General features: G+C 38.0%; 1 protein-coding gene across 2 annotated transcripts; it reads left to right on the top strand.

The window, feature by feature from the left end:
• The first annotated feature begins 33,026 nt into the window (after positions 1-33,026).
• Positions 33,027-43,726, top strand: LOC149174151 (large ribosomal subunit protein P1y-like). 2 transcript variants are annotated; one of them, XM_089419193.1, is made up of 5 exons: positions 33,027-33,214; positions 39,894-40,003; positions 42,826-42,949; positions 43,078-43,169; positions 43,326-43,726. In XM_089419193.1, the coding sequence occupies exons 2-5, from the start codon at positions 39,935-39,937 to the stop codon at positions 43,377-43,379; spliced, it is 339 nt and encodes a 112-aa protein (XP_089275319.1). In that variant the 5' UTR covers positions 33,027-33,214; positions 39,894-39,934; the 3' UTR covers positions 43,380-43,726. The 2 variants fall into 2 exon arrangements, with proteins under 2 accessions (XP_089275319.1, XP_089275318.1); XM_089419192.1 differs by having other exon boundaries at positions 33,031-33,214; positions 43,075-43,169.
• Positions 43,727-72,089: the final 28,363 nt, after the last annotated feature.

Raw genomic sequence — 72,089 nt, 5'->3', positions numbered from 1 at the left:
GACACCATAAGAGATATATGACATAGAGACAACAGATCTAGACCAAGACTTATGAAAGTCACCAGTAAACATCTTTTAGATCAGCAACCAAGATTTCTTTCTAAGCTCCTTCTCCTGAAACCAACAACAGACAAACATCAAAATGCCAACAATGTTTTATGAAACTTTAAGCTGCTCCCCCTGAACCTGTGCCTGCTGCACCCCTTGAAACTGTGTCTGAAGAATTCTGGCATACCCATCTCAGACCTTCTCCAACCAGAGACTGCCTTTGCTGTTCAGAACTCCATATACGCGAGTTCGACTGCATAAACATGCGTATGTACGCGGATATACTTTCTGCAACACGCGTACACCATACACGCGACTTTCCCACCATAAATCGGCGTATATACGCGGATATCCCTTACGTAACTGGCGTATACCAACTTTTCTGTAGAACAGACAAGCTTCAACAGCAGGATGAAGCATCAACTACTCCCAGCTTTTGTCTGAGATATTCAAAAGTTTCCCTGGGCAGTGGTTTTGTGAGAATATCAGCAACTTGTTCCTTAGAAGGAACATACTCCAACTTGACCTTCTGCTCAAGCACTTGTTCCCGAAGAAAATGGTACTTGATTGGTATGTGCTTGGTCTTTGAGTGCATGACTGGATTCTTTGAAATGCTGATTGCACTTGTATTATCACATAAGATAGAGACTGGTGGAGTGCAAGTGATTTGAAAGTCCTGCAAGGTCTGCATCATCCAAAGAAGTTGTGTGCAACAAGATGCCGCAGCCACATACTCTGCTTCAGCTGTAGATAAGGCAATCGAACTTTGTTTCTTGCTGAACCAAGATACTAATCTGGAGCCCATAAAGAATGCACCACCACTTGTGCTCTTCCTGTCATCCACGCTTCCGGCCCAATCTGCATCTGTATAAGCATGAAGTGTGAGATCTGTATCTCTAGTATACCATAAGCCATAATTTTGTGTCCCTTGAAGATATTTGAAAATTCTCTTCACTGCCTGAAGATGAGTCTCCTTTGGATTTGCCTGAAATCTTCCAACTATTCCGACTGCATGCATGATGTCTGGTCGGGTACCTGTCAAATAAAGCAAACTCCCAATCATGGATCTATAAGTTGGTTGATGAACTGCTGCTGATTCATCATTTGCACTGAGGCTGCATCCTGTAACCATGGGTGTACATACTGGCTTTGAATCTTCCATGCCATACTTCTTCAAGATCTGCTTGAGGTACTTGGTTTGAGACAAGAAGATACCTCCTTCATTTTGTTGGATTTGCAACCCAAGAAAGTATGTCAATTCTCCAAGTAGTGACATTTCGAATTCTTTCTGCATAACCAAGGCAAAGTTTTGACTCATAGTCTCTTCATTGCTGCCAAAGATAATATCATCTACATAAACAACAAGTATTAGCAATTTGTTATTTTCAACTTTTATATAGAGATTGCTATCTGCTGATCCTTTTGAAAAGCCTTGTTGGTGAAGATACTTGTCCAACCGATAGTACCAAGCCCTTGGAGCTTGTTTGAGACCATAGAGAGCCTTTTTCAATCTGCATACAAGGTTTGGATCATTCCCAAGAATGAAACCATCTGGCTGCTCAATATATACTTCTTCTTCTAAGTCTCCATTCAGAAAGGCTGATTTCACGTCCATTTGAAATACCTTGAAGTTTTGAAAGCTTGAGAGAGCAAGGAACATTCGGATGGCCTCAAGTCTTGCCACAGGAGCAAAGGTCTCTTCAAAATCTATTCCTTCTTGCTGCGCATACCCTTTACAAACAAGTCTGGCCTTGTTTCTAATTACTTCTCCATTTTCATTCAATTTATTCTTGAAGACCCATTTTGTTCCTATGACATTCTTATCTTTTGGTCTAGGAACTAATTCCCAAGTGTTGTTCTTTTCGATCTGCTCAAGTTCTTCATCCATAGCTTTGACCCAACATTCATCTTTGCATGCCTCTTTCACATTTTGTGGTTCAGTAGAGGAGAGTAATGCCAAATAGCTTGAAGCTTCTGCAATTGTTCTTCTTGTTTGTACTCCTGCTTCTTTCTGCCCCACGATCTGAGATTCTGGATGATTCTTTTGAACATATCTGGATGGAGTCTTCTCTTCTATTCTTGTCTGCTCCTCTGGTTCTTCTTGAGGTTCTTCTTCTTCTTGAGGTTCTTCATCATTCTGCCTTTGAGAGTAGCCTTCATCTTCTTCATGATGAACTTGCCTAGGAATATATCCTTTCTCATCAACCACTACATCAATGCTGTCAACAATTCTGCCAAGTCTTTTATTGTAGCACTTGTATGCTTTGCTATGTGGAGAATAACCAAGAAGAATGCCTTCATCTGCTCTTGGTTCAAGTTTGCCAAGTTGCTCATCAGTATTCTTAATATAACATTTGCTCCCAAAGATTTTGAAGTGCTTCACTGAAGGAGTCTCACCACTCCAGAGCTCATGAGGTGTTTGAGTGCTATTTACTCGGACATTTGTTTTGTTAAGAATAATAACCGCAGCATGTGCAGCTTCACCCCAGAAGGTTGCGGGAGTACCTGATTCATCAAGCATAGCACGGGCCATTTGTTGGATTGTTCTGTTCATTCTTTCCACAACCCCATTTTGCTGAGGAGTTCTAGCTGTAGAGAATTCTCTTCTTATCCCATGTTCTTCACAGAAATCGAAAAATTCGTTTGAGGTAAACTCCCCACCTCTGTCAGATCTGAGGCACTTAATTTTGTGTCCTGATTCATTTTCAACCAAGGCTTTGAAGGATTTGAATTTTTCGAATGCTTCATCTTTGTGCTTCATGAGCCCTAACCAAACAAATCTGGAGAAATCATCAATGAATAATATCAGATATTCTTCTCCTCGAGGTGTCCTCTTCCTAAATGGACCACATACATCTGTATGGACTAGCTCAAGAGGCATGCTAGCTGATCCTTCCTTCTCTGGAAAGTTAGTTCTGGTTTGCTTTCCAAACTGACAAGATTTGCATATGGTATTGTCTGGAATTTTGATGTCTGGAAGACCACGAACTGCCTGATATTTGCATGCTTTCCTTATTTGTGAAAAGCTTAGATGCCCCAACCTCCGATGCCATAGCCAATGTTCATCATCCTTGCTTAAGTAGCATTGTTGTCTTTCCTCAAAGGTATATAGATTATTTGGAGTCCTTCTTCCTTTGATCACTGTTTTACCTGTATCAAGATCGCGAACACAACATCCATCTGATCTAAATATTACCTCTGTTCCTTGATCGCACATCTGACTGACACTCAGAAGATTATGCTTCAATCCATCAACATATAAGACATTTCCTGCTTTGACCTTCTCTTTCAACGGAGCAACACCTTTTCCTTTTATGGCTGCAGAGATATCGTTCCCAAAAGAAACTTTCTTCCCCTTTTCTAATGCGGTATATGACTCAAGCTTTTCTTTGTCCCCTGTCATATGCTTCGAACATCCGCTGTCAATGTACCATAGACTTTCTTGACCTTCTGCATAAAAGGCTATCCCACATCTTTCTGGTTGTGATTCTTTTATTCTCCATGTTCTAGCATTTGAGGTTTGTTCCTTCTGAGTTGTCTTCCGGAACCTGCTCCTGCATTCAGAGTCTTCATGACCAAAGTTATTACAAATAGAGCATTCAACTTCATTTTCAAGAACCGAAAAATTGTTATAAGTCCTTTTCATGGTTCCAGTCATTCTCCCTTGCTTTTGAGCTTCTCTAGTCATGATTGTTTTGTAGGCAACACATTGAGCTGCTTTGTGACCGAAGTTATGGCAAGAAAAGCATTGGCCATTAAAGAAACTTCTGCGATAATCAGATCTATCATCCAACCGATTGTAGCTTCTATTCATTCTTGGAGCAAATTGGGAAGATTTTACCTGTGGCTGATTGTAGCTTCTGTTTGTCCTTAAGGCAGTTTGTCCCCGAATTTCTTGATGGTCTTTATTTGTTCTTGAGGTAGATTGTCCCTGATTCACCTGATGACTTTTATTTGGCCTTTGCTCGCTTCTCCTTGCTGCATCAAGATAACTTTTAGAGGTAGAGGCTTGAGATGTTTCTCCATTATATCCCAGACCTGTCTTGATCAGAGGAGATCGCTGCACATTGATAATCTCATCCAAGGTTTCAGATCCTTTAACAAATTTGAGATTAATTGCTTTAGTTTTCTCAATCTCCTTTCTAAGACAAACAATCTCACATTCCAATTTTTCAAGATGTTTTTCCTTTTCAGTCAGTTGAAATTGTAGAGAATCAATAATAGCACTTTTCTCTTCTAAGGAAACTTTGAGATTATTCATTTCTTCATAAAATCCATCTGCATCTATAGCATCCATGTAGTCATCATCTTCAAAAGCCATTAAAAGTTTATATCTATTACCTTGTTCATCTTCATCACTATTTGAAAGACCATCACTATCCTCATGAGTGTAATAGCTTTTCTTCTTTTCATTCTGTTTCTTGTTCCATCTAACAGGTTCCTTTCCCTTGTCATTCTTATCTTTGTGAGGACATTTGGCAGCATAATGACCTACTCTTCCACAAGCAAAACATTTAAAAGGTAACTTACCTCTGAACCTTCCAGAACCCCTTTGAAGATTTCTGACAAAATTTGATTCTTCTTCTTCATCTTCTGGCACATGATTCGCTTCATAATAATCTTCTTTGCCTGAAGCTTTGAAGGCAGCTTCTCTTCTGTCTGATGGACCTCCCTTTCTCATTTCATAAGCGGTTAGAATTCCATGAAGCTGAGACATAGTAAGAATTCGTAGATTTTCCTTTTCTTCTATTGCAGACACTTTAGATTCAAATTTGGGGGACAAAGATCTTAGAACCTTTTCAACCACAATAGCCTCTTTTATTTCTTCACCCAAGTTCTTCATGCAATTAACAATCTCATCAACTCTAAGGAAATAGTTAGCCACACTTTCATCATTATACATTCTGAGAGTCTCATACTTAATCCTGAGAGTTTGAAGTTTAGCCCGCTTTACCTGTTCGTCTCCTTCATAGCTCGTGACGATCTTGTCCCATATTTCTTTTGCAGATTTATAGTGCATTACTTTCATGAATTCCGATTAGGATATACATCCTAATAGAGTACTGACTGCTTTCGCATTTGTTTCATATTTCTTTTTCTCGGCTGCATCTGTAGGAGTAGCTGAAGGAAAAGTGTAGCCTGTCTCTACGATGTCCCAAACTTCTGTACCAAGAGATTGAAGATAGGCAGTAACTCTTACCTTCCAATAATTGAAGTTTGTTCCATCAAAAACCGGTGGCCTGATTGATGCTTCTCTCTCGTAGTTGCTCATGATGAATGATCTACCTTCAAGCGATCAAGCTTCTCTGAAGGACCTGCTCTGATACCAATTGTTGGAAATAATACTGAGAGGGGGGGTGAATCAGTATTATCAGAAAAACCTTTTCATTTTGTGCTCAGAAACATATACGCTACTTCAGTTAAGAAAAACAGCGTGTACACGCTACTGTGTCTAAAGAAACCAGCGTATAACAAGAAAACTTATGATTCAGCAGTTTATCTTCAGTAAATGCATCAGGACATTATTAACCATGACAGTAAAACAGATGCAGTATAACAGAACAGATCATCACACAAAAACCACACACATGAACACCAAGATATAAGGTGGAAACCCAATGTGGGTGAAAACCACCTGCTGCAAGTTGTCTCTATCTTTCTTTAATATGAAACTTCAGTTTACAATCTTTTGTACTGGTGCAGTCTTATACCAGTACGCAGGCTACAACCTGCAGAAGGCTACAACCTTCTCTCGTTCTCCAAACTTCCTTGGAAGGGAGCTCCAACCCCCTTTGCTCTTGTACTAGCTAAGATACTAGTACGTAGGTGCTGACCTACAATCTTCTTTCTTTCAGGTACCACCTTTCATACATTTTCAGACTGGATATTCCTGAAGCACAACATTACAATCTGAAGACCACAATTCATTCAACTTTCATAACAGAAGCACAAAACAACCAATACTAGCATCATCAATCTTTGAATCATTGAACCACTGAAACCCTGTCAACACCAGTCACAAGAACACAGAGTAGACTACAGAACTCTGCAATAGCAGTCAGACCCAACTGCAACCCAAAAATCAAGCTTCAAAAGATATACACTACTTCAATGAGAGCAACCCGCGTATACACGCGCTTTTACACGCGAAGACAACCCGCGTACAGATCTAAAAATAAATTCTCTCAACTTGCAGTTGTACCAGACATCAGTTAGACCCAGAACATAACATTGCGTCAGTATGCAGATATAGAAATACGCATAATCAACCATATCATAATAGTGCATTTCAAACCATTAGATCCCGATCTATCCTTAGATCTAGTCTTCCATCAACCGATGTGATCTCTCCTTAGCTTAGATCAAGCAACCCAGAACCTGCATACCAGATCTCTTTCTTTTTCAGATATTCAAGCCTTTTCAAAAGATGTTCATGCCTAAAGATCTTCTTCTCCTTATATAGCCTTAGGCCTTTCTCAATACCAAGAGCCAAAACCATAGAAATCCAATACCATCAACTTAAAAAACTAGGGATCAACACGTCTGTCGAGATACTTTGGTCCAAAGACATAGGCTCAAGTACCGAGGACTAACTACCACGGACCAAAGAGAAGCTTCCCAACATATACGCCCTTTTCTGTTCATGCATCTGCGTGTATACGCGCCTTCGTATATAGCTCACCTGCGTATATGCGACTTAGTATGCAGATCACCAGCGTGTATACGCAACTTCGACTTAATTAACCTGCGTATATGAGATTTCTCTTCATTCTGTAGTCTGAACGGCGATCTGTCATCAAAGAGAGTTGCCATCAAGGACAACACCTGTATCATAGCGCCACACCTGAGCCAAAATGCCAACAAAGTGTAGTAAGCAAGGTGTGTCTAACGAAGTGAGAAGATCTGGTATTGTTGGTTATCTGTTCGGGACGCTTGGCAAGGGTCGGATCTGACAGCGAAGGTATAAGTAATTATTTCTAGATCTGCACGCAGGTTGCCTTTGGAGAAAGCGCGTATACACGCGGTTTTGGTATAGCGAAGTAGCGTATGCATAATAAGATTTGATATTTCAGGTTGCTGTTGATTCTGGTGGTTGTTGCAGAGTTCTGGGCTCTGGTTTGTGTTCTGTGTTCTTGATGACAGGGTTTCAGTGATTCAGTATTGGGTGATTTAGAGAATTATGATGCAAGTATAAGTTGATGATTGTATTGCAGCAGTGTTTGTTTTGTACTCATGGATCCAGTCTGAAAATTGATGAAACGTGGTCCCTGTAGGAAAGAAGGTTGTAGCCTTCTGTAGGGTCAGCACCTACGTACTAGTAAATGGATCGGCTAGTACAAGAGCTGAGGGGGTTGTAGCTCCCTTCCAGAAGTAGTTGGAAAACGAGAGAGGGTTGTAGCCCTCTACAGGTTGTAGCCTGCGTACTGGTAAAGGACTGCACCAGTACATTGTAAAAGAAGTTTCTTATTAAAGAAGAAAGAGACGAATTGCAGCAGGTGGTTTTCACCCACATTGGGTTTCCACCTTATATCATGGTGTTCATGTGTGTGGCTTTTATGTGATGATCTGTTCTGTTATACTGCACCTGTTTACTGTCAATGTGGTTAATAATGTTCTGATGCATTTACTGAAGATAAGCTAACTGAATCATAAGATTTCTGGATATACGCTAGTTGCTGTAGACACAGTAGCGTGTACACGCGGGTTCACTTAACTGAAGTAGCGTATATGTTTCTGAGCATGAAATTTGAAAAGTTTTATTGATTTGATAATACTGATTCACCCCCCCTCTCAGTATTATTTCCAACAATCGGTATCGGAGCAGGTCCTTCGGAGGAAGCTTGATCGCTTGAAGGAAAAGATCCATCAGAATGGCTAATCCAGAAAGAGAGGCACACATCAGGCCACCAGTCTTTGACGGGAACAATTTTACCCACTGGAAGATAAGAACCACTGCATATCTACAATCACTTGGAGCAGAAGTTTGGGGAATCGTAGAAGGAGGATACAAATTCCCATCAGCAACTCCTACAGATCCAGCAGAGAAAAAGCAATATGAGCTCAATGCCAAAGCTGTTACTGTCTTATTGAGTAGTTTGACACAATCAGAATTTATGAAGGTCATGCATTTCAAATCAGCTAAGGAAATATGGGACAAAATCGTTACAAGCTACGAAGGAGATGATCAGGTAAAAAGAGCAAAGCTTCAAACTCTCAGAATCCGGTATGAAAATCTTAAGATGCATAGTAATGAAAGCATAGCTAATTATTTCCTGCATATGGATGAGATTGTAAATTGTATGAGGGATCTGGGTGAAGAATTTAAGGAAGTTGTCTTAGTTAAAAAGGTTTTGAGATCTCTGTCTTCTAAATTTGATTCCAAAGTGTCTGCCATAGAAGAAAAAGAGAACGTGCAGAAAATCACCATGTCACAGCTTCACGGGATCTTAACTGCTTTTGAAATGCGAATAGAGGTACCATCGGAAGCCGCATTCGAAGCATCAGAGGAAGAAGATGAGGTAAATTTTGTCAAGAATCTTGAACGGGGAACTGGACGGTTCAAAGGTAAGCTACCTTTCAAATGCTTTCTATGTGGTAGAGTTGGTCACTATGCTGCTAGATGCCCTCATAACAAAGGAAAGATATCTGAAGAAGATGGTAGAAGCTATTATACCCATATTAAAATTTCATTCAATGATAGTGAAGATATTAAAAGTCTCATGGCACATGAAAAGAAGAATGCAGAAACTGAAGAAGTTACCAAATTAAATGAACAATTGGAGACAGAAACCAGGGTAAGGGAGCAATTGCAGGATATAGTAAAGGATCAGAGCATAACTATTCAGAGACTTGAATCAAAGATCCTCTCTCTAAAAGAAGATCTTAAAAAATCAAGAGAACAGAACAGAGAAGCTCTTGAAGATCAAGAACATGAAGTGATCAAACTAAAGCGACAAGTGGAAGAAGGAAGAAAAGCTGAAGAAGACCTAAGGAATCAGTATCTGGAAAAGGAAGAACAACATCAAGTTGAGGTAAATATCTTGAAAGGTAAATTAGAAGAAAAGGATAAGCTTTTACGATTTCAAGATAGTACTAAAGTCTTGGACGATATTCTTAATAGTCAAAGGTCTCCTGCTATCAAAACTGGTCTTGGTTTTCATGAATATGTTGAAGGTGAATCTAGTTCACAAGGTGAGGCAAGAAACTCTAATGAGAAATCTGAAATGCTGAACAAGGAACAACCAAGGAAAGAAATTCCTCAAGGAAGATCCTTTACTCCTAACTATGGAAGTGATAGATGATTATTTCCTCCTCTGAATAATGTTGAATGTTATGTATGTCATAATCTTGGACATGTTGCAGCCAGATGTAGAAGTAGAATGGTTCAAGGCCATTACAAAAGATCATCGCATCCCAGGTATTTCAGAGGATATTGCTTTGCCTGCAATGAATATGGACACAAAGCAATTGATTGCAATAGAAGGAACGTGAAATATGTAAGATGTTATACATGCAACAAATATGGGCATAAAGCAAGGGAATGCAGGAGCAGATTTCAAAATTCAAAACAAGAGGACCATACATCATCACAGTTCCAGGAATTGATAAGACAGAATTAGAGACAGAAAGGTGTGGCATAACTCAGTCAGCTGACACAATAGACACAGGGGAATCTGAAAGTGATGAATTTCAGTATTCCATTTTGCATACGCTGATATAATGAAGACAAGTCACGTATATACGCGAGTTACAGGCTGCAAAGTCGTGTATATGTAGAAAGGGCAGTAGAACAGACCCAGGAAATGTTTCAGTCATGGTTGGCTCAGGCTCAGGGGGAGCATAAAGGGCAGCAGAACAGACTCAGGAAATGGTCATGTTTGGCTCACGCTCAGGGGGAGCATATACTTCAAATAATTCATTGTTGGCATTATGGTTAGAAGTTGCTGATGAAACTAAATGATACATCTTGTTGTTTGATCAAAGGAATGGTATTGCAGGCTTATGCGTATGGTACAGATCGTATATGATAAATGATAGTTATTGCTGGTCTTAGAACCTGCATCTGCTCAGGGGGAGCATGGATGGATTGATACAACTTGGCATATACAAAGGGGAGCCAAATCAAAAACTTCAGCATGTACTCAGGGGGAGTATGGACAGCAGAAGGTATACCAAAGAAGAGAATATCTTGGTCCGCCCTTTGCCCTTGATGTCAAAGGGGGAGAGTGACTTGGTGTGGTGGTTGCCATCAAGTCCAAAGGGGGAGATTGTTGGCATTATGATACAAGTGTTGTCCTTGATGGCAACTCACTCAGAAGCAGGTACAAGTGATGGCAACTTAATCAGAGGACAGATCTTAGTACAGCATGACAAGAAAGAGATATACGTAGGTTCATTAAGGAAAATCAGCGTATACACGCAGGTTGGTTTCAGTAAAAGCGCGTACATGTGAAAACGTACCTTTGGTCCGTGGCGGTTAGTCCTTGGAAGTTGTGCCTATGGTTTTGGACCATGGTGTCTCGACAGACGTGTCGATCCCTAGTTTTGAAGTTGATGGTATTGTGTTACTATGGTTTTGGACCGTGGTATTGTGAAGGGCCTAAGGCTATATAAGGAGAAGATCATTAGGCAAAGTGTAGTAAGCAAGGTGTGTCTGACGAAGTGAGAAGATCTGGTATTGCTGGTTATCTGTTCGGGACGCTTGGCAAGGGTCGGATCTGACAGCAAAGGTATAAGTAATTATTTCTAGATCTGCACGCGGGTTGCCTTTGGAGAAAGCGCGTATACACGCGGTTTTGGTATAGCGAAGTAGCGTATGCATAATAAGATTTGATATTTCAGGTTGCTGTTGATTCTGGTGGTTGTTGCAGAGTTCTGGGCTCTGGTTTGTGTTCTGTGTTCTTGATGACAGGGTTTCAGTGATTCAGTATTGGGTGATTTAGAGAATTATGATGCAAGTATAAGTTGATGATTGTATTGCAGCAGTGTTTGTTTTGTACTCATGGATCCAGTCTGAAAATTGATGAAACGTGGTCCCTGTAGGAAAGAAGGTTGTAGCCTTCTGTAGGGTCAGCACCTACGTACTAGTAAATGGATCGGCTAGTACAAGAGCTGAGGGGGTTGTAGCTCCCTTCCAGAAGTAGTTGGAAAACGAGAGAGGGTTGTAGCCCTCTGCAGGTTGTAGCCTGCGTACTGGTAAAGGACTGCACCAGTACATTGTAAAAGAAGTTTCTTATTAAAGAAGAAAGAGACGAATTGCAGCAGGTGGTTTTCACCCACATTGGGTTTCCACCTTATATCATGGTGTTCATGTGTGTGTCTTTTATGTGATGATCTGTTCTGTTATACTGCACCTGTTTACTGTCAATGTGGTTAATAATGTTCTGATGCATTTACTGAAGATAAGCTAACTGAATCATAAGATTTCTGGATATATGCTAGTTGCTGTAGACACAGTAGCGTGTACACGCGGGTTCACTTAACTAAAGTAGCGTATATGTTTCTAAGCATGAAATTTGAAAAGTTTTATTGATCTGATAATACTGATTCACCCCCCCTCTCAGTATTATTTCCAACAACATGCCTAGACACAAAAGACATAAACATTAAATTCTTCAATTAGGGGGGATTTCCTCAAGCTCAGTTGGGTTATCCCACCTCCACCTTCCTATGCATTAATGAAACTTTCCCACTAAGCCATAGTAAGGAAGAGGGTTTCTTTGAGATTATTGACTCCCTTGATGACATAATTTAGTTTATTTCCTACCCTTTGGTTGTACCCCCTTAGTTTTTTTTAGTGTAGACCTCCACCTTCCACACCAATGGCAATGCCCTCTTTATTATACCAAAACAATTATAACAAACATTAGACTTATCTCCCTACCTCGAGTTTGTCGAAGGTCCTTCATAAAAGCACCAACAAACACAAAAAGAACTTCATCCATCATATACTCATTCTCTGCATTCACAATCTTCTCAATGTACTCCACTCAAAGTAGCCTTAGAGTGGATGTCTCTATGTGGAGAAATGAAACCAAGTATCTCCTTTACAAAATTTTACATGAGAGGAGCTATTAAACCCTAGATTCTTACCTTTATCCCTTGTAGTTAGGTCATGAGCCTTCTCATCTTTAAAACAAAATTCATTTTGTTTGTTGAGAATGCTCATAGGGTCTTGTTAATATTTTACCTTCTTCCTAGACTAGCTTATCCTTAGTTCCATGTTCTTCCTCCTCCTTACCCTTGTCTCTTTGTTGCTCCTTATTCATCTTTGTCTATCTTGCTCTAGCAAGCTCTTCACAAGTGCACACTCAAGCTTGAAACGTAGAAGCTTCTCTAAATGCATAAGGATAGCCCCAATAAGTTCAATATACTCACAATGGCAATGGTTACCCCTTGGATTGCTAGAATGAAAATAAAATGCTACCTTGATTGCCATAAAATACCCTATGGATCAACCTTTATTCCATCATTCTACATCTACAATCATGATAATGAAGAGTAGCATGTATCTTCCAACCTTTTACATTTTGTAATGTTCCCAATTTTTGTGCATGCAAAAATCACTTAAGAGTTTTTCTAAATTTTGGGATAAGATTAAAAAAGGGAAAATACTATTTTGTGAGAAAGGGGAGAAATTATTATTTTAATAGAGAATGCCGACAAATAATATTTTATTGGTGGATGGAGAAAAACTATTATTTTATTGTAGATTGGCGACAAAATAATATTTTATTGATAAAGGAGGCAAATTATTATTTATTTCAAAATGGTGGCAAAAGTCTCCTAGTGCAAATTGGGCCCCACCAATAAAATATAGGGAAAAAGGAGAATCTAGAAGCTAGAAGGAGGCTCAAGGGAGAATTATAAATGGAAGATGGACTCAATTACAAATCATTCTATTCATATCTATCTTATTGACAATTGAAAGAGACTCAAGCGAGTTTCAAGAGTTTTAAGTGAAACTCAAAGGCTAATTTCGGTGGACTTCTAGTGCCACCCTAGTTAGCTCTTGGGGAAGATCATTTATTATCTTCTATTGTGCCTAATTGTAGAGAACCTCCAAATTTTTGATTTAGTTGATTTCAAGGTTTAATAAATCTTCAAGAGGATCAGGTTACCTTTCAAGTCCGAAGCAAAGTAAAAAGGGACAAATTTCATATTTATTTAGCAGGTGTGGGAGATCAATTTATATTGTGCTTCGAGAAGGCTGAATTTGTCTCTTGTTGAAAGGGTTGAGTTGGCCTTTCAGTAGGATCGATTTTGAATACCAATCCAATCCCTATTAATTTATCATTCATAGATTAAATTGTACCAAGGGATTCGACTAATTTCCTTAAGACCGATGTGGGCATATTTTACTATTCACTCAACTGGAGAGTGGGTTATCAAGAGGAGTTTCCAGGTTGTAAAAGGGTTGTTTCTCTCTTTCAAAAAATAAATACATTCCATCAAGAACAAGCCCTTCATTACCTTTTTTAAAGAGGGACAAATTGCATCCTAACAGTGGTAAATTTCTGCAATATTGGTTGGATGTTTTCTTCATTTCCTAAGCTTATCAGTCACAAAATCCCAGTGGTATCAAAGGGAACAAATTTATATCAATCACATATAGTTGGTTGGAGATTTCCATTGACTCCTTGGCATACGAGTGTTGTATCATCAAATGTTAAATGAATTATCAAGGAGGTTGAATATGTGTTGTCCCAAGGCATTATTTCTTCATTGATAGTTGAAGCAACCCCCAAATGTTTATCCATTGTCTACACTTGAATCCTTGAGGTTCCAGGTTCAACAAAGTTCAGAATATTGGGTGTTTTTCCACTGTGTATCAACCTACATCAAGTAGGTATTTATGTGTAGTGTTGATATTTAAAATTTTATGGTTTATATACTATTGTAGCAAATATATACAAGTGATATGTATTCTCATATTTCTACTAAAATCCATCTCTTATGCTAATTACTTTGGACCAACACTATATATTTATTTATGAGTTGTCATTACACATCTATGGTTAGTGGAAAACATTTTCATGGCATGTGATGACCACAGTGTATACTCATTGAGATTAAATAAGTCTACCTACAACACCATAAACATAAATTATTTGTAGAAATTCCATAGTGAACCAAAGTGAAAAATTCATAAATTTGTGGGCTTTTCATGACATTTCAAAAGTGGAACATTACAGTGGTATCAGAGTCTGATCTTGGCGGGAAGTGGGCTTTAAGCCAAGTGATGGCAAGAAGAAAATTTCTTGGACCAGAATAAAAAGCTAAGAAATCATGGGATCCAGAGAAAGGTTAAAATCAAACAACATGGCAGTAACCTTGAATGAGGTCATCAAGATGCAATAAATGATGATTGATGTGGGGGAGAAATTGATTTCATACTACAATTGGGGATCAAAACCATTCTTATAGAGTTCAGGCTTCTGTGATCCATATCAAGTTTGTGAGATATTTTTCGGCGTAAATCACATGGAAAACCATTTGTCGACGCGTTTCGAACCAACTAGTGTGGTTCATCGTCAGGACAAGTTGGTTCGAAACGCGTCCTGACGATGAACCACACTAGTTGGTTCGAAACGCGTCGACAAATGGTTTTCCATGTGATTTACGCCGAAAAATCTCTCACAAAACCATTCTTAGTTATACAACAAATCCATTGTGGCCAAAATTATGGATGATGCATCAATATGGCAAGACATGATTACAACTGATGTGGAGTTATTCGCATCAATTGGAAGGCATACCAATCATTGGGACATGACATTCATGCGTCCCTCTCCTTTTGGGAGTTTTTTCAACTAAGAAACATGCACCAATCAATGTGAATTCACTGGAATTATGCAGGGATGATGAGGTGGATCAAGGCAAAAGATGAAACAAACCCTAAGACAACCCTTGAAACATCATTAGAACCATTACATGAGGCTGCAAAAATTGAAGAAGAGAAAGGAACAATGAGGGACTCTAGCCAGCAGAGTGGGAAGGAGATAAAAGGGGCCATGGTTGGCAAGGTGACATATGGGGTGCTCATTAACTCACATGATCATGGGGAGTATTATAGCTTAGATATACACCATGAGGATTATAATCTTCCACCTTTGGAGAGCCCTCCAATGGCTCAAGAGATAGAGGTAGTTGAGTCGAGTGAGCATTCATCTTTAGGACTGACCATCGATGAGGTACAAGTGGGTAACGAAACATCTATTGTGGATCTAAGGTTACCAGATGACAGGTACTAAAGGATATTTGAGTACATAGATGTAACAACCCTGGGATATATTTCCACGTAAAAAGGCAAAAATAAGACCAAGGTCATGGGACAAATATTCCAAGCTAAATGGGGGGAAAAACATCACATCAGGAATTACTTGTGGTTAATTATTAGCTATGGAAATGGGCATTGGAAAAATGCAAAGGGCAATAAATGGCAATTAATTCAATAAATAAAGGAAAACAGGAGAAAAGGAGGACGAAGAGACGAGAATATGCATGCAAAGGAAAATGAAGGAAATTGAAGGAAAATAAAAGGAGAGAGGGAACATTCTATGACTCTCTTAGTTACTCTTGGATTCACTTGGACATTGAGGCATTCTCACTTAAACAAGGAGAGGAAAAGAGGAGAGACCACTTGTACACAAGGAAGACACCAACAAGCAAGCAAGGAAAAGCAAGGGAGTGCAAGAGGCATTGGACAACAGTAAGCAAGGGCAGAAATCAAGCAAAGAGAGAGAAACCAACATAATATTTTGCAGGTAACAAGTTGCATGTGTGATTTCCTTGTTGGGATTCGAATGCATGGTGCATGTATTTTGTTTACATAATTATTTTGTTGTCATTGGCATGGGATTGCCTGGTTTGATAGCGTGTTCAGATTTTCCTTGTCATTTCCTGGATAACCATGGTGTGTTGGGATTCATTTCTGGTTGAGCTTTGGATTGCCAGTGGATTCAAATCTGGTTGAGGTGGTCTCAATAAAATCCCAAGGGTTGGGGATGGAGATGGTTTTCTCCAGGAAGCCCTTGATAGGTGGGTGGAGATAAGAAAATTCCTCTAGGTATGGTGAAGAAATCCTAAGGCATCCAAGCTTGTGTTAGTTTTGGTGATATTTGGACGGTTTAGGTGAGATCACTATGGGAGGTGGTTTAACCTCTAGAGTCCCTGTTTGGTTATGTTTTGGTTTATCCCATGAGAACCCACATTCATGCTTGGAATATGGCACGTGGGTGATTGGGCTGAAAGAAAGATTTGGTTCAAGCCCAATCTATGGTTAAGTGGTACATGGAAGTCCCTTCCTTGGTTAGCTTTTGCATATATTATTATGTGTTGATTCTTATTGAGGTTAATGAGCACAAGTATTGGTTTAATATATGATTTTATGATTGGTTTGTCATGGTTCCATTATGGTTAAATGTTGGTTACATGCATGGTATATTTCTCATTATATGATGTGCTCTTGTACTAGATCCATTCCATGGTTTGATGAGCTCTTGATTACTTTATATGAATGCATGTAATGCATGATTTTATGATTGGTTTGTCATGGTTCCATTATGGTTAAATGTTGGTCACATGCATGGTATATTCTCATTACATGATGTGCTCTTGTATTGGATCAATTCCATGGTTTGATGAGCTCTTGATTACTTTATATGAATGCATGAGCTAATGTATGTTGTTGCAACTAGTAAGAGAGGGAGGTAAGTCTTCTTAACAGACATCTAATGAAACTAATGAAAATAGTGAACAGACTATGCATCCATAACTTACAGGTACCATAGTCACAAAGCGTTTGTAGAAATGAATAACATGTGTGGGGCAAGTTAGACCTCATTTCTGTAACTGCATCTTGGAAGATGGATGATGCATAATAACTATTGGCTCATGTTTACCCTGGTAAGTATATTTAGGTGGGTAAATGTGGGGTGGGTTGTTAGAATAGAGGAGCATGAGCTAGATGAGGATGAGCTATCTATGGAGGGATAGTTGGAAGCTCATGTTGAGCCCATTATGGAGGAGGATGACCAACCATGTATTTGGGCCAATCATTGATGAGGAACAATGAAGAGAGCATATGTTGGGGACTTCAACACCGTTCACTTCAAAGGCACATTGACAGGGCTTACAACATTATTAGCCCACCTCTATGCATTGGACAGAGAGAGTTGGAGTTACCTAGATGGATCATATGGGATGATCATGCTAGCATGATAAAGCGATGTGAGATTAGTAGGGCACAACAACACCATGGAGGGATTGTTCTGTACACATGAGATTGTGCATTCGACCCCTCCCTTGAGATTGGATGACGAGAGGTACTTAGCTGGTACTCGATGGAGCACGCTAGGAGGTTGGGTACATCATGACCACAGTTCAACAGAGGTCGTGGATTACCAAAGGTGATAGAGGGCTAGAATATTGTTGGGATCTAGGTGGGATTCCTTATCACATCATGGACTTTGGTTAGTGATGGTGTTAGAGGGGTGGTGGATCCAGAGAGTGATAATACCCATGCTTTTTGATCATCATCAGATGCCTGGGAAGCACTAGTGACATGATGGATTGACAGGACAATGGGCAGACACTGTGAGTTGTCTTGGCATGTTGATCAGGCATGGGGTTGTAGGATGACCAACATACTTTGGCAGGGGTTGATCGGAAGAGGTGGCATTAGCAGGCGACCAAACAAAGAGTTGTATGGAGATGAAGATTTTTCTTAGATAATTGGGGTGTAGAGGTCACCTAGCTGCAACACCTTAGTGACACTACCACTAGCGCTAAGGGAGGTGTGTTTGTTAGATCTCTCTGGGAAGATTAGGAGGAGAGGTACTCATCTGAGGTTATGGATGTGAGTTAGTGGAGACGATGATGGAGACAGGAAGCAGATTGATGCATACTGACCCAACATTTGACTATGGCATCCAGGGGAGTATAGGGGTATGCAACGATGTGCAATGGAATGTAGAGGAGCACGAAGGTGCACGGTGGTGTGTAGTGATGTGCAAGGTTGCACCGTGGTGTAAGAGGGACAATTCACATCATTGTGCATTTACTCATAGAGTGAAAAACACATCGATACCAGAGGGATTCCAATTGATACGGATGATGTGACCACATGTAGCAAGATCCTGTTGAAAATGCAACAAGATGATGGAGCTTAGTGAAAAGAAGTCTCCTTCACTAAGTGGGCCCGCAGGCTATTTTTGGCGCAAAGTCTATTTTTAGACTATGTCTATTTTTAGACATATGGATCATGGTCTATGAGTTGCAGGATGCTATTTATGGATGATTGGTCATGTTGGTAAAAATATATGGACTTCTATTTTTAGACATATGGGCGGAGTCTATTTTTAGACTGCCAGTCTAAAAATAGAATAGTCGAATATTATTAGCTCTTAATAATATTTGGACTATAAACATTATCTTATCCTCTTGCAACACTTCAGTTCGAGCTACGGATGTGGCACATGCAACTACCAGAAGGAAATACACTTTTCCTATGGGTTAGTTGAGCTATTGCATGATGGACTTCAGTTAGAACTCAAGTGATTGAGTTTGGTGGAGTTGATTGAGGAGTTGATGGAGTTGTGTTCAGTTTGACTTAGTTGAACTAGTTGTATTTAGTCTAACTGCCAAATACACTAGTGATGAGTGATGTGAATTAATTATTAATTAATTCACTAATTATTAACTCATAAATCAACTAAAGAATGCATCAGTTAACTCAGTGCATGGATAGTTCAGTGGAGACAAGTGTTAGAGGTGGGAGAAAGGGTGAGACTACTATCAGTTGTGACTATAGTTGTGCATGAGATTTGCACAATCATTGATTGAGATTGCCAATGAGGATTGTGCAGTACAAGCCAAGGAAATTCGAACTTGGATCAGATCTATTCTCAACTTGGATTGCGCAGTAGAGGCAGGCAAACAGTGGAGGAGATTTGAACCCGTGACTTGTTCAGATCTGAGCTAGTTTTGTGTGTAGCATGTGGAGATAGTACTGAGTACTTGTGAGGAGTATTGTACTATGTATTGTTACATGTTCTCTATCATTATAATATATAGATAGTTGGGGGTTTTCAGCTGTATGCTTTCCCCATTACATACTGTGTTGATATGTGTGATTGATGTTTCAATGTGCGCATGCGATTGTTTTTTAATTTCGCAAATTGATGATCAATGGTAGAGGAGGTTATGTATTCTGCATGCATTTCGCAAATAGTGTATAATCAAGATAATCTCTGTGAATAAGTGTTATATTATTCAAATTTCTACATGGTATCAGAGCGAAGTTGATCATCAGATCTATTATTCAGAAAGTGATTACATTTTATTTCTTCAGGCAGAGTCTGTAATCGGGCCAGGTAGCCTCTGGATTCATCCTTCTTTTGGAAGGTGAGATATCTGGTAAATGCCCATACAGTCAATCTCTGTACGAGAAATACTTTGTTCTCACGAATTTTAGATCAAAAGCAGTTGAGTTTTGAGTTGGTGGAATTCAAATTTGCAGTAGTGTTTTCTTGGTGTCGAAGTTGAAATGTCTTTCAACGGATTGCGATTGGAGTATGCCCTTGAAGGCAGCTCGAATTATATTGCATGGAAAGACAGGATGGAGGTGGTGTTAGATGACAATGGGTTGAAGGAGTTCATAGAAGCTGAGGTCCCAAAGCCTATTGATGTTGCTCACGTTGAGGCTTGGCAAAAGAAGACAACAAAGTGTCAAAGGATTATGTTGGAGGGCGTGAAAGATCACATTGTATCCATCCTGCATGGAAAGGCTTCTCCATAATTGATGTGGAAAGCATTGACATATTTATTCCAAAGCAAGAGCGACCAAAGGAAGTTGGCACTCAAGGATAAACTCAGAAACATTAAGTGTGAGAAAGGAGACAGTATGCCCAAGTATCTCATGAAGTTCACCCAATGCCGGGATGAGCTGGGAAGTGTGGGGGTGACTGTCGATGATGAGGACTTGGTGAGCTTGGCTCTCCTTGGTCTTCCAAAGAGTTGGCATTCCTATCAGGACTCTGTCAATGGTCGGGAGAAATTGCCAGGATGGGAGAGACTTTGGTCTAATCTTGTGCAAGAGGAGATTAGGCGGAATACTAGGGATGGATCTTCATCAAAGGCATCTGATGAAGAAAATTGCGCTTTGGCTGCTAAAGCAAAGAAGGGGAAGAACAAGAAAGCTTCTCATTCTGGTGCGAAAGGCAAGAAGCAGGACATGTCCAAGGTGGAGTGCTTTCACTGTCATCAGCACGGACATTAAGCCACAAATTCTCCACAGAAGAAGAAAAATAAGCAAGCTGCTGGATCTGCAGTGGGAGAGGCCTTAGCCTCATAGTCTGAGCTGGATTTTTCGTTGATCGCATGCTTGGTATCAAGTGTGATGGGATCGGTATGGTTCTTGGACAGTGGTGCGTCTTTTCACATGACAGGAGATCGAGATTTGTTTTCTGATCTGGATGAGAAAGATCTTGGAGTGCACATCGAGATGGGCGATGATGGTAGATACAGTGCGACCGGTATCGATACCATTTCCTTTGAGAGGGAGTCTGGTAAACCCTTCGTATTGAAGGAAGTGATGCATGTTCCAGGATTGAAGAAGAATCTTATCTCTGTGGTGATGTTAGAAGACAAGCGATATGATGTTGTTTTCAGCGAGGGAAAGGCTTTCCTGCGCAGTAAGACAACTGGAGAAACCCGGAAGATAGGGGTTCGAGTCAAGAACATTTATCAATTGCATGTATATGGTTGCACAGCAATGGCATGAAAGGTAGAAGGATTGGTGAGTCGGGATGATGGCGAGTTGTGGCACCGGAGATTGGGCCACCTTCACCATGGAGCCTTGAAGATACTGCAACAGATTTCTACTGGGCTTCCTAAAGGCACTCTTGCGCAGTCAGATCAGTGCAAGGGGTGTACTTTGGGAAAATTTGTGAAAGCCACCTTTCACGAGAAGGATAGTCGTGCCACGAAGATCCTTGAGAGAATTCACATAGACGTGTGTGGACCTTTCTCAGTAGCTTCGACAGCAAAGCACAAGTACTATGTGATCCTTATTGATGATTTCTCTCGAAAGTGCTGGATCTTCTTCATGAAGAGGAAAAGCGAGACATACTCAAAGTTCTGTGAGTTCAAAGCACTGGTCGAGAAGGAATCGGGGAAGAAGGTGAAGGCTCTTAGGAGCGACAATGGTGGTGAATTCATCTCTTGTGAGTTCAAGGACTTCTGCAACGCAAAAGGGATTCGAAGAGAGCTCATAGCTCCCCATAACCCACAGCAGAACAGGGTTGCTGAGCGGAAGAACAAAACGATTGTGGTTGTTACACGGGCGATGTTGCATGATCAAGGCCTACCCCTTCACTTGTAGGCGGAGGCATGCAATACTGCATTATATGTGCAGAACCGTTGTCCTCACAAGATACTTGGCATGAGTACACCCGAGGAGGCTTATTCTGGTAAGAGGCCTGATATTTCCCATTTGAGGATTTTTGGTTCTTCTGTTTACATGCATGTGACGAAGGATGCCAGGAAGAAGCTGGAGCTGACCGTAGAGGTTGGGATATTTGTGGGGTACATTGATACGCCCCACAACTATCGTGTGTATTTGCCAGACAGTCGCAAGACTATTGTGCGACGGGATATCAAATTTTAGGAGGAGAAAGCCATGAAGTGTTTGCTTGAGAGGGAGCCACACTTGCATGCAGATGAGGAGCTATTAGTTCCTAAGGATGAGCTTCAAGATGTGGATCAGCCACAAGAGGAAGTTCATGGAGTGGAAGAGACCACTCATGCAGTTCCAACCATCAGAGGGTGAAAGCGCACTACAGAAGCTGAGCGACTGGCTCAAGATGCAGAGAAGGTTGTAGGACCACCTATAGCACAATGCAGACAGAGACAGTCACCTGATCGGTACACTGGATACATGGCTCTTGTGAGCAAATTTGTCGTGACTGAGCCATCCTCTTTCTAGGAAACTGTGGAGGATCCCGCATGGGTAGATGCCATGGTGGAAGAGTATGATTCGATTGTCAGAAACAGTGCATGGGAGATTGTCCGAAGACCGGAGGGGAAATTAGTGGTGGGTTTGAGATGGATCTACAAAGTGAAGCAGGCAGCTGACGAGAGTGTGGAGAAGTACAAGGCAAGATTTGTTGCTCGAGGCTTCTCACAGATAGAGGGGATCGATTATGAGGAGACCTTTGCAACTGTCGCAAGGTATTCTTCCATACGGACGATTCTTGCTCTCTCAGCGCAGATGGGGTGGCACATCCATCAGATGGATGTGAAGACTGCGTTCCTCAACAGAGTCATTGAGGAGGAGGTGTACATAGAGCAGCCCGAAGGTTTCGAGATCTTCAGTAGCGAGTCGCATGTGTGCAGGCTCAAGAGAGCGTTGTATGGGTTGAAACAAGCACCTCGTGCTTGGTACACACTGATAGACAGTTATTTCACCGGACTTGGATTCTCCAAGAGTGAGGCGGATCCTAACCTATAACAGATTATGGTGGAGGGTAAGTTGCTGATCATTGTACTTTATGTAGATGATTTCATTTTGACGGGAGATGAGCTGTTGATACTTTCATGCAAGGAGGATCTTGCTAGAGAGTTTGAGATGAAGGACTTGGGCCTCCTTCATTATTTCCTGGGATTGGAAATTTGGCAGCGCAGTGATGGACTATTTGTTTCTCAGGGTAAGTATGCCCGGGAGATACTGGAGAAGTTCAACATGCATGGTGCAAGCCTGTTGATACTCCTCTTCCTCGAGATTGGAGGAAGGAGGATGCTACTTCAGTGGAGGTAGTGGATGCCACTATTTATCGATAGTTGGTGGGGTCACTTATGTATCTATCAATACATGACCCGATATATGTTATGCTGTTAACCAGCTTTCACAAGCTATGGTTAAGCCAACCAAGCTCTTCTGGAAGGCATGCAAGCATATATTGCGTTATCTCCGAGGCACATCGGGATATGGATTGTGGTACTGATAGGAGGATGAGGTGAAGCTATGTGGCTTCACGGATGCAGATTGGGCAGGAAGTCCAACGGACAGAAAGAGCACATCTGGAGGGATCTTCAGTATCGGGTCGACAGCAGTTTCTTGGTACAACAGGAAGCAGAGATCCGTGGCACTCAGTTCAACAGAGGCCGAGTATATGGCAGCAAGTTTGGCTGCATGCGAGGCTATATGGATGAGGAAGATCCTGGTCGGGTTGTTCGGGTCACACTTGGAGCCTACTGTGATTTATTGTGATAACCAGAGTTGCATTAAACTCTCAGCTAATCCAGTATTTCATGATAGATCCAAGCACATCGACATCAGGTACCATCATATCAGAGATTGTGTGCAGCGGAGAATCATGTTACTTTCATATATTCCCACGGAGGATCAGGATGTTGATATCTTGACGAAGGCGCTCACCAGGAGCAAATTCGAATACCACAGAGGCAGGATAGGGGTTGCAGATAATCCATATCTTGTTGAGAGGGAGTGTTGAAAATGCAACAAGATGATGGAGCTTAGTGAAAAGAAGTCGCCTTCACTAAGTGGGCCCGCAGGCTATTTTTGGCGCAAAGTCTATTTTTAGACATATGGATCATGGTATATGAGTTGCAGGATGCTATTTATGGATGATTGGTCATGTTGGTAAAAATATATGGACTTCTATTTTTAGACATATGGGCAGAGTCTATTTTTAGACTGCCAGTCTAAAAATAGAACAGTCAGATATTATTAGCTCTTAATAATATTTGGACTATAAACATTATCTTATCCTCTTGCAACACTTTAGTTCGAGCTACGGATGTGGCACATGCAACTGCCAGAAGGAAATACGTTGTTCCTATGGGTTAGTTGAGCTATTGCATGATGAACTTCAGTTAGAACTCAAGTGATTGAGTTTGGTGGAGTTGACTGAGGAGTTGATGGAGTTGTGTTCAGTTTGACTTAGTTGAACTAGTTGTATTTAGTCTAACTGCCAAATACACTAGTGATGAGTGATGTGAATTAATTATAAAATAATTCACTAATTATTAACTCATAAATCAACTAAAGAATACATCAGTTAACTCAGTGCATGGACAGTTCAGTGGAGACAAGTGTTAGAGGTGGGAGAAAGGGTGAGACTACTATCATTTGTGACTATAGTTGTGCATGAGATTTGCACAATCATTGATTGATGTTTCCAATGAGGATTGCGCAGTACAAGCCAATGGAATTCGAACTTGGATCAGATCTATTCTCAACTTGGATTGCGCAGTAGAGGCAAGCAAACAGTGGAGGAGATTTGAACCCGTGACTTGTTTAGATCTGAGCTAGTTTTGTGTGTAGCATGTGGAGATAGTACTGTGTACTTGTGAGGAGTATTGTACTATGTATTGTTACATGTTCTCTATCATTATATTATACAGATAGTTGGGGGTTTTCCGCTGTATGCTTTCCCCATTACATACTGTGTTGATATGTGTGATTGATGTTTCAATGTGCGCATGCGATTGTTTTTTAATTCCACAAATTGATGATCAATGGTAGAGGAGGTTATGTATTATGCATGCATTCCAAAAATAGTGTATAATCAGGATAATCTTTGTGAATAAGTGTTATATTATTCAAATTTCTACAGATCCAACGGTGCACAGAGATGCAACTAGGTGCAGTTGTAAGCTAGGGTGAACAAGGGTACATGGTTATTTGTTATAGTGTGCGGGTCTGCACTACAAACTAGGGGAGTGTTACTAGCAGGGAGATTCCTTGACGAGGATGTCAAGCATGACATTGAAGTGGCCATACCTAGGTTTGGAGAGTGGGTTGGACACAGGGTTGGCTGTGAGCATCCGTAAGAGTTCTTGGACATACCCATCAGAGCCCACACATCTATTACTCTCTAACACCACGCACAATCACAAAGGAGTTGGATCTTATCTCTTGATGCTCACCTCATGAGCAATAGGGCACGAGAGGTTCATTTGAGACAGTTAGATGGATCATAGGGCATTTAGAGGCAAACTCCCAGTCTGAGGCATGTGGTTAGGTTAATAGATGACTGCAGGAGACAGGATAGTCAATGTCACTGTGTGGTTTGGAAAGCACCGAGAAGTTTAGCATGCATTAGATCTATTCATGATATATGGATGGAATGTAGGGACTAGAGACAAGGCACATATGGATTCTAGTAGCAGTTAGAACTCAACCACAACAGATCTAGCTATGGGATCCAGGGATTCAGTTGGATGATAGGACACTCCATTATGTGATGAGCAAGATCATGGCAGAAGGTGATTTAGTTCACCTTGGGTTTGACACATGGGGGATCGTTGAGTCCTCCATTGTATGGCGAGGAAAATTTATTCTGTTGTTGCTTAGGACTAATGTTGACAATGGATGGGTAAACATTAACTCATGGAGATGCCTAGGGAAGATGAGCTTGGCCTTCACAATTTTTTTGCCATCAGGTTCCAAGAGAGGAGGGTACATTATGTGCATGATGGGTAGTCGGTCATAGTCAAAATGGTGCAACGTCAATGTGGTGGCACCCTTTTGAGACTTGCATGGGATCTGAGCATCATAGGATTTGGTGATTCAACTACCCTTAGGGGTGAGCTGGTTTCTATAGGGGGAGATCATTTAGATCTTCTATTGGGCTTTGGTGATTCACTGATGACATGGGGAACTTCACCAGTGTAGCCAAATATTTTGTGGGGGAAGACCAAGTTGGTTTGGAACCCTAGTGACATAGGATTTGTTCATATGATGGTGGTGCGACGATGATGAGTGGTTTAGTGGCACATTTGGGACCCTCGCATTAGCTCGGGCAACTTATGGATCAACAACATAGGGAGATATTGCTTAAGGACAAGCAATTTTTAGCGAGGAGGATAATGTGCCCAATTTGTACATGCAAAAATCACTCAAGAGTTTTGCTAAATTTTGGGATAAAATTAAAAAGGGAAAAATACTATTTTGTGAGAAAGGGGAGAAATTATTATTTTAATAGAGAATGGTGGCAAATAATATTTTATTGGAGGATGGAGGAAAACTATTATTTTACTAGAGATTGGCATCAAAATAATATTTTACTGATAAAAGAGGCAAAGTATTATTTATTTTAAAATGGTGGCAAAAGTATCCTAGTGGAATTGGGCCCCACCAATAAAATAATAAGGGAAAAGGAGAGTCTAGAAGCTAGAAGGAGGCTCAAGCGAGAATTATAAATGGAATATGGACTCAATTGTAAATCATTCTATTCATATCTATCTTATTGACAACTGAAAGAGACTTAAGCGAGTTTCAAGCGAAACTCAAACGTTGATTTTGTTGGGCTTCGAGTGCCACCCTAGTTAGCTCTTGGGGAAGGTCATTTTAGATCTTCCATTGTGCCTAATTGCAAAGAACCTCCAACATTTGTGATTAAGTTGGTTGCAGGGTCTAAAAAATCTAAAAAGAGGGTCGGGTTATCTTTCAAGTCTGAAGCAAAGTAAAAAGGGACAAGTTTCAAACTGATTTAGCAAGTGTGGGAGATCGATTTATATTGTACTTCAAGAGGGCTAAATTTGTCTCTTGTTGAAGGGGTTGAGTTAGCCTTTTAAGAGGACCAAGTTTGAAGACCAATCCAATACCTATTCATTTATCATTCAAAGATTAAATTGTGCCAAGGGATTGGGCTAATTTCCTTAAGACCGAGTTGGGCATCTTTTACTATTTTCTTAGTTTGAGAGTGGGTTATCAAGAGGAGTTTCCAGGTTGTAAAAGGGTTGTTTCTCTCTTTCAGAAAACAAATACATTCCAACAATAATGAGCCCTTCATTACCTTTTTTGAAGAGGGACGAATTGCATCCTAACAATGGTAAATTTTTGTAATATTGGTTGGACATTTTCTTCTTTCCCTGATCTTATCAGTCACAAACTCCTAGTCGTATCAGAGGGACCATATTTATATCAATCACATATAGTTGGCTAGAGATTTCCATTGAATCCTTGGCATATGAGTGTTGTAGCATTAGATGTTAAATTAATTATTAAGGAGGTTGAATAAGTGTTGTTCCAAGGCATTATTTCTTCATTGATAGTTGAAGTAGCCCCCAAGTGTTTATCCATGGTCTACACTTGAATCCTTGAGGTTCTAGGTTCAATAAAATTCATAATTTTTGGTGTTTTTCCACTGTGTATCGACCAACAACAAGATGGTATTTCTGTGTACTGCTGATATTTAAAATTTTATGATTTATATATTGCTGTAGCAAATATATGCAAGTGATACATCTTCTCTTATTTCTACTAATACCCATCTCTTATGCTAATTACTTTGGACCAACACTATATATTTATTTCTAAGTTGTCATTACACATTTATGGTTAGGGGAAAACATTTTCATGACATGTGATGACCATTGTGTACACTCACTGAGATTGACTAAGTCTACTTACAACACCATGAACACAAACTATTTGTAGAAATTCCATAGTGAACCAGAGTGAAAAATTCATAAATTTGTGGGTTTTTCATGACATTTCAAAAGAGAAACATTACACATTTGAATGACTACACGAAGGCGTGTAGCTTGCCAATTTAGGTGTTCATTTGTATAGTTTCTACAATGATGGTTTGTATTATATGCTAGGCACATCCTTCCTTACCCTCAAACCATTCACACATTAAATTGTTTATATTTTTTTTGAAGAAATATCTTTGTATCTCATGTGAGGAATATACATGCTTTGATTCTTGAGGGATTGTTAGACAACAAGGCTCGAAGCCATTACAAAGATATACTCATTATGAACTCAAACATGTCACATGAAGGGATTGAATTGAGTTGTGGAGGATAACAACATTTCTCTCAAACTACTTGAGCTACATTTAATTGATATTAAATTATCTATATTATTGCAATGGGAGGCGCTCTCTAGCCCAATATGGTAGAGATGTTATAATGTCCTGTAAACATTTTGACTAGATCAAAATAAAATAAAATAAAATAAAATAACATAAAATAATTAATAATTAATAATTATAGGTATCAATAAAACATTTTGAACGGGTCAAATTACATAAAAATAAAATAAAATAAAATAAATGAATAATTATAATTAATCTTAATTAATAATTAAACTAACCTAGATCCATCTTAACTCCGGATCTAACAAGCATCGAGAGGGATTACTTGAGATACAAACTTCTTTTAAAGTGAAAAGAGATTTGATCCCTCTCGGTGCTTGGTAGATCCAGAGTTGAGATGAATCTAGGTTGGTTTATGCTAATGCTTCATTTAGAAGTGATATTAAAAAGGTTTAGGATAATTATGATTTCATTTCAACTCATCCTATCCATAGTAACATAAGATATAACTTTATCTATATAAACTATTCTTCAAAATTGTGTGAGAATTTTTTTTCAAATGAATGCTTATGTTTTTTCTATTAAAAAGAGAGATTGGTTTTCGGGCCAGAACCCTTACATATTTCGTCCAACTCCTTAATGTTTCTACTTTCAGATGTCCAAAACATAAGGAGCCTATTCTTTTGGCAAATTTTGCCTACAATTCTAAAGAGGTGCCTATTATACTCTCTGTAAAACACTTTAGAAACAAACAAAACTTACATAGCATCAATCAAACTAAAACAAAAGAGGTTCAACAAACAAGTGACTACTTTGCCACTCCAGGTTCTTTTTCAGGCATGGATTCATTAAACAAATGTGTCGCTCTAGATCTTGGACTTGCTTCCCTTTTTTCCGCATTGAGTTTTCGTTAGCTTTGATCTCTGTGTTGGCATCATGGATAATGTGTTGTCCTTGATGGAAACCTACTTGATAAAGATGTCAACATGAAGGTTATGCACATGCTACAAATGGTATGGATAGGGAAGTGATAGTCTAGAGACATATGAATGTTAAAGGTGAAGTTTGAGAAAGTATACGTGGATCCTATGAAGAAGAGTTATGTACATACACAAGTCCTATAAGGGAAAGTCATGTACAAAATATGCACCATGGTAATCTATATACCAAGGGTCTTTACCAAGGTATTGGGCCATAGTAATCAAAGCGACAATGGTTATTTGATCGTCAAAGAATACTAATGACATTAACAAGGGATTTGCCTAAGGTATTGGTTAAGGCAACGACTATATAAAGAGGTGGAGATCAAGGTGTCAAGGGTACAGGATATGAGTTATTAATGTGTAATCTGATTTGAAACAGGGATGCACGAGAGAGTATGGAGATGGCTCAGATATGATAGATCTGAAATGATTACATATTGCTTGATCTATTTATGTTTGTAGCTAACAATGATAAATCTATGATGATGATATGAATCTACATATAATCACGTGTGACTGTAATAGTATGTATGCCGAGATTTGAGTTCGATAGATGTTGTGTTATGCAACAAAATTATAATTCAGTGATTTCAGATCTATATGTTGGCTTGCCTCTGAATGGTCGCGTATATATGTGGATTTGTCTTAAACGGTCGTGTATAAATTTTGCAAATTCATATTGTATGTTGAGATTTGTACACGAGTGTTGTGTATGGTAAGTGCGTACATATGATGATATGTCTTATGGAACTCGCCTATGTGTGCTAAGGTTTGCAGTACTGGTAAATGATGACATTTGGCCAATTCTGTTTTGATTGCTGTTGTCGATCGATGATGTCTCTATTATGATGATTCATGTCTGACAATGTGAATTGAGATGACTTGGTTGTATTGATCAATTTTAATGGTACAAAAGTATGACTGGGTATGATTCAATGATCTATTTGTGATTGCTTCAGTGGTGATTGGTTCATGTATGGTTCAATGGTTACTTCAATGTTGCAGTGATGCATGATGATTCAAGATATGTTTGCAGGTCTTATATAGTGGAAGCACGTATATACGTGGGTATGCTTCAAAACAATAACGTATACACTTTAATGTATGTCTAATTAGGGTTGCAGGAACAACACTATGTTTTTGTGATGGTGAACAATGTATACTGATGAATGGTTGGTATGATCTGATAGCTTATATCTGTTATGGATTTATTTTGGTTGTAATAGTTGGATGAGATTCAATGATTGGTTTGCTAATGTTATTGGATGATTTGATTAAGTTTTTGGTTTCAGAGTTGTTACTTGGTTTGGGCTTAATGTTGGAAGTGGGTCAAGTATGAAAATATGATGAAAAGTGGCCTACATGTTTTGATGTTTTGATTTAGGTGGATCCAATATGAAATATTATGAAATGTGGTCCACAAGAGGTTTTGAGGGTTGGAGCCTTCAATAAGGGAGTCAGAGCTTCCTTCCAATGGTAGTTGATAAATTTGTGTAGGGGGTAGGTGCTCCCTTATGGTTGGAGCTCCTTTCCAGTGGGTGCTGGAGAACAAGTGGAGGTTGTAGCCTCCTGTAGGCGGGTGCCTATGTGCTGGTAAGAGTCTGCGCCAATACAAGATGTAATGAAGTTTTATTAATAATAAAATAAGAAGATAGAGAGGACGACAATAATGGTTTTCTCCCCATTAGGTTTTCCACCTAAAAATCTTGGCGTTCTCATGTGTTGTTGTGTTACTTATGTGTGAAGGTTTATTCCGCTCTTACTGCTCATGGTTTAAAAATTAGTTATCTGGATATACATGATTTGCATTTACCACAATCACATATATATTCACCTCCCCCCCCTCTCAGTATTTTTCCCAACACTCTGTTGTCACCATGTGCCCTCTAGTAGCATACTTCTCTTCCATCTCGGCCAGTTTGTAGTTCATGATTGCCAATTCAGTCCTAACTTCACTTTGAAACCTCTTAATCTGCTTTGCATCAAATCCAATTTAGTAATTATAAGTAATTGAATTTTTGTGTGCCATCTCCTTTGCCTCGTTCCATTGATTGAACGCACAAAAAAAAACATGTTATAAATTAATTAACGGAGCAATGAAATACACAAAATATTATAGAAACACATAAAACAAGAGAGACACAAATATACATGGTTCACCTAATTTGAGCTACGTCCACAGAGAAACAACCAATCCTTCCTTTTATATTATCCAACAAAATGAAGAAATACAACATACATCAGATCTGCTGTAATTTCCTCTTCGCTCCTACACAACCTCCTTCTCCATCTCTCTAGCTCAGAATAATAATACACAACCACAATACAATTCACTCATATAAACCAAGGGTTGCCTTCTATGGTAAAAAAACACTAAATTAACATAACTTTTGCCATTAGATCATCCACCTAATGAACAACTCAGATTGACTATGAAATTACTATATTTTATAAGGAAAATTTTCATCTATTTTTAGCTTTAGTGGCCCTGTCCCCAAACCCATGCTAGGGAGAGGGGGGCTCATAAAAGTTGCTGTCACCCCCCTCGGACCCCCCTAATGGTGATTAAACGGGCGACGTTGCCACCTAATTAGGAACAGGGATCCAACACGACTAAAATAAAACACCTCTGAATAATCAGGAAGATAATCAAGCTCCACACCCAATAAGACCTTCCATGGCTTCCAGAATCCTATTCAAAAGGAGATTCACATAAATATGCTCATTATCATGGGATGAAGAGCCGATATTTGCCTTGAGGACACTGCACAATGATAGAACTTGGCTCCCAAATGGGGGCATTCTTATTAGCGCATGAATGAAGGCTCTTAACACTAGGATTGTGTTGGCGTGACACCCTCCCTTGCTCATTGTCCTCCGTAGGGAAGAATATTGGTTGCTTACCATTACATAAACCTTAAAGAGCCTGGAGCCAAACCTATCATATCCTCCTCGACCATTGGACATCATCCTCGAATCATTTAATTGTAGGACCAGATCATCCATTCCAGAATTTCTTCAATTTGCTTGCTGAGAGTGCTAGTTGATATGGAGAGGGGAGGGATTAATGCCAACCTGAGGCGAATTGAATGAGGTCTTAGAGTTACTGATCTCGGGCCTTTAAAATTCCATTTACCAAAATTGATCGAGAGGGTCTCAGGACACATGTGCGCATGCTAAGATGGGATCATATGCCAACTGTGGAAGCGATTTGGATAGGAGTACTTAAGAGGTGACATTCGAAACTAAGGAGTAAATGCATGCCACCGATCCATGAAGGCCTTCCTCAAAAGACAGGCTGAGATCTTCACCATCCTTAAATTCACCCGCACTTTTATTTCCACATATTCCTATACACTTGAAAGACTTTTAAAGCCATTAATTATTACTTCTTTGCCATATGAGGGGGCCATGGCAATGGGAAATTTGTTAAAATTCTATTATTCAATTCTAAGGACCCTTGGTCTAATCTTGTCCCTTTGTTGGCCAATGCATTTGTTGTAGGATTCAAGTGCCTTAATACATGGAAGAATTCGATTTGTTTGAATTGCTAAAGCTGAATAATAATCCTTTGCAATATAGGGGAGATACTGCTATTATGTGATCCTCTTGCTTGCCATACTCGCCGAATTTCAATTAATGAATCTCCAAAAACCATGATTTTCAAATTTTTATTTTAAATCACTAGTTCTAAGCCTTTCTAGAGAACTAAAAATCCAACTTGGTTATTGGTAGAAATGCCTAGACCCCAAGCATATTGGATCTCAATATTTTCGTCGAGACAAAGGATCACACATCTCCCGCTCTTACCACCCCTAAAATCGCATTAAAAAATCTTAATAACCTACATATTTAAAATAAACTTAAGATGAAATATTAATAACCTAGATATTTAAAATAACATTATGAGATATATAGAATAATTCATAATTATAAAACTAAAAATCATTTGAAATAAATTATAAAACTCAAGCTTATGCACAAAGATAAAGCATGTTGTATAGGGTTATTTGTTGTTTTCCATTGTTTTCTAGTAATTAGTTTACAAAGGTACAAGATATTCAAGTTGTAACAACCTTTTTTTTTTTTCAAGTCTCTTGAACATTGTAATAAAGGGTATAAAGGGTCAGTCATTTTATCTCCTTAAAGTAGGGGGATAGGGTTTGGAATAATAGGGCTAGGGTTTCGGATGAGTGAAGGCTGATTCTAGACAAATACGGTTAGAGCCACGATACCTTGTTTTTCTGCGAGACGGGGCGCAGGCAGAGCGACGCGGCGAGCGCTTCTAGGCATCAGCAGGAGGTGAAAAACAGGAAAAAATACCAGCAGGTATGGATCAGCTGTAATCGTCAATGTTCTTTGCCTTCGGCTTTTCGGGGCCTGCTCACGATGATCTCTTGTATTTTATTTTTTCATTCCTTTTCCTTCTCCTTTTATTTTGCAATAGATAATTCTTGGGCACCTTCTCATGTGCTTATATCTTAAATATAGATTTCCCAATAGAATGGTTGGATCGAATCCAAAAATGACTTCCTTGGTTGTGTAACCTCAATTCATGTAAGTTGGGATTGCGTCGCCCATCCGAGTATATAGTCCAAGGTTGTTTGGTGGGTATCCCCGTGTATGTTAACATTAGAACAGGTTTTTGAATGTACGAAATCATACACACTCTGGTAAATGGATTGTTAAGGAATTTTGTCGATGAGGGGCTTTCTGCAATGTCAGGGTTCTTTCCTTTTAATTTTATTTTGTTCTCCGTTAGAAGTGTTTTCTCCCTTGTATATTAGGGATTCTGGGGTCTTCTGGTGCATTGCAGAGCTTTGTCAGAGCGGGAGTCTAGTTTTGTCTCTCTTACATTGTACACTCATTTATTGATTTTATTCACAATGCTACTTATAAGCAGTAGCGCACAGCAGTATGTACGGACTTGAAGGCAATCCATGTACTGTGTACTATCGAAGTAACTGCCAATTGGAGTGGGTTGTATACAAAACGGAGCAACTTGTCTTAATTAATTCTCCACCGCTGCAAAACAGGATCATCAAAGAATTTACACAAGTTCTTGTGTGAGCTGTTGTAAACTAATTTGCTTTGTGATTAGGCACAACCGAGTTTCACTGTCTGGTTCAGGAGATCGTGATATCGCTAGGTACTTGGAAACATTCTTGCAAAAGAGATATTCGGAATATCGGGGGGAAGAAACATATCCGAAATGTCATTGAGAGAAACATCTCCGGAAATTAAGAGAAATCAGAAACACATGATTTCAAATCATAACAAAAGTCTTCCTTTTACATCATGAATTGTTTTTAATGCGTACAATTGTTCACAAAGGATGTGTGACCCTAGTTCGAGAATTTTGGAGCATCCCTAATCTGAGGTCTATGTACATTGTATATGTCTCCTTCAGGAAGATTGAGCAAAAAGCATGGCTAAATGTCTTAGAATATCAGTTCAAGAATTTGGGAGTATCCCTAACATGAGGTCTACTTGTTTATCTCTTACAGAAAGAGCCATTTAAAGACTTTACAGGCGACTACGTCATTTTGGACCTATTTGATACAGTCAAAGTCCTCGTGTTATTTCAGAGAAAGTTACAAAGTATGCCCCATTTAAAGATTTTCTTGGGCCATTAAAGATCCCATAGTACATAACTACTCCATAGTAATCCATAAAGGCAGGTCTCCCCACTATCTGTGTTTATCCTTACCTGAGAAACCTATACAACTAAGAACCTCCTATACAACTAAGAACCTCGGCTCCCTCCACAACCTCCCATGGCTATAGCTATAGCAGGAAGAACATACATTAGCCATACTAGTAGCCGAGAACAATTCCTGAGCTGCTATTCCAGCAGGAGGGAACCTCTCTGCTCCCCATCTCTATCCCTCCCCTCCTCCTTCTCCCCTTTTTCTCATAATTGTATTCTATGTCACAAGGTTTGTTGAACTTTAACCTTGAGGTTCGAATTTTGGTGAACCTTAAAAAAATTCTAAGGTGCGGCGAACCTCATCGAACCTCATAGCCATTGACCAAGTCCATAGATCAAAACTCATAACTTCATGTCACAACTCAAGCTTGTAATTTATCCTTGCAGTTTCTATGTTCGTGATAGCATTTTTGATGTTTATTGATGTTAATTTCTTACTATTTTATCCTATAATTCATTTTAAATTTATATATAAAATAAACGAACCTAACGGTGAACCTCATAAAAAAATTTGAACTCAAACTGAATCTAATCGTTGCCGAACCCAAACTCAAACCCGAACCATGTGATATTGGTTGTATTACTACCTGAACCATGTGACATTGGTTGTATTACTAGCCTTGCTATCTCTCTCAGGTGTAGTGTTACTGATACCTGTTTCAGGGATATCATTTCTCTTCCTGTTTTCCTCCTCTCACTTCCCTTTACCTACTTGTATGCGTGGATGCTACAATGCAATATAAACATCGCTCTTAGGTGTAGTATTACTGATACTTGCGTCAGGATATCGTCTCTCACAGGTGTAGTATTACTGATATGTTGCATCAGGATATCCTCAATTCCTAGTTTAGGGTGGCTTCTTCATCCACATTGGATTCTTCTGCTGATTCTGATCCTCATCCATCGTTCATATGTCACAATGGTTTGAGTCTGGCAACTTTGATTTGAATTATAATTTTCTGATAAGGTTTGGAGGAGGTTACTAAACATGTAATTACGGTAAATATGCTTTCTATCACAAGGCACACAAAGATATGTAAATGTGGGTGTTGAACAATAAAATAAAGGTTAAAGATGGCTGCAGGAGAGTATGAGAGGGACAATGAAATCACTAGAGGGAAGAAGAAAAGGTGCCCAAGGGAAAGTAATTCTCTATTGTAGAGTGTCATCCCAAGATCTCCAACCATTTCATCACGTGCATTAAATAAAGCTCATCCACCACCTTCAACTAGGAAGCCAATCATTGAATGCATGGGAAGAAGGACATGGTTGTGGAGGCATGGGGTTGGGGACAATCGCGATGGGAAAATGTATTGGCCATCCTCCCATGTGGGAATTCGTTCCCTGTCCTCCATTCTCATGAGAGTCATTGCCATTCCTCCCATTCGGCACTCTCACCATTCTCATGTACAAAGCACTGTTCAAATTTTGCATTCTTCTTTTCTGGGAACTGCTATACAAAATTTGAAGATGACCATATCAGATATTGAAGAGTAATTCATGGATCAAAGATGGATGGCTTTAGACGAACATAGAAGCTGAGCTCTTTAGAAGCCTTCCCCCATCATCTCTTTACTATTCTCATCTGTAAGCACTGCCCAAATTCTGCGTGCTGCATTCCTCCTGTTTGGGAACCAAAATTTGAAAATGCTCAACTACCACTAGGGGAAGAGCAATTCGTGGATCTGGGATCAAAGATGGCTGTAGAGGAGCATAGCATCAGGCCTCTTTAGGAACGTCCCCATTCCTTGTTAATTGCTTCTCACTGGATATCTTAGAGTCTAAGGCATTGATTTGCCAGGTTATCCCCAGAAGGCAATCTGTAGAATGCAGTGTTACTTCCCAAGCTCCCTGGAAGTGGGTACTCTAGGGATGGCATTCACCCATGTCTTGTTTTGGAGGTGATGCAAGGAAACACAGTAGGGGAACATCCCCTTCAAAAAATGAGATGCTACAACACTCCCTTTTTACCAGAGCTTATTGTTTTGAACCACCCTCCCTGCTAATTATAGGTAATATTAAAATTTTAAAGTAAAAGGTGACATTCTCCCTTTTCTTCCCTTTTGTATTATTTTATTTTAAAAGGGAAGAGAAAGGAGGATTCAGTGTTTACTTAATTTTTACATTACCATTAATTGTTTCAGGATGTCCCTGCTAATTATAGGTAATATTAAAATTTTAAAGTAAAAGTTGACATTCTCCCTTTTCTTCCCTTTTGTATTATTTTGTTTTAAAAGGGAAGAGAAATGAGGATTCAGCGTTTACTTAATTTTTACATTACCATTAATTGTTTCAGGTTGTTTGAGAGTGGTTCCAACCTCATTGGAGTTTGTATGGAGAAATTATGGTTTCATATCCCATTCAGAATTCAGCAGACTTAATAGTTTAAAGATTTCAAAATTGGTCAGATTGCAGCATTTTTGTTGGATTCTATCATGTGTTTGGGATGGATGTTTCATCAAGAGCACCAAGCTCTCTATTTAACATGCGGCATTCCCAAAAATTTGGGGGGTGCATCCTGGAGACTTGGTGGAACATTGGTAGAAAGGATTTTTCCAGCCCAAACTGAAGAGCACTAGAAGATAAGAATATTCCCAAGGGACTGTCCAGCAGAGAAAAGAAAGATCTTCATTGTGTTTTGTAGGGTGGTGGATAAGAATGCCATGTCCTATTGATGATTGGCTGTGTTAGCTGGAGTGCTCTGCAGTGAGTTAGCTGGAGTGATGTGCTTGAGAGCAATTGGGTTGAGTTGAGTGAGCTATGAGTCTGTAGCTTGGTTCCCTTGCCCTGTTAGCTTCATAGCTCTGCTTGGGGTTGGTATCTGCACTGGATGTCTATGGAAATTTGTTCACATGTAGCAAGTTCCTTAGATTTACTTCAGTTAATTGATAAATATCCTAATATATGCTTATATAATATAGGGAATGTGTATGACTTGTTAGAATCTAAATTACTTTAGAATAGGCATGTGGTTGCCATGGGTTCTGTTAATCTGAGGTAGTGTTCTGCTGCATTTAGTTATTTCACTCATGCTTGCATTTCCAGAAATTTCTGGGATATTCCTGGCACCAGATCTGGTTTTTAATCATGGTAAAAATGTCTGGTAATGGTTCAAAATTGTTATTAGCTTGTGCTTCCATTCTGTGGTGTGGTAATCCATGGAAGGGGATGGGACATACCAGTAACAGATAATGTTTATTTTAACTTTTAAGCTCTGTTTTGTTTCTTTATATATGTTTCTTCCCTTAAGCTGTAGATTGTCTATTTTAGTTCCTATCGGGCTGAAGTTTATTCTTTCCTTGCCTTCAATCTGTGCTCCACATTGTCGATCTTAGTGGAGAGTATTGTTATATATTTAAGGGAACTGTAAAACCTAAAGGGAACAGTAAAACATTTGTGAAAAAGTTTAAAAGTTTCAAGGTTTTTTTAAACCTTTTCATGTATTTTATGTTCTTTCAACCTTTTTACGTAGAAAATTTTTGTATGCTGTAGCCCTTACCAGTTTCAAGTTTTTGCATGAAGTTTAATGCCCAAACCCAACATTACATGAGCTGATATAAATGTTAGACATGCATTCATCTAGAAACATAAGACTACTCTACTCTTTTGACTTTTTACAGCTGATACAAGAATTAAGTACAAGCACACACACTCAGATCCTGGAAAAATTCACAAGGGGAAAACCAGTTCTAAAGGAGGATTTAATTTCTCTTGAGGAAAGCAGAAATAGAACTGCTTATCTCCCTTGTTCTTGGTGATGTCACTACTCTGAATACATAGGAATTCGAGCCCTCACGCAGTCATAAACACAGCTGTGATATGCTTTGAGTTCTGTGCACAAGAATCACTGACAGTGCCTCGCAATCTGAGCCAGGAATAGCTGAAATTTTCCTCAGAAATTTGTGCCAAAGTCTGATGCAATTTCCTTCATGGAATAATGATGAATGAGCCTCTAAAATTCATGCTCCAAGCCACGAATATACTGAGAGACAGTCTCCTTTAATACTTGACCCTGTGACTGTAAATATGGCAGAATAACAGTGGCTTGAACAGCCCTTACTCACACCAGAAATACGCTGAGTCTCTCACTCAGCTACTCAACCAATCAGCACAGGCCTTGGGCATGAATCTTGGCCTATATACCCTTGAAACTTGGCCTGAAACCTCTGTCCGAGAATCTTGGGATGCTTGCCAGACTATAGCTGAAAACTCAGGCTAGTTGTATGCTGTCCTCTGCAGTCCAATCCTCCTCTTAAGCTCCTTGCTCTCCTTTTCTCAAATCTCATGAGAATAATGAGCTTCCTTTTTCCTTTTTGTCATCTCAATGGAAGAGAACCCTAACCGTTAGATCTAATAGCTGAGATTAAATCTCTGCTCATTAGATCAAGGGTGGAGATCATTCCTCACTTGATCCCTTCCCTCATGTGGTCCCCCTCAATTAATGAGCCTCCTAGCTACATTTTAATGTTTTGTGTCATGTGCACTTTTTCTCGTATAAAGTCATTTTTAAAACATCAAAGTCACTTTAATAATATAAAGTGTACTTGGTACTTTTCTCATAAAGCCACTTTATGACACAAGTGACATTAATAAATTAAAGTACATGGTACACAACCCATAAAAATACTTTGCTCCATGGCATTGATAAAAGCCATAGTCTAATGAGGCTTCAAATTTTCCTGGAAAACTATGGAAATTCCAGCACAATTTTGATAAAATCCATCAGGAATTTTTGTAAATTCAGGTGACAACTTCAAGCTTCAAGATTTTGGGTGCCCCAAGGGTTTTTGATGATGTTGAATCCATTTCCTCCATCAAAAACACAATTCAAACACTCCTTCCAGATTTTTTTATTTTTATTTTTGCCAGATTCCAGCGATTTCTGTCTGTCCTTGCAAATTTACAGCCTTGGTAGACAACACCTTAATAAAACTCATGTCACATGATAAAAGGGTCATTAATGTGTCTTCTTAGGCCAAAAGGATAGATGCACTAGGAAACACCTCCTTGGTACCCTTATTTTCAACACTTTGTTTCAAATCGTTATTTTCAACATTTTACTTCAAATTTGAGCTCTACGTAGTCTAGGAAATTTCAGTGTTATGTGATAATAAACTGCATCACTGATATATTCTCCCTTCTTTTCTAGTCTTCTCCGTTAATCTGTGCCCCAAATCATCCATTTTCATGCAGTCAAAGATAGTATTTGAAGGATAAGATAAGATAAAGTACTTTGAATTTTGTATATTCCATTTTGTTGCATTCCAGCATTAACTTAAATTGTAAAGTATGTTGTAGAGGACTTTTGTTCAAGGGGGCTTCGAATTCATTTTCTGAAGATGTCAGTCAGTGAAGTTGCCTGTACCTATGCAGCATTGATTCTTTGGGATGATGGCATCCCAGTTACTGTATCCTTCAAAATTATTAGCGAGCATAGTATGCATTTCTTGTAAGCTGTTCTGCTAAATTTTTGTAAATGGAGTAATTCTGGGGATTTTCATTTCTTCTTTCAAGCAGAAAGATTAATTTCGGAAGATATTTTGGTATTTGAGGAATTTTTATATAATTATTGCCGATCTGTACTGTTGTTAATCTCTTATTTATCTTCTTGTTACATTTTACTGCTTCTTTGATAGCAGTATAATGTATTCTGTCTGCCAGCCACAATCGTGGCTGGTAATGCTGAGGGACTTTACCAAATGGGGATCAGTATGTTTGTATATATATTTGTGAATACTTGTTTTGCTGATACAGTTACTTCGAATTGATTAAAAGAAGCCTGGGCCATTACTGGAGGGCTGAGGCAAGAGACATTTTAAGTTTACTACTGTTGCTACAATGCCATTGCGGGAGTACTGTTGGACTAGACTTGTTTTGTTGCTAATGATGTTTCTTTCGTTACCTTTGCTACAGAATAATTTTTTTACGAACTGATCACATGACAGACAAAAACAATTTTCAGGCCATGTTAGCTGATTCAATGCATTCTTTTCATCTGCCTTGCCAGCTAAAGGGCACAGTCAAGTAGATTGAGGTTCAGAAGCCTTTGGTCTTTTTTTGTTCTTTCTTTAGTCTATGTGTTAGCTGATTCAGTGCATTCGTTTCAGCTGCTCCACCGTCTAAACGATAGTCAGAGTAAAGTGAGCTCCTGAACCTTTATTTCTTTCTGCTTCTCTTTCCCTGATATCATTTATTTTCCCCTTGTTGGGGGTGGGATGGAATTGACAGGCTTTTCCTGGTTTAACCCCTTCTGTAGCGAACAAAGTTTGTACTTCAAGTTAAATACTCCAGAAGACTTGGAATATGTAGATCTCCATTGAAGATACACGAATAAACATTAAAAATGTAAGAATGATAATATATACAAATGACAGTGAGGTCTTGCTTATATACCCTATATATCCTAGGCAAGTGATTCTTCATGGAAGGTCATGTTCCATTTAGATATTCCTCTTCAGTACTAATTACTAATTAACTAATCATTATACAATTATCATCATTATTTATATATATTTTATTTATAACATTGTCTTCCTCCTCAAAAAGTGTTGTCCTCAAAGCTTGCTGATCAAAAGGCTTGATCTTTTTTTTTTTTTTTTTTCTGTTTCAAATGTCTTCTCGTCTCGGAATTGTCATCTTCGTTGATACAAGTTGATATGATCTTTGAGTGATATATAAAATTGTTGCACAGAAAAGGATCTGATCATCTTAAAGTAATCTTTTGTGGAATCTTTTGATTACTAGAAACTTGTGATGAATTGTTATCACTGGACTGGTTGAGCTTACTTCAATATTCTTCAGAACATGAGATTGTTGTTTCGGTTCTGAATGGTACAAATACATAGCTTGATTGTATTATCTACTCTTGTGATTCAGATGTCGATAGAAAATTCTTTTGGTTTGACTTTCCCTTATTAAGTGTGGCAATTTTTTGATTTTCTTCTGGTATCGTGGTTGTTGAGTTAGGTACAAAATCTTTGTTTCAAATATTCATCATCTAAATTGCAACATGTGAGTGTATTTTTCCTTCAGTTGACTTATCCTCTTCTTGAGTTGTGGTATTGACGGGTTCGATATTTCTTTCTTTATCTTCCACCGGAGCTGTTACGACTGGCGACCTCGATACTTCGTCTTGAATATAATGTTCTAACTTGTCTTTTAACGACTTCTTGTCCTTTTTAAGCTTCTTAATTTGCATCAGTGGTTTTTCACTATGGTCTTTAAGTTGATAAACTTCATTTTTTTCCGCAGTGATCTTGTCAATTTCTCTTTGCATATTTTGTAGTACTTTTTTACTATTTTGAAAAATTACTTTTGAGATATCTAATATGTCTTCTGGTATTAATGAATTCGGTTTCACTGTAACATCTTGTAGCAATAATTTTTTTTTCTTTTTGTAAGAAAATGTCAAAAACTTCTTCGTATTCAAGATGAAGGAACCTAGGGTTGCCATCCAAAGTGAACCTAAAATAATGTCACCTTGATTGCTCCATAGGTTTTGAACTGAGAATTGTGATATGAATGTATAATCTCTAATGTTTAATTGTAAATTGGTTAGTTCATATTTTTTGTTGTTATAACAGTCTAATTTTTTGATTATATTCTTGGGAATCACTAATTGGTTTTCGATTTTAGGGTTTATATAATTTTTATCTTTCGTTGGCGAGATAGCAATAGTAACATCTTTTTCTGCAATAGACCCTTTGAGACATAATTATATTTAGTTTTTGGGAATCTTCCAGCCTTTATTTCCGTATTAGGCTCTATGCTGTATTTTTCAATAACTTGGTACACTCGAAATATAATATTGATATATATTGAATATTTTATCTCTCTATAACTTTGTACACTCAATATATAATATTGATATATATCGAGTATTTTATCTCTCTATAATGCGTTTTTAACTTTTTGATCAGGGTCTTGTGCAAAGTTCAACATGTTAAACATAGTCTTATATCTTATTCTGGCCTCTGCAAGATTTGCGAACTTTGACACTTATAATGAAGATGAGTATGTGCCATTGTGGACTGACTTGTAAGGTGCACAGGGGATGGCAAGTTTTAGTCTTGCATGGGGAAGGAAGAGTCGCACCAATAAAATATGTTGTCAATCCTAAAGATCAAATCATGGGAGGATGAATTCAAATATTTTTAATATATTAGATGAAAACTTTGCATGAATAAATTTTTGGAACCTAGGTCTACATATTTCCTTAACATATTGACAGGGTGAGAAGATTAGCACGTTAGTGAAGGCTGCAAAGGTGCCGATAGAAGCCTATTGGCCTGGTCTCTTTGCCAAGCTTCTGGAGAAAAGAAACATTGAAGACCTCCTTTTGAGTGTTGGCTCTGGTAAGCTTATGTTGATGCGCAATTTAATTGAATTTTGCTGTTTTGCAGGGTGCAAATTATGCAATAATTTACGTTACAGTGGCAGTTTTTCCGTGTAAGTTCTAATTTTGACTACTGTTATGTAGGAGGTGGTGGTGCTGCTGCACCTGTTGCAGTTGCTCCTGGTGGAGGCGGCGGCGCTGCTGCTGCTGAGGCTGCCCCTGCAGTTGAAGAGAAAAAGGCCAGTCATTGTTCCGAAAACATGTATTTTTTAATTAAATCGTTAATTCTAAATCTGGTAAATGGGTCTTGGACTGCTAGAATTGTGCTTACAAAGACTGGCTAGTGGTGCTGGTGGTCGATTTTCTGTTTCTTATTTTTTTTTTTGGTTTAACAGGAGGAACCTAAGGAGGAGAGTGATGAAGACATGGGATTCAGCTTATTTGATTAAGCAGTTCATTTTTAAGGTCATACGGAGTTGTAGTTCCTACAAGTATTTTTTTGTTTTTGGTTAGAACCTTCACAAATATGTGAAAATGTGGATGATGTCCAGTGCAAACCAGGTTTTGGTTGCTTGACTTATTTTCTTGCAAACATCACAGATATGCATCTCTTATTTTCTAGCAGGCATACTTTCTGCACGTCCAGTGGTTGTCTTTAATATAACCTGTGTCAGAGTTTCGGTCATTGTAAGAGTCTTTGAACTAACCTTGTATTTCCTGATTAAGATTTTGTTTAAAGATACTGAGTGTAAGCTATATCTTTATATTTTACCATAAATACTGTGTTAGCCGGTGAGATCTACTCTTTCGACTTGTTATTTAAATGATTAATCTCTCAGTGTAATGTTTATGTCAACAAGATGCTCATTTAAAATGGTTACTTACCTGATATATTAGGTACAAGAGAAGCACACAAGAAGCGAGTTGCAAACATTTCACCAGTTAAAAGATTTGGATTAAGATAACACAGGTAGATATGTATGAATAACAAATTTGGGTTTCTTATTCATTTTAATTTATTAGTGCCACACATGGCACGTACCCAATTAATCCATAGATGAGAAATCGCAAGATCTCTCAATGATAATTGTTATTGCCACACATGTTAATTGTTAGTGCCAGACATGTTAAGTACCCCACTAATCCATAGATGAGAATTTTCAGCCCCTCACCATGTTGCACACTGCTTTCATTTATCTCTCTATATTATTGTTAAAATTAAATTGAAGTTTCTCTTTCCTTGTTTTTCTTGGGATTGAATTGAAGTTTAAGAACAAAAGCACACCCAAAATATAGAAAATGTGAGTCGGTTACGCCAAAATGCCTAATTGCCATATTTCCACTCTTTCTTTAACTAAGGAAGCTTAATGTAAAAAAGCAAAAAAATATATAGAAAGGGTAATAGCCTAATTAGATAACACTAAGAAAGGGACCATGCAAACAACTTGGGAGGTTGGACATGGTCATTTGGTAAAGCTCATTCTTAAACAAAAGAGCGAACATGTATACCAGCAAATAGGGAGGTGTGACCATGTATGCCAGCAACTAGGGAGGTGTGGACCATGTATGCCAGCAACTAGGGAGGTGGTCCCTTTCAATGAGGAAAAAACTAGGGAGGTGTGACCATGTATGCCAGCAACTAGGGAGGTGGTCCCTTTCAATGAGGAAAAAACTAGGGAGGTGTGGACCATGTATGCCAGCAACTAGGGAGGTGTGGACCATGTATGCCAGCAACTAGGGAGGTGGTCCCTTTCAATGAGGAAAAAACTAGGGCCCTAAGCCCTGAGCCCTATTTAAAAATGAAGGATTAATATTATTTGTGTTTATATTAATTCCCACTCATATAAGAATGCTTCAGGAACTTGCAAGGGAGGTGTGGACCATGTATGCCAGCAACTAGGGAGGTGGTCCCTTTCAATGAGGAAAAAACTAGGGCCCTAAGCCCTGAGCCCTATTTAAAAATGAAGGATTAATATTTTGTTTAAAAATAAAGGATTAATATTATATGTGAAGGATTAATATTATTTGTGTTTATATGAATTCCCACTCATATAAGAATGCTTCAGGAACTTGCAAGGATGAAGGATTAATATTGTAAGTGGTTATATGAATTCCCACTCATATGTAAGAATGAAGGATTAGTATTATGTGTTTAAAAATGAAGGATTAATATTTTGTGTGTTTATATGAATTCCCACTCATATATAAGAACGCTTTAGGAACTTACAAGGATGAAGAATTAATATTGTAAGTAGTTATATGAATTCTCACTCATATGTAAGAATGTTAGGAGCGTAGGTTCTTTAAAGACAACAAAGACTAGAGTCTGCAAATATTTGTTACTAGTGTAGATTTATCTTAATTTCAGATTTATCATGCATTGAAAGTGATCAAAGTCAGTGAGGTGCAAATCTCTTTTTATAGTGTACATTAGATGCATTGATTTAGAAATGATGAAAAATGTACACTAATAAAGTATTTTTAGAAATATTTGTTGACTTGCACATAGACATAAATGATATTTTTAAACATTGATAGACTAATTGGTATTCATAGTCCTTAATAGGACTGTGGATGATTTTTCATTTCACTCCGAGTTTATTTTAGTGTTGTTAATTTGTGCAATCTAGTGAATTCTGCTAATAAGGATGATGACATTTTTTATTTATTTTAATTCCACTTGTTAAGATTTAGACTCCACATGGTTTGCAAATGGTGTTCATTTTTCATTTCAGTCTCGTGTTTATTTTAGTGTTGCTAGTTTGTGAAATTCAGTGAATTCTGCTAGTAGAGGATGATGACATTTTTTTATTTATTTTAATTCCACTTGTCAAGATTTAGACTCCATCACATGGTTTGCATAAATAGATGCCTTCTGAAGGATGATGACATTTTTTTATTTGTTTTAATTCCACTTGTCAAGATTTAGACTCCATCACATGGTTTGCATAAATAGATGCCATTTATTCTTATTGCTTAAGAGGCGTATTCTGAAGTCTAGTAGGTGATGTGTGATTTTGATTGTGCTCAATGTGGTGTTAACATGTGCCATTTTTAAAAATAAAAATCAAATGTTCCCTAAATAGAAGGGCAATAAAAAGACAATGTAGGATATAATAAAAAATAAAAATGAATATATATATTTGCTTGCAGTATCATAAAACATCACTATTACAACTTCACTTCAACATAATTTTTATATCAATTTTAAAAATATATAAAATAATTAAAAGTAAAGAAAAATCTTATATTTTCATTTTTAGTATACGGGAAAAATGTATAATTTTGGTTGATAAAATATAAAAATGAATATATATATATATATTTGCTTGAAGTATCATAAAACATCAATATTACAACTTCACTTCAACATAATTTTATATCAGTTTTAAAAATATATAAAATATTAAAAGTAAAGAAAAATCTTATATTTTCACTTTTTAGTATAGGGGAAAAAGTATAATTTGGATTTTTGTTTTTTTTTTCTAATACAAAACAAATTATTTGAATATCCATGTTAATTAAATTATTTGACCATATTATTTAATTTATTTTTCAAGGTATGTCATATATATGTAAGCAATTAAAACTAGTTTTATTAGTTTACATTTAAGTCATTTGTTAAATATATATTTTGGTGGGCGAGGTGTGTTTTAATAATATATGTGTTTTAATAATATATATATTTCAACGAGGGGTTGGATTTCTTGAGGTGCCAACTCTGTTTTAGGTTTTACATTCTAAGAGGTTTTCACCTATAAAGATTTGATTCTTATTTTGAGCATTCTATCAATGTCTATACAATGAAATCAATAAGTTGATTTTAGTGTAAATATATTTCTATGTACTTTCATTTATGATTATATTATGTTTCTATTTCCTATTGTTTTAATTGTAATTTGACACAAATTTTACTCCAGATTGTGATGGTAAAATATATATATATATATATATATATATATATATGGGATAAAATTTAGAAATTGTAATAAACGTAAAATAAAAAAATGAAAACATATAAAATAAATAGAATATTTTTTTTATTAATATAAACGTCAATATTTATATAATATTGATGTAAGCAATTGAAAATAGAGCAAAAGCTTGAATTGAAGAGCAAACCATATAAATGGAAGAAGATATAGTGGAATAACAAAATAAACCAGTTAGGAATACATATCTCATAAAAATTTCATAATCATTTTCTTTTTGTTTTTGTAATATCGTTTTTCAAAATTATATATATATCCAAAGGAAAAACATGCATAAATCTTTATTTTTGGTTATCTAACACTTCTATGAAGTCTTTTGAATGTGGTTTTTAAGTCTTCTAACTCTCCTCCTTTGTCTCTGCAAGAAAACCTGAATTAAACTACTCAATTACGCAATTCTAGAAATTTTACAGACCTTTTAGTAGAACTTTTCTAAATTTGGCGTACCACCAGATTTTGCAAAATTGCCAAATATAGCACCAACTCTGTGCATGTTGTTGCTAAAATTTCTCTGACTGTTGGAGCGCTTTTCCAATAAAACTTTCATAATATGACTTGGAGCTGTGGCCAAGTTGTTATTAGGTCGGGGGATGAATGAGGTCGGAGCACGACTGATTTTCCGTTTCTCCGTCAACTGCTTGACTTCCAATTGGAAACTTTCCAATATCGAACTTAGCATGAATTTCAATGCAGATCGGGAGGTCGGAGGTCGGCATGCATACCATAATGCGTGCTAGCATTTACCTCTAACTAGTTGGAGGTCCGACTAGCCTGGAGTCTCAACCTTTTGCACAAGTTTTTGAATTTTATCCGATAATCAAATACACAGGAAAATATTGTTGAACATGACCTCTAGCTCAACTGCCACATAATCCTACTTATGTCATCTGTGCCACATGGTGGGTCCTGAGTGGTGACATGTGTCACTCAGATTTTTCCCACTTGGACACTTGAAAAAGATGAAAATAGATGCCACGTGTCACACCCTCATAGGTGCCACTCATTGCTAATGTCATCATTCACTTGTGTCTCCACCTATGTGTCCACATAATCTCTATCGACCAATAAAAGAATACCATGTGTTATCTCTTTGGTTGGTCCACACTGTCAACTCATCTTGCCACTTGTATGACCATGCACTCCTGGCACGCTTCCTTGTGCCACATATCATTGGCCGCCATGGTTTTAACACAAACCCCCTATGTGGTTTCGTGGTATAAAAGGGGGGGAATCCATCTTTTAATATGAGCCGTTCATCTTATGATTTCTGGTATGGTAATACTACCCATAACAGGCCCCCCTTGTTGTTAACCTTTAGGCGCGCTTGGGCCCGCACAATTTCGCTGATGGGTTAGCGGGGACACGTGCCGCAAAATTTGTCTTCATACATGCTCGAGGTTTAACGACTGTCCTCCGCCAAGAGCTCCACCAAGTTTGGCCAAATTCGAAAACTAACTCCAACTAAGAAACCACCACCAACTATAGCTCTGCAACTTTGACCCCTTTTGGCCTCTAACTTTCACTGACAATAACTTTTGATCCGAAAGGCCATTTGCTAACTTCCATATACCGTTGGAAAACTATTTTCTATTTCTATCCATATGAGTAATTTTCAAGTGCACTTGAGATGACTTACCATATAGAAATTGGCTCCAACGTTTCTGCACTTTGACCATTCTTCTTACAATAATCTCTATCTTTGCCATCAATGACAACATATTTCTAACATTCTCCCCCTTCGGTATTGATGGAAATGCCAAAAACACAAGCATAATTGGAAAGTGTACTTCTCTTTCTTCTCATATTCTCCCTCTTTTGGTACTGTTCCTTCTTTGGTGTAACTCCCCCCCTTTGACATCAATGGCAAAGAAACTAATGTGCCCCCCCTGCAAACAATATCCCCTTATCTCGTTGATCCTGTGGATTTGGCAACCTTTATTTGATATGCTGAGTGCTTGTTGGTTGCCTTTCTTCCTTTTGAGGAAGATATTAGTGGAGGGAGTTGAGAGGAACTAGTCCTGATATTTTCCTTAAATACTCAAATTAATCTCTTGGGATAGGTTTGGTGAATATATTGGCTACCTACTCTTTTGTAGGGACATAGTCCAACTTGAAAATTTGATTTGCAATTTTCTCTCGAAGGATCTGGTACTTGATTGGAATATGATTTATCTTTGAATGGAAAATATGGTTCTTGGACATGTTTATCACACTTGTATTATCATAGATTATAGGGATAGGTTGATCATAGAATACTTGTACATCCTGTAAAGTATGCTTCATCCAAAAGAGTTGAGTGCAACTTGAAGATTCTGCTATGTATTCTACTTTAGCAGTAGAGAGATAAATTGAAGCTTGCTTCTTGCTCAACCATGAAACAAGATATTCACCAAGAAAGAAAGCACCACCACTAGTGCTCTTTCGATCATCTATATCACTTGCCCAATCAACATCAGTGAAAACTGTTACTGAAAAATATCTACCTCTGGGTACAAAAGTCCATAGTCCATTGTGGCTCTAAGATATCTAAGAATCCTCTTTGTTGCTAGAAGATGATTCTGTCTGGGGACTACTTGAAATGTTCCAACAATACCAACTACCTGCATGATATATGGTATTAATGGTGTCAAATATAAAAGGTTCCAATAAAAGATCTCTATTAAGTTTGATCCACCTTTGATGATTCATCAATCTTGCGGAGCTTGCATCTAGTAACTATTGGAGTGCTTACCAAAGAGAATGCCTCCATGCCAAATTTCTATAGAACTTCCTTGATATACTTTCTTAGTGTGATAAAAATTCATTTGGAGCACTATGCAATCTGTAAACCTAGATTTTTTTTCTTCTTCCAAGCACAAAGATCTCAAATTCAACCTTCATATTAGCTGCAAATTGGCATGTTAAAGAGTATGAATCATCGACAAAAATAATAGCATCAACATAGACAACCACCACTAATAATTTTACATCTTTAGATTTCACATATAAATTACTATCAACTTTGCCTCTTTCAAAACCACACTTGAGAAAATAAAGTCCAACTTGGAATACCATGCCCTTGGGGCTTTCTTAAGACCATACAAATCCTTTTTTAGTCTGCAAACATAATTAGGTTTACCTGGAAATTGAAAACCATATGACTACTCAATGTAGACTTTTTCTTGCAATTCTCCATTCACAAAAGTAGATTTGACATCCATTTAATATATCTTGAATTTCTTGAAACTAGAAAAATCCAAAAACATAGAAGTTTCCCCTAATTGAAAAATAGGTTCAAAGTTCTCCTAAAAATATAAACCTTCAATTTTTGCATAACCCTTGCAAACTAACCTTGCTATGCTTCTTCCTACTTCACCATGTTCATGTAGAAATTCCTTGCAGATTCAAAATGCTAATTGTAATATGTTAAAACAATAGACATGAATCTACTCTACTCATTAACAGAAAGAATAAACGATCGATGAAATCACGAAGCATACAAGAGAAAGAATTCAATCACACATAACACAATGATTTTCTAGGGAAAGCCACAAATAAAAACACCTATTATCTATATATTGCATTAATCAAAGAATCTGGATGAATACAATATGCTCTGCCCAACCTGCACTAGTATTTTCTATCCTCTGCCTCACTGACTGCCTTTGGCCAATACTTAGCCAAATTGCCAAGCCTACAAGCTCCTAGTTCCTTGCCCTCACAAGCTCCACGCACAAACTTGTGCTTCCTATTTCTTGGTCTCACCAACTCATGCTCACCAAAACAATGATTAAACTTGTGCCTTCATTCCTCCATTTAAAGGCAATTCGAATGGCTAAAATTAGTGAGTTTTCTAGTTAAGGAATGATTTATTTTAGGCCTTCTTCTGATTGCATGCACCATCTGTTTAATTTAGATGATTTTACAATTGATAGTACATTGTCCCTAAAGTCCAATCTCAACTGGGTTTTTCTCCGAACTGACATGCATGAGTTAATTATGAGTGAATATTCAGTTCACTGGTTGAGCAGTGTTGGTTACACCCCACTATTGCAGGTTACACCCCATTACTGGATCTCCCATTAATTCCTCCACAAGTTGGAACTAGTTTAATTGAATTTAACTCAGTTAAAACTGAATTAAATAATTACAAATCAAAAGAACTCAACCCAAGCCCCTAAAACTTAGGAACCACTCTACATGACTCTAGATAGACTCCCACCTCGAATTAATTGAACCAACTAAGTCAAATTAACTTAGTTAACTATTACAAGTTGTTACGAGAATTAGAATTAGAATTTAATTCCTAATTTAATTCAAGGACAAAGTTAAATTAGAATTTTCTTGATGCTATTTTTAACATTTCTTGTTGCTATTTTCAAAAATTCATTCAATGTATTCCTAAAGACCCAATTTGTGCCAATCACATTCTTGTTTGCTGGTATTGGAATAAGCTCCCATGTCTTTTTTTTCTCGATCTAATCAAGCTCTTCATGCATATCTTTTAACCAATTATCATCTTCGATGGCCTAAGAAAAATTCATTCATTCCATCATAGATAGTTACAGAGGTACATGCGCTTGAGTAGGGGGATTTAACAACCTCCTTCTTGTTTGCACACCTGCATTTAAGTCACCAACAATTTGGTCAAATGGATGGTGTTTTTTCACATACATTAAGGGATGTTTGGATTGATTATTGAGAGGTTCTTCATTTTCTTCATTTGAAATTGGCTCATCAACCTTTTGATCATTGTTGAATGGAAAACTGTAGTTATTATTTACTAGCTGATTGTCTTCAAAATCGATATGCTCATAAACTTTTACATCAAGCAATCAACTCTTCATATTCTTGTTGTAGCATCTATAACCCTTGCTATGAGAATATCTAAGAAAAATACCTTCATTAGATCTTGCATTGAAGTTACTAAGCTTTTCATTGTTCCTTTTGATATAACACTTGCTTTCGAACACTCTGATATGCTGAAATATCGTAGCTCTGCCATACCGAATCTCATATGGAGTTTTATCACTGTTTGGTCTGAAGTGTGCTTTGTTTTGAATCACCATTGTTGTGTGAATAACTTCATCCCAAAATGTATATTGAATATTTCTTTCCCCCATCATGGCTCTGGCCAACTACTGAATTGATTTATTGGCTCTCTCCGTTAGACCATTCTATTGTGGAGTCTCTGCTATGGTAAAATACATTTTGATGCCTTATTTCTTGCAAATTTCATCAAACTCTTTTGAAGTAAACTCACCTCCATTCAGACCTTACGCACTTGATTTTACAGTCTTTCTCATTTTCAGCCATGGCAAGTCTTTAAACTTAACAAACACATTTGATTTCTCTTAGAAATGCAAAATAATTCTGTTGAAATTATCAATGATAAGCATGAAATACAGTTTACCTGAAGGTGTCTGAGTTCTTTAAGGACCGCATAAGTCCATATTTACTAATTTCAATGGCCTAGTTGATGAGTTCTCCTTGGACTTGAATGATACTCAAAATTGTTTTCAAATTTGACAGGGCTTACAAATATAATTTTAAGACGTTGAAAGCTTTGGAAGGTCTCTAACAACATTCTTTTTTCCCAATTTGAAAACCTGATGAAAATTCAGATGTTTAAGTCTTCGATCCCACGACCAACTCTCATCAATATTTTAAAAACAACACCTTTCTGTCTTCTCTTTTAGCACATATACATTGTTGTCTATTTTTACGACTTCAACTAATATTTTTATAGTGCCTGCACACTTGATTTGACAATTTTTAGCTTTGTACAACACATCATAGCCTTGGTCACACATCTGAGACACACTGACTAAATTATGCTTCAGTCCATCAACAAACAACACAATCATAACTTTACCTCTGCCATTAGCTAGATTGGCAACTCCTTTACCAACAACCTTACCAATGCATTATTTCCAAAGTTCACATTACCTTTCTCAACTAGTTTCCATGGTAAAAACTTACTTTTGTCTCATGAAATGTGCTTGGAAAAACCAATGTCCACAAACCAATGACTTTCTTCATTATGAGAATATAGAGCAATATTACAGTTCTTTGTATTTTCCTTTTCTTTCCAGACTTTGGGTTCCTGACTTGCTTCCTTGATAATTGAATCAAGCCTTTTATTTCTAAGTTTGCAATCAAATGCACTATGGAAAAAAATTCTGATAGACATAACATTGAATCAAATTGTTCAAAGGAGAGAACGAATTGTTATACCTGGGTCTCCTCATCCTTTGTCTGATAGATTTAATATTTGGATGATAAATTCCTCTTCGTGGCTTGGGCTGTCTAAATGACAATTTCACCCTGCAATTTGTTACCCTATGCCCATAAATTTTGCAAGTAAAATAATAGTATGGAAAAATTCCTTCATACCTGGGAGAAAATCCATTTCTGAAGATTCCCTGAGCTACTCTTTGTGAAATTTTATTTTCTTTTCCAGCGTTGATCTTTCCTTGCTGTGTGGGATTCGATTTGCTATTTGAATTTACCCTCTTATTTTGCTGCTGCTGATTAGACTTTTGCTACAAATTAGGTTATGTGCTTCCTTTTTCTCTCACTTGTTGCATTGGATCTCTTTTTGCTGTCGCGCTATCTCCAACTTTGGTTGCATGCACAAAAGTAATCACTTTCTTGCCCTTCAAATCAGCTGTCGAGATTGACTTGGCTTCAAATCCAAGACCTAAGTTGTTATTTGAGATCCTCTGAGCATCAAGGAGCTCATTCAAAATTTCAGTCCCTTTTGCAAATTTCTCATTGAAGTTCAACTGAACAATTTCTCCTTCAATCCTTCCACAAGCTTGAATTTTCTCACTAAGGTGCTGATTTAATGTTTCTTGAATATTATTATCTTCTTCACTTCGCAAGACCATAGGTTTAACAACTTCAACTTTGTATTTAATCAACAATTCTTTCTAAAGTTTTATTTTTCTTTCTCAACTTATGTATCTCATCAAGAGCACTAACCATCTCTCCTTCTAAATCAACTTCAACCTCTTCTTCATCATAATTAATAGCTTCTACTTCCAAATTATCTATAGCCATGACCATAAATTATTTTGAAATTTCATAGTCCTTTTCCTCATCTGATGATTGGCTCATTTCACTTTCAAAAGAACTAGCATCTTGGGTGTAGAGGATTTTCTTAGCCTTCTTTCTGTCCTTTTGTATTTTCCTAAAATTCTCTTTAGGATCATATTTTTTCTTCTTCTTTTTAGGAAACTTAGAAGCACAATGACCAAATTTATCACAGTTAAAACACTTAAAAGGTGGCTTAACTTTGTTCTTGTCTGAGCCTCTCTTAAGGTTCCTCATAAAAATAACTTCCTCTTCATTTGACTCACAACAAAAATCATTATGTTCTTCCTTGGGCTTCTTGTCTGATTTGAACACTAACTCCTTTGATGTTGGTTTTCCATTGGTAATTATTATCTCATAGGTAGGTAAATTACCAAATAAGTGATCCAAAGTGAGAGACTTCATATTTTTCACCTCCTCAGTGGATGAAACCTTGGGATTAAATATCTTATGGAGAGATATCAACACCTTTTGAACTACTATTGGCTCTTATAACTTTTCATCAAGACCTCTTACAATGTTCACAACCTCATCAACTCTTAGAAAGTATTTAGAAATATCTTCATCATCATACATCTATAAAGACTCAAAATGCATCCTAAAACCTTGAAGTTTGGCTTGCTGTCACCTTCATAGAAGCTGCTCATCTTGTCCAAAATAGCTTTGGAAATAATGCAATCCATGACCTTGAGTAGTTCTGATTCAGGTAGGCTAGCAAGCAAGGCATTCATAGCTTTAGCATTACATGTAAATTCCATATTATGATATCTAGTAATAAAGGCTTGAGGCTTTTGATATTATTCTTCCATTTCATCCCATACATTAGCTCCAAGTTATTAAATATAGGTTTTCATTTTGAATTTCCAAAACACGTAATTTGATCCATTGAACAACACTTCCCTATTGGTGTATACACCTTCTTGGTTTGCCATGGTCTTTGATCTTTCTTATAACTGTTAGACCGATTCTGAAGTAATCCCTTCTCTAATACTAATTGTTAGAAACTAGGACAATACTTAGAGGGGGGTGAATCAATATTGTTGGAATTTTAAAATTTTCTTTCACTAGTAAAGATTACTAGGACACAAATGTTGGAAATGTGGTCACTACTGAGGGGGGGGGAGTGAACTAGTAGTGGAAAGGTATATCTGTATACTTTTAAAATTCTTTTTCAATTTACCGATTCACAATCACACATTACACCATTAGTAGATTAGCTCATATAATGCATTAACCAGCTGAGTAAATAACAAATACCATGATCATCACATGAAAGCCATAAAATAATCAAAAAAATCACATACATAATGGACACTATGATCTCTCTTAGAAAATCCCCTCCAGGGCAAAAACCACCCTTCGCTGCTGCTGTTTCTCTACTTCAAATTTTATTAATTGAAAAAATCATTTTACATCATCATAGCTGGCTATGTTCAACAAGGAAGTTTCTAATACTAAAACAACTTTGTGAACACCCATCCACTGCAAGACTCAACCCCCAACAAGCCTCACCCAACACCCATTGGACTATGAGAATGCTACTTCCTCAACTAAAGCTACCGACCACCATAAAAAAGGAGTCACCCATCCCTTCTGCACCAAGCTACCTCGATCTGTTGATCATCTAGGGCCACATTTCAGAATATTTGAAACTGCACCCATGCATAAAACAACAAAAACTTTCTGTAGCCAATAAACTCTTTGCACAACCACATCAATCACACACTCACTCAAAATACTCACAAGAATATATGTCAAAATATACTAAAAAATATCCAATCAATACCTTGGGAAAATACCATAGTTATCTCAATACCACGAACACCTATACCATGGTAATCTCTGAGTCAATATCATGTTTATGCCAATAACGCGAAGATCTATACCATGGTAATATCCAAGTCAATACCACAGGCCAAAACCATGGTTATCCAATACCACAGACCCCCGTACCATGGTAATCTCCAAGCCAATACCATAGGAAGATACCATGGAAAAACCAATACCTATAAATCCAATACCAAGTGATGACCTAGATCACACACAAACCAATACCAAGGTAATGTTAATGCCAATAATACCTGTACCATGGTAATGTTTACTTCAACCATCTGCACAACTGTCAAACAAGCATATGCATAAACCCATACACACTCAAGCCAATTGCAACACATGCCTAGGTTGATCCAAATTGGATCATTATATTGGTTTTCATCTATCTTGATGCATTGCGAGTGGAAAAAGTGGAGGAATCAACTCACGAGACCGTTTTTATCACCGGGACCTAGTTTAGCAAAACGGGGTCCAAAACCTTCTGAGGGAATTTTGAGGCGTTGAATGATGTTTTTTGGGGGTAAAACTTTGCCAATTTAAGATCACACAAATTCATGTTCTTCTACACAGAGATATTTCCAGCGGTGTAAAAAGTGCGTCAATCAAATTTCGTATGCAAAAGTTATGCCACTCAGAAGTTGACCTTCTTGTTTGGATGTCACGTTAACCCCCATTATTCATGCAAAAGGGGCTAGCCATGTGTTTATGATGTAAAAGGCTCTAGAAGAGTCTATATTGTAACTCTAGTTAAGAGTTTATGTAGTCAAAATTAACCACTAGTAGGCTATCGAGCTGTGTTATAACCGGACCACTAGGAGGAAGAGGATTTCCATTCTTTCAAGAGAATTTTGTTCCATAACTGAGCAAAGATAGGTAGGAGAGGTAGGAGGTAGAGCACACAGAGAGGATCTGTGCACTATAGTATCCCATGGTCCACAAACATTACTTCTTTGTACCTACAACCATATTTCTAGACAAAAAAGAGATCCAAGCGACCTCACCTTCCAGCTGGGTTTTCTTCCAAAAGGGTTTCCCAGAGAGCATATTTTGTGTCTTATGTGTGTGTGTGAGACTATTTTGTTGTTCTCTATTTTTCTGCATCATTTCCATTTGCATGCATGCACTAATTACAGTAAAATCTACATATCTAGAAATTAAATAAAACTGTAATAATGTAACAATTCAATATTTTAATATATTATTATTAGATCTATTGTAATGAACTATCTAGTGGAATATCCAAGACAATAGCCAAGCGACCTCACCTTCCAACTGAGTTTTCTCCCAAAAGGGTTTCCCAAAGAGCATATTTTGTGTCTTATGTGTGTGTGTGAAATTATTTTGTTGTTCTCAATTTTCTGCATAATTTCCATTTGCATGCATGCACTAATTACAGTAAAATCTATAGATCTAGAAATTAAATAAAACTGTAATAGTGTAACAATTAAATATTTTAATATATTATTATTAGATCTGTTGTGATGAACTATCTAGTGGAATATCCATGACAATTTACAAATCATTTAATATTAGAGCAAATTTCTTTGGGTATTTTGTGGAGATTGCAGGGATCTAGACCGGCAAGGCCAAAAATCATAAAAACCTAATAATGGCCAACGAATCTATAAATGAACCTCATTATATTACAGAGGTGAGGTTTATGTGGTTGGAACAACAATTTGCAGATATCAGCCGCAACGTAAAGCTCCTCATGGAGGCCTTGAATAGAAATCTGGGGATATTTGGAGAAGATGGGAGTTTGAATGGAGAGGAAAAATCAGAACGGGGATCAGAAGATCAGGGAGAAATAGAGAACCAGTCAAAGAAAGGACCCAAAAATATAAACCTAGTTCGAGTGTCGTGAACTAATCACAGTCCTTGTTTAAAATGGAAGAAAAATTGATATCAAGCCGTACCATGGAAATATTGACACTTTGAATCTAAACCACTGGTTGTAGCAATTGGAAGTTTATTTATGTGTCCATTAGATTGAGGAAGGGAAAATATCCCATTCCCGCGATTGAAATTAGAGGGCCATGCATTGACTTGGTGGGAGAGCCACATGGAAACCTTGATGTTGGAGGGAGAACCTCTAGTGGCAAAGTGGGAGGATTTCAAATCCCTCACTAATTCACAATTTTATCCCATTGGGTATGTGGAGGACAAGTGAATCCGATGGTATTACTTCAGGCAAAAGCCAGGCCAAAGCGTGCAGGAGTACACCACAAAATTAAGAAAGATGACTATAATGTCGGGTATCTCTCCAAAGAACCCATATGTACTCCTCAAGTATTTGGGGGGTTTTCATCGCCATGTGCACAAGCAAGTGATGTTTTTCAAGCCCAAATTGGTGGACGAGGCTTGTGTGCAGGCGCAATACCATTAAAACACAACCCTAAAGAGAGCCCAACCAAGTGGATTGAAGCAGAAGGAGTGAAAAGATGATTTTAAGGAGGGGAAAAAAAGCCAAAAGGGGGAAAGATTAAAATACGACATCCATAACACACCAATGCAAAGATACTAGCAACCAATGAAACTACTGCAACATTGATGGCCATACAAAGGCGAAGTGCTGGAAGTTGCATCCAAAGCTAAACCTAAAGAAAAAGAAGAAGAATCTCATGGCCATTGATTTGAGGAACCAAGTTGAAAGAAACTTGCATGTGGATGAGAAGATCATTTGTACATCAGTAAAAATGGAGGTGAATTTGAGTAGCCTTCAACAATAGGAAGAGAAAGAAATGACCAAAATCTTCCATATAAAGATATAGGTCAAGAAGACAAAGATTGATTCTCTATTTGACTCAGGATCGTAGGCACATCTCATTGCAGCAGAGGTGGTTAAAAAGTTGGGGTTGGAATTTTGTGATGATCCAAACCCATATCCATTGGAATGGGTAAATAAGGATGCAGAGTTGAAGGTAAAAAAATAGTGTAAAACTAGATATGCTATAAGTGCCGATTTTATTGATGAAGTAGACCTAGATGTGGTTCCCCTTGATGTATGTGGAGTTGTGTTTGGGAGTCCATACATGGACATGCACGATGAAATATTCATGAGGAGAGTCAAACAATATTGGCTCGTCAAGGATGGAGAATTGTTCAACATCAATGCACACAAAGGAAAGTAAAAAATCTCACTAGTAAGTGCCAACTAAGCCAAGAAATTGACTAGTTCCAACAAGAAGTATGCTTTATTGTTTTTAAGTGAAAGTCAGTCTAAAGAGGAGCCAATAAGAGGCAAGACATCCATGAAGGGGTGTACTAAGAAACAAAAACAATAATGGGAGGAGTTTTTACAGTCATACAAGGATGTGTTCCAAGATCATAATAGGTTACCACCTAAGAGAGAAGTGGGGCATGAGATCTAGCTATTGCTAGCCTCACCATTGCCAAATATTTGGCTGTATAGATACTCTGTTTTAGAATAAAGTGAGGTGAATAAATAGTTGTAGCAGCTATTGGAACAGAGTTTCATTCGACCAAGTAAATCAAGATGTGGGTCACCCATCATCATTGTGCCGAAGAAGGATGGGACTTGTCAGATGTGTATAGATTACAAGGCGTTGAACAAATCAAGCTCAAGAATAGATCCCTGGCCAGGATAGATGATCTAATAGATCAGTTGCAACAACGAAAGTAATTCACCAAGTGGGACTTGAAGTCTGGATATCACCAGGTTTGAGTCAAAGAATAAGATACATGGAAGACCGCCTTCCAAAACAAGGTAAGGTTTATATGAGTGGTTAGTCATGCCATTTGGCCTTTGTAATGCACTTACTACATTAATGAGATTAATGAATGATGTACTGCGACATTTTATAGATTCATTTTTTATTATATATTTGGATGATATACTGGTATATAGTGCTACCTAGGAGGAACATATGTCACATTTGACGCAGGCGTTGGAAACATTAAAGAAGCACCAACTGCTAGTAAATCTCAAGAAGTGCGAGTTTGCACAATAGTCTTTGGTGTATATGAGGTATTTGATCGGTGGAGGAGAACTGAATATAGATCCTTCCAAGATGGAGGCCGTCATAAAATTTTTGGTGCCTACTAAGGTTTCTGAGGTCAGGAGTTTCATTGGGGCAACATAGTACCTGAGGAAATTCATAACCTCATTTTCAGTGAAAACAACACCACTCCATGCCATAAAAACAAGCGACAAGAGTTTCCAGTGGGGAAAAGGTCAGCAAAGGGATTTCGAGGAGCTAAAGAAGAAGATCATCCAAGCACCAGTTCTAGCATTATCAAACTTGCAACGACCCTTTGAAGTGGAGACAAATGTGAGTTGGTATGCTATGGGATCCGTCTTGATGCAGGGAGGAAGGACTGTATGCTACCATTATGAAGTATTTCATGGGGAAGTCCATGGAGAAAAACTACAAGACATACTCCCTATGAACTTGTTTATGGGAAGCAGGTCCTATTTCCAATTGAGTTCCAAATTCAGACTTACAAGACAACAATCAAGTTAGGATTTGACTTATCAGAAGCACAAAAACAAAGAATGGGACAACTCAATGAGCTTAATGAAATAAGGCAATATGTTATCCATAAGACTAGTTTAGTCTAGCAACAGAGGTCCAGATGGCATGATAAGTACATCAAAAAGTACATCAAAGAAAGAAAATTTCAGCCATGAGACTGGGCAACACTCTTTGATTCAAAGTTCAAAAATTTCCAAGGAAAATTTCAAACTCACTCACTTGGGCCTTATGAGATTGAAAATGTTTTTGATAATGGAGCAATTAGAATTAGGAATGCTGATGAAGAAAAAGTTCCTCTCCTAGTGAATGGGCATCAACTCAGGATCTATCACAAGCCAATGACAAAAGAGGAATTTGTAAATATTTTCCAAGACAACTCTGATTTGAAGTTGGTTAAGAAGAACTCTTCTCCTTCTTCACCTTAGAATTTTCTTTTTCATATATATGTGTGTGTGTGTGTGCGTATGTTTGATAATAATAATAAATATGTATAAACATGAAAACCAACAATTGTTAGCATGTTTATGCAGAAAATTCAAGATGAAAACCAAGGATTCTTAGCATCTTAAATTTTCTTTGTATTCCATTTTCTAAAATCCCATTTTCTTTTATCCCTCTCTTTTTCAAAAATAAATAGCTACATAATCATTTATTTTCTACAGCTCTGATGACTTTCTGCAACCTATGTGACAGACAACTCTAATCATGCAATTGAAGGAATGATTGACTCCCTCCACTGCAAGGTACCTGAAGACAACATAAAAAGCAACCAAAGGTTAGCAAGCAAATAACTCAAAGGTATGCATTTCTTTAATTTAATAATAGGGATTAAAACATTACATATATGAATTATAAGACATAGTACTACCAATTTAAAATCAAAATCATTATTGCAAAGAGTTGGTTGTGTCATGTCAAGCCTTTCATAAGCCATCATTCACTTACAGTCATCATCGCTCATATCCCGATCCATTGAATCAACCGCCCAAAACATAAGCATAAATAATTTTAACGGTTAGATTCTGCTTCATTCCATTATATCCTCATGACTTATGCTTTCATTGTTCCATCACTCACACTCTCGGCCTCTCCGCTCTAAAAACCCTACCAAGCTATCCAACCTTATCAAGCCATCCTACCCTGTCAAACAAAATAGTTGTGAAACAAAGCTTCTTGACCATGAGCGTGATAGTCAAAATAGATCCAGCAAGCAAGAAATTCTTGGAGGGATATCCTCAAACGAAATAATTATTGTAGAAAGTACAGTGGCTTGAATTTGTAGAAAAATTCGATGGCTTCCATAAATAAGTGACTAAATATTTCGACAGGGATGGAGTCGAAGTGGAGATAGGGGACATCAAATTCACACTGACAGAGTCATTTATAGCCAAAGCTACTGGACCATCGCGGATTGGAGAGAAATGGTTCAAGAATAGAGGAATAAAAACAGAGGATTGGAAGGTTTTTCTTAAGAAACCAAGCATGGACACCACCATTTTCAAGAAGGGCATCTGAAGCACAACACTGAAAAGTAAGTGGAGAAACCTACTTCTAATAATTCAAAAATTTGTTACCTATGAAGGAAGGTTTGGGTGTATGTTATTCTATCATATTTGGATGCTAATGAATTTCCTTGAAGAAAATGAAATAAACCTTCCATATTTCTTGTTGAATAGTCTTAGGAAGATGTCAGGAAATGTATAGAGGAGAATTCAGTTTATAGATAATACAATGTATCATCATGGTCTAGTCAAAATACTTGTTGAATTTCATCTCCAAAACATACGTGATAATTGGGAGATATTTTTAGTTAGAAATCACTTTCAGGAAGAAACTCATGGGCAGCCAAATAGTAGCAGACCTAAAAGGGAAAGGAAAAGAAAAATTGATAAGACACAAGAACAAGAGCCACAATAGCCACAAAACCTATCAGAAGATGGCATCCCACTTGCTGAAGTTTTAGAGAAAATAAACAAAATAAATGTTAGAAGAAAGAAAGCCAGAAAAGAAACAGAGATTCCATCACAAGCAGATAAGCCTAAAATAGAAAGGAAGAAAATTCAAAAGACCCCTGTCATAGCCTTAAGAAGGAGTACCAGACTCAACTCAGCAAAACGACTACCCTCAAAAAGCACATAGCATGTCAATATAGAAATAGAAGAAAACTCAGAAGTCGAAGAAGAAAATTCAAGAGTTTCATCTCCAAGGGTTTCGTCACCAAGGGTTTCACCACCGAGAGTTTCATCACCAGTTGTTGCATCGCCTCCACAAAGTCCAAGACAAATGAGATTGATCCAATGCAACAGGAGATTTATGATTATATTGAGTCCTTGGAGAAAAGGGACACAGAAAGAACATCAATTCCAATTCAAGAGGAAGATAAAAATCAGTTTAATGAGCCATAAGAACCTCCAATAGTCAATATATTGAAACAAGAAATCTTTGAACTAGAGACATTAAACAGGTATATCAAAAATGAAAATCAAGCCTTGAAAGCACAAAATGAAATTCAAATAGCTAGGAGTGATAATCTCCTCTTACATATAAGTCTATGGTTTAATAAGAACAAGAAACCGAAGAAGAAAAACAAGGCTTTACAAAAACATGTTATAAATTTGAAATACAAGATCCTCATGAGGAAACCAAGGATGGCAATTACAGGAAAGAAAGTGAAAGAGATGAAGTTGGATGTACTGGCAGAAGTATCCAAGAAAATGCAGTAGTTCAAAATATCAATTTTGTAGTTTGTATGACATACAAAATCTTCAGTGTGGGGGAATGTAGAGTTCCATAACTGTTTTGTTTTGACACCCTTTTTCCACCATTTTCCTCTTTTTCATCATCACTATCAACTCAATAAAGGCAGTAAATCATAGATTTTGATAAGGTAATAACTCTTAGATGTCTTATTTCTCATATGAATTAATGTTCCTTATTTTTATATTAAAGAGTGCATTAGCTATAGAATTAACATGATTCTGAAGCCATTTTGTAAATCCGCAGCTACCTCCATGGTTTACGGGGTTCTAGTATATGAAACAACTAAGCATATGGGTAGTTCAGGATTGATCCCCTCATGTATCTCCTCTTATTCGCTCGAGCCAGTTCATCAAAAGGATTGCACAGCAGCACAGTCAAAGATAGGTCAACATGTAGTAGCAAGGAGTCCAAGCACAACACATTTTCTCGATTTCCTTTCCAAATAGAAAATCGACAAATAACGCTTTTCCTGTTTAAGTTTCATATTTGAATTAGGATTAAACATTAGATCCATAGGCATGAAAGTCTCAACAGATTGAACATGCATTTTATATAAATATGTATTCTCTGTAAACGATAACAGGGAGGAAGTATTAAGTTAATTGATGAAGAGATTGTGAACCAGGCCTTCTATTTTGCATTGATTTGAAGTTACTTTGCTGATTTGATGCGTATATGATTGTGAATCATACCTACTGGATGTGAAGGACCCTTGCAGATAGTCAAGGTTTTAGTTTATTTTTATTTCATTGCTTTGTAATTGTTTTCATTCAAATGCTTTCTATTATCACTACATTCTAGTTTAATTACTTCATTGTTTTCATTATTTCGTATAGACTCAGTTATTTCATTATCATTTTGCATTTCGTTTATAGTTACAGTGTTTCAAATAGTCTAGTCATTCAATGCTTTTCGCTTCATTACATTCAGTCTCTTCATGATTTTTTAGAGTTAGAGTTTATATCACTCTGTAATTTGTAATTAGAAACTTCCTTCATGTTCTTTAAACTCATAATTATATATATTTCATAGACAATATTTTCAATTTTAATACTCAGTTTTCATAGAAGCAAAGTGTTTATATAGATACATAGATTTAGGATGAATAACATAAGACATTTTAAGATGATAATCAATTAGATACGATTTGATAGATTGATCTAACAATAACTTAACTCCCATTCATTCTAACAATAACTTAACTTTCAAGTATTGATTTGTATAAATCTAACTCTAATGAAAATCTAGATAAACAACAAAAATATCAGAACAAACATATCCATCATCTTGCTAAACGAAAGAATAGGCTTCTAGCATATATAGTGCACCTTGTTAAAATTGGCAACTAGGGACAAACTCCATGTGGGTCATCTTATTTATAGCAGCTAATATTTTTATTGGATCCCTCTCATCGAGAGGTGTAGGATTGATCTAAAGATCATCCGATTCCAATAAGTATTCATGGAGTTATGAATTTATTTGTATTATAAGACAAATTGTCAAGTCGGCCAGCAACTTGTGTAGGCTCAGAAGCCCAATAGTCATGTCTATTCATCATCTACGTTTTAGTATAAATAGGTGAGGACTTGAAGTCATGGGGACACATTCTTCATGTGATCTCCTCCTCTCCACGTCTTGGGTTTTTGGTGAAGGAGAGACACATAAAGGATACGCTGGCCTATGTACGAATGATGCCCTAGATCTAAAACGCAGAAGCCCTAGAAACGGTCATGGAGAAGTCTATACGCACCACAGCCGCAAAGAAGTCTATCCATAACTACAGTAAGGGTAACAAAGCTGCAGTCATGGTAATGGAGACGCAGTAAGGGTAACAAAGGCCGCAGTGATGCCCTAGCCGCAGTAGCCGCAGTGAGGAAGACACCTAGCTGTAGTAGTCGTAGTGAGGAAGACACCTAGTTGCAATAGCTGATTTCATACGTAGTCATGGTGACCTTTTATACGCTATTCATGTGATAATTTTATACGTTATTCATATGACACTTTATACGTTGTTCATAAAGACATTTATACGCAGAGCACATATATATTTATACGCAGTCATAACAGCAGTCAAGCATAGCCGCAGACTCAGCATACCTGTGTAGCAGAGAATAATGTATGTGATCTGGGCACATCTATCTTGGATAGACAAGGCATAAATAACTCATATTGGTAGTCTACATGATAATAGAAACCCTCGACATACTTGCAGAAGTCTTGATGTGTTATGATCACAATAGCTATAAACGTTGATTTTGGTTTCGATTGGATGAAGAAGATCTTATATAGATCTCGGTGACATACATCTTGTACAACAATGACTTGAAGTATTAGATGATGTACCTATATGCAGTGATAGTGATCACCTCTGCGAAGAGTGTCAGTCTCATCAAAGGTAAGAGACAAGATCATAATCTTACAATACAGTAAGGTGCAGTTATGATCTCAAGGTACAAAGATCATCTCAACCTCTAGGAACAGTCATGGTGTATAATCCTCTCATCAAAGCAGTGATGAATGATGATGAATAGGGCTGCATAATGATAGAAGATGCAACAAAGTGGGCATGCTAAATAATGAGCAACATGATGATGAGAGCAGATGAGAGCAGCTCAGTCATCAAGGTTAAACACTGTGACAGTACACCATGGTGTCACACGGTTATGTGCAACAAATGGATGAAAGGTAGCAACATGATAGGTGAAGGAGTCACCTTAGAGAATCAGTTGAAGCAATATGTCTTCAACTGATCTCATGCGATATCAAAAGTCAAAATATTGACGTCTATTGTAAATGTACTATCTCTCTCACTTTCTCTGCTGAACTTTGAAGAACATAAAAGAAGAATTGATCAAGGGTTTCCCCACATTGGGGTTTGTCCCTGGCTGGCACCATATCTTGTGTCTTCTTGTCTTGTATTGTCTTCTGTGATTTATATTTATGTTCTATCTACAATTTACTTTAATGCTAATGTGATTGCTAACTGTGAAAATTTAAATAAATTTCTCTAGCATAGAACATACCTAAAATTAATATGGTATCAAAGCTAAGGTGAAGACAATGCCCAAGCTAGAGTGAAAGAGCAATCACCGAAGACAGTTGGGACAGGATAATAGGGTCAATGGGTTCCTCATCCCTCTTCTAATTCACCAAGGGTGAAGTCGAAGAAGAGAATATTATCAGAATGACGTAGCGGAAGTTTCTGATGGCCTACCTTAAGATCACTTCATCGAGGAGTTTAGATCTATGGGTGGAAGGAAAGGCAGATGCCTTAGTTGCAATAAGTTCGGCCATTATGCGAAGGAGTGTCCGAATGGCAGAGACACATATCTTGATGAAGATAACAATCCTTCTAGGGACATCTTCAATGATCAAAGGAATGACAGGTAATGCAGGTCATCATGGAAATGGTTGACTCTTCAAAGAAAGAAAGGAACCGTTGGTATGAAGAACCAAATGTTGTTTCTGATAAAATAAAGAAGCATTATCTTGTATTGGCCCTCTCCTTCAGATTCTTTAGAAATTTGGCTTATTGATTGTAGTGCTTCAAGGCACTTCATCGGATAGAAGGGTGCACTCTCTAATTTGGTAGAGATGGAAACAATCGTGGGATTATACTTGGAGTCGATTCCACCTATCTGATGCAGGAGCATCTGACCCTTTTATAATTTAAAGAGGAATCCAAGAGGAGTGATGAAGACGTGGACAGTCAAGCTGGAAAACAGGAGGAAAATCTGCTCTAAAACAGATTTAAAGAGGATTTGATGGATTGTTATCTACGTGCATGTATTTTGGAGAACTTCGTTAGAGGAAAATCAGGAAAGGATCGGATCGATCCTTCCGATCTAACATTTCTTATATAAATTCAATGTAACAGCGGTAGAGATGGAGATATATCTATAGAAATCGATAGGCGTTGAAGAGCAACAAAATGTAATCCGAAAGCGATTTTGTTCTAAGGCTGGAATGCCTTAGGATGAACTGTTTTGTAAATATATAGAAGTCTGTTCGAGTGTTATTTGTATATGCATGTGTTGTGAGTTTGTTAATCGATATTGATCACTTGAAAGATCGACGTGAGGATTGATGTGTTTGTTAGATTCATAATTGAGAATTGAATCATGCGTCTTAACTGATTGAATATATATATAGGTCGATCTGTTTGTTTACAGGTCTGAATGTTTTGAAAAAAATAGTATACAGGTTGGAGGATCGGTTAGTCAAAGGCTACAGAAGGCGATATTGAATTACAGTGATTCCGATTCCGAACAGAATCGCAACTGAAGCGTGAAGTGTCCAAAGGTGGGAGAACATTGAAATTGCGACCTCCTATTACCGATTGTTCGGATCGGAGTGATGGAGTTTGATGTGAATCGGTTCTGGAGAATTACATCGGTGGTGGATTGATCAGAGAGGTTTCATATCTGCATCAGATCGGAGTTGGGGTATGTGGGCCGCCGATGTCTATAGCGGTGCTCATATTATTTTAAAATCCATACATTGCTATTACCAAATCGTATTATACATTAATTTCTGTGGCGAGAAATGTTCAGCCCTTCATGGCGGGCTACAGTCGAAGGCGGATTATTTTATTTTGCGGCTTGTTGAGGCCATGTGCGCGACCCGCACAGGTTTCGAGCCCTGGTCATGGGAAGGCGCAAGAATGGGGCCGTGGTCTTTGCCTCTGAGACGTGCGCAATATGAACGCGAGGTGAAACATGGTGAGATCGTTGTCGTGGATAAATATGGTATGAGTTTGGCCGGATATTGGCAGAGGAGGCACCGGTGGACTGTGGCGTTATGCAATTGGTTTGAAAGCGTTCAAAGACTGATTTCTATGATAAGGGATGATTCAGTATTTAATGAAGATCCACGTTATAAAAGTTAAATCGCTTCTGATAAGGCCTTGTGGGCCCATAACCCACAGGCCCAGGTTCGAAATTTATACATAAAAGGAGATTTTGGGCTTACCCCAAGATTTCTTTTCATCAAGTGGTATCAGAGCGGGGAAAGGATTTCCTGCGAGAAGAAAGAAGAATGCAAGTAGAAGGGGAAAGAGGTACAGTTGTGTTAAAGCTGGAGAGTTTATGGTCTTATTGTCGTGCAAAAAGCGGCAGCAGAAGGTGAGAAGATTTGCAGCAACCTAGAGCAAGGTGTGCTCAATTGGTTCCAGAGGAGAGAACTAGAAGGATGCCAAAAGACCGAGTGCGGAGGGCTTGGTGAGGTATCGTGTAACAGAAGGAGACTGTTACTACAGAAGTTGGTTGCAGCTCACAGAAGATCATGAAGTAGTTCAACTGAAGAAATGCAGTGGGTAGAATTGCTAAGGACCAGGAGAAGTATATGACGAGGAGATCATAATTTTTTTATTTTTTTTATTTTTATTTTTTTATTTTATTTTATTTTATTTTTATTTTTTTACCTCGGGAGTCTGATGCAGGAGCATCTGACCCTTTTCTAATTTAAAGAGGAATCCAAGAGGAGCGATGAAGACGTGGACAGTCAAGCTGGAAAACAGGAGGAAAATCTGCTCTAAAACAGATTTAAAGAGGATTTGATGGATTGTTATCTACGTGCATGTATTTTGGAGAACTTCGTTAGAGGAAAATCAGGAAAGGATCGGATTGATCCTTCCGATCTAACATTTCTTATATAAATTCAATGTAACAGCGGTAGAGATGGAGATATATCTATAGAAATCGATAGGGGTTGAAGAGCAGCAAAGCGATTTTGTTCTAAGGCTGGAATGCCTTAGGATGAACTGTTTTGTAAATATATAGAAGTCTGTTCGAGTGTTATTTGTATATGCATGTGTTGTGAGTTTATTAATCGATATTGATCACTTGAAAGATCGACGTGAGGATTGATGTGTTTTTTAGATTCATAATTGAGAATTGAATCATGCGTCTTAACTGATTGAATATATATATATATATATATATATATATATATATAGGTCAATCTGTTTGTTTACAGGTCTGAATGTTTTGAAAAAAAGAGTATACAGGTCAGAGGATCGGTTAATCAAAGGCTACAGAAGGCGATATTGAATTACAGTGATTCCGATTCCGAACAGAATCACAGCTGAAGCGTGAAGTGTCCAAAGGTGGGAGCACATTGAAATTGCGACCTCCTATTGCCGATTGTTCGGATCGGAGTGATGGAGTTTGATGTGAATCGGTTCTGGAGAATTACATCAGTGGTGGATCGATCGGAGAGGTTTCATATCTGCATCAGATTGGAGTTGGGGTATGTGGGCCACCGATGTCTATAGCGGCGCTCATATTATTTTAAAATCCATACATTGCTATTACCAAATCGTATTATACGTTAATTTCTGTGGCGAGAAATGTTCAGCCCTTCATGGCGGGCTACAGTCGAAGGCAGATTCTTTTATTTTGCGGCTTGTTGAGGCCATGTGTGCAACCCGCACGGGTTTCGAGCCCTGGTCATGGGAAGGCGCAAGAATGGGGCCGTGGTCTTTGCCTCTGAGACGTGCGCAGTATGAACGCGAGGTGAAACATGGTGAGATCGTTGTTGTGGATAAAGATGGTATGAGTTTGGCCGGATATTGGCAGAGGAGGCACCGGTGGACTGTGGCGTTATGCAATTGGTTTGAAAGCGTTCAAAGACTGCTTTCTATGATAAGGGATGATTCAGTATTTAATGAAGATCCACGTTCTAAAAGTTAAATCGCTTCTGATAAGGCCTTGTGAGCCCATAACCCACAGGTCCAGGTTCGAAATTTATACATGAAAGGAGATTTTGGGCTTACCCCAAGATTTCTTTTCATTAAGTGGTATCAGAGCGGGGAAAGGATTTCCTGCGAGAAGAAAGAAGAATGCAAGTAGAAGGGGAAAGAGGTACAGTTGTGCTAAAGCTGGAGAGTTTATGGTCTTACTGTCGTGTAGAAAGTGGCAGCAGAAGGTGAGAAGATTTGCATCAACCTAGAGCAAGGTGTGCTCAATTGGTTCCAGAGGAGAGAACCAGAAGGATGCCAAAAGACCGAGTGCGGAGGGCTTGGTGAGGTATCGTGTAACAAAAGGAGACTGTTACTGTAGAGGTTGGTTGCAGCTCATAGAAGATCATGAAAGTAGTTCAACTGAAGAAATGCAGTGGGTAGAATTGCTAAGGACCAGGAGAAGTATATGACGAGGAGGTCATAATTTTTTTATTTTTTTTACCTCGGGAGTCTGATGCAGGAGCATCTAACCCTTTTCTAATTTAAAGAGGAATCCAAGATGAGCGATGAAGACGTGGACAGTCAAGCTGGAAAACAGGAGGAAAATCTGCTCTAAAATAGATTTATAAAGGATTTGATGGATTGTTATCTACGTGCATGTATTTTGGAGAACTTCGTTAGAGGAAAATCAGGAAAGGATCGGATCGATCCTTTCGATATAACATTTCTTATATAAATTCAATGTAACAGTGGTAGAGATGGAGATATATCTATAGAAATCGATAGGCGTTGAAGAGCAGCAAAGCGATTTTGTTCTAAGGCTGGAATGCCTTAGGATGAACTGTTTTGTAAATATATAGAAGTCTGTTCGAGTGTTATTTGTATATGCATGTGTTGTGAGTTTGTTAATCGATATTGATCACTTGAAAGATCGACGTGAGGATTGATGTGTTTGTTAGATTCATAATTGAGAATTGAATCATGCGTCTTAACTGATTGAATATATATATATAGGTCGATCTGTTTGTTTACAGGTCTGAATGTTTTGAAAAAAAGAGTATACAGGTCGGAGGATCGGTTAGTCAAAGGCTACAGAAGGCGATATTGAATTACAGTGATTCCGATTTCGAACGGAATCGCAGCTGAAGCGTGAAGTGTCCAAAGGTGGGAGCACATTGAAATTGCGACCTCCTATTGCCGATTGTTCGGATCGGAGTGATGGAGTTTGATGTGAATCGGTTCTGGAAAATTACATCAGTGGTGGATCGATCAGAGAGGTTTCATATCTGCATCAGATCGGAGTTGGGGTATGTGGGCCACCGATGTCTATAGCGGCGCTCCTATTATTTTAAAATCCATACATTGCTATTACCAAATCGTATTATACGTTAATTTCTGTGGCGAGAAATGTTCAGCCCTTCATGGCGGGCTACAGTCGAAGGCAGATTATTTTATTTTGCGGCTTGTTGAGGCCATGTGCGCGACCCGCACGGGTTTCGAGCCCTGGTCATGGGAAGGCGCAAGAATGGGGCCGTGGTCTTTGCCTCTGAGACGTGCGCAGTATGAACGCGAGATGAAACATGGTGAGATCGTTGTCGTGGATAAAGATGGTATGAGTTTGGCCGAATATTGGCAGAGGAGGCCCCGGTGGACTGTGGCGTTATGCAATTGGTTTGAAAGCATTCAAAGACTGCTTTCTATGATAAGGGATGATTCAGTATTTAATGAAGATCCACGTTCTAAAAGTTAAATCGCTTCCGATAAGGCCTTGTGGGCCCATATCCCACAGGCCCAGGTTCGAAATTTATACATGAAAGGAGATTTTGGGCTTACCCCAAGATTTCTTTTCATCACTATCCCAGAAAGGGTGTAGGGAATTTTACCCCTCAATTGAATGAGGGTAACTCGATTCCTTTACATAATCTCTTTTATGTACCTGATCGCAAGAAGAACCTCGTGTCCGTTTCAGCAATGGAAGTCAAAGGTTACAGGGTGGCAACTCATCAATGGAAAGGTACATGTTTGAAAATAGATTTTTCAAAGATGTTTTTGAGTTCAGGGTTGTATCAAGTAGTAGGAAGTCCACTGGGGACCATGTCCATTGACATAGCACTGGAGGTCTATGAGTCAGATGGTGACAAGGATCCCTGAATTCAAAAGGAACATGAAGGTACATATCTGAGATGTACCGAAGGAAAATATTATAAGGGGACCATTCCCCTCATGCAACAGGTCCAGAGGTTTGGAACAACCTGAGGAGTTTGAGATTCATGATCAGGAATCTCATGTATACAGGTGGAAGAAAACCCTCTATGGCTT

The sequence above is a fragment of the Pinus tabuliformis genome, chromosome 4_1, assembly GCF_031772625.1.
Source record: "Pinus tabuliformis cultivar Carrire ecotype Pingquan chromosome 4_1, CPIR1, whole genome shotgun sequence".
Taxonomy (NCBI): domain Eukaryota; kingdom Viridiplantae; phylum Streptophyta; class Pinopsida; order Pinales; family Pinaceae; genus Pinus; species Pinus tabuliformis.
This window is presented reverse-complemented; position numbering and strand designations above follow the sequence as displayed.

Coding starts and splice junctions, on each gene's coding strand:
- LOC149174151 (XM_089419192.1), top strand. CDS start 39,935: ATGTCAGTCAGTGAAGTTGCCTGTACCTATGCAGCATTGATTCTTTGG. Junction 40,004..42,825: donor ATGATGGCATCCCAGTTACT/GTATCCTTCAAA, acceptor ACATATTGACAG/GGTGAGAAGATTAGCACGTT. Junction 42,950..43,074: donor CCTTTTGAGTGTTGGCTCTG/GTAAGCTTATGT, acceptor ACTGTTATGTAG/GAGGTGGTGGTGCTGCTGCA.